Source organism: Gadus chalcogrammus, chromosome 7 (genome assembly GCF_026213295.1).
Source record: "Gadus chalcogrammus isolate NIFS_2021 chromosome 7, NIFS_Gcha_1.0, whole genome shotgun sequence".
Classification (NCBI taxonomy): Eukaryota; Metazoa; Chordata; class Actinopteri; order Gadiformes; family Gadidae; genus Gadus; species Gadus chalcogrammus.
The window spans coordinates 7,830,291-7,902,379 of NC_079418.1; the positions used below are offsets into that span (position 1 = coordinate 7,830,291).

At 42.4% G+C, this 72,089-nt stretch overlaps 1 protein-coding gene and 1 pseudogene across 1 annotated transcript; both read right to left on the reverse strand.

Annotated features, from left to right (window-relative positions):
* Nucleotides 1-13,791: 13,791 nt before the first annotated feature.
* LOC130386376 (uncharacterized) lies at nt 13,792-17,217 on the reverse strand. The gene is made up of 3 exons (XM_056595262.1): nt 16,754-17,217; nt 15,990-16,141; nt 13,792-15,904 (listed from the first exon to the last, which is right to left on the reverse strand). Exons 1-3 carry the CDS (start codon nt 16,989-16,991, stop codon nt 15,146-15,148), a joined length of 1,149 nt encoding a protein of 382 aa, XP_056451237.1. The 5' UTR covers nt 16,992-17,217; the 3' UTR covers nt 13,792-15,145.
* A 31,134-nt stretch (nt 17,218-48,351) lies between these two features.
* Nucleotides 48,352-59,530, reverse strand: LOC130385939 (zinc finger BED domain-containing protein 4-like; annotated as a pseudogene).
* Nucleotides 59,531-72,089: the final 12,559 nt, after the last annotated feature.

The window sequence follows — 72,089 nt, forward strand, 5'->3', positions numbered from 1 at the left end:
GTGAATTATCAAATATAATTCACCGCCGGAAGCTGTGAAGTGCCCATGCAAGTGAACAGAGCATAAACAAAAATAATTGACAGCTGAACGTTGGGAAGGCCCATGCAAGTGAATTGAGCAGTCTACAGCATTGAGAAGAGCCGTGTAATAATCCTTAATAATGTAAGGTTTAGAAGATAAATATTAGAACGTTGTAAAATAAATTATTATAATTTATATTGGAGGTAATTTGCTAGAAATGTATTTAAAATGTTTAGTCAGTTAATCATTTAAATATTTATGTTACACAATAATTACTTGCATATTTACATGTTCACATTAACAGTCAGGATATTCTGTTGAATCTGCCTCTGTGATTCCCTCACATTTACCTCAGTCTAAATTCTAGCTTCTGATTGGTTAGCTCAGTCACGTGATGGGTCCGAATAAGGAAGTGTGGTGGTTGTGAGTTGAAAAGTAAAGTACTGCTTGAGAAAGTCATCCGACCGTCTCCCTGCTGTTTATTCTCATAAAGAATGATCCACCAACACATATCGAACCCTCACGTTACAATAATTCCACTCAAGATTTGTTTTTTTTACAAGTGGTGGGTACAAAAAAAAGTTTCTTTAACTTATTAAAATAGCTGACTTTGCATCCCCTATCTGTTTCTCCTTCTTTATCATATATGTAGTGTGTGATTTGGAAAGCACCTATCATAACCTACATTTTTCTCCTCTTTTACCAGGGTAGTCACATTGAGAAAAAAACAAGTATTTTACAACAAAACCAACAAAAGAAGCACCTAGCTAAAACACATAAAAACAGAATAACAAAATGTAAGAGTATAAACATAATTAACAAAACAGACAACATATGCAGGCTATAAAAGACAACCTAGACACTATTCACATTGGTTTTGTCTGTATTTAATTTAAACAGCACTTTATTGAAATTAATTATATCAAATATTAAAAGTGAAATGCCTGAACAGTCTGTGAACTGTCTTCCGGAATTCTCTCAGTCAGGCTGTTGAAAATTGTGGCTTTGGTGGCCTCATCCAGGAAAGGTAGGGATTTGAACCGAGGGTCAAGTGCAGTGCTCGCATGGAGAAACTCAGTTAGTGCCCTATCTGTTTCTGGGTAGCGGTCCTCAAAATCAGTTGCAATGGCAGTTTTGATTTCTTTAACTATTGCTGAGTCAGAGCCGCTGTGCTTCATTGAGGCCAGGATTCTGTGTTTCAATGGGAGAATCATTGATATTGTCGGCATCTGATCCGTGCTCATGAGGGTAGTGATCGTTTTGAGGGGTTTGAGCACCTGGACGACGTCCTCTGCCAGTTTAATGTCAGCATCAGAGAGTGACGATGTCCTTTATGTTTTTCTTCACACTCCTGTCCGTGAAGGCTGAGAAAACGGCAGCCTGCTGCTCAAGATAGCGCTCAAGCATATCGTGGCTTGAGTTCCAACTAGTAGATACATCCTGGACCAGCTTGTGTGAGGGCAACTTCAGCCTCTTCTGCTTTTCCTTTAACACAGCTGCAGCTGTTGTGCTTTTGTGAAAAAAAGTGACAACTTTTCTGACTCTACCGAGGAGTCGGGACATCTGGTTAACGGCCATTCCTCTCTGCGCACCTAGATTGACTGTGTGGGCAAAGCACCGAATATGTGGGGAAAATCCGGCTGCTACGACAGCATTGGCAACATTTCTTGCGTTGTCAGTTGTCACGGGAATGGGGACGTCTGATCCGTTGATTTTCCATTCTGCCATAGCCTGTCTCAAGATTTCGGTCAAGTGCTCACTTGTGTGACTCTCTAACACTGCCCGTGTTTGAAGGACAGGGTTTGCGATTTTCCATTGGTCCGTGATATAATGTGCAGTTATGGTTAAATAACTGTCCGTGGCACGGGACGTCCACCCATCGGTGGTGATTGCGATCCAGTCAGTGCTTCTCAATTCTTCTTCTAACCTAGATTTTTCTTCTTTTAGGAGTTTTGGAAGCACATTTTCAGAGAAATGGGCCCGACTTGGCATTTCATAGCGGGGCTCGAGCAGACGTAGTAAATTTCTGAAGCCCACGTTCTCGACCACAGAAAAGGGACGCATATCCAGAGCCATAAATAGTCCAATTGCCCTTGTTATCTTTTGTGCGCGGTCCGAATTAATTGGCAACTTTTTTTTGAATATATTCGTCAGAGTAGACTGCTGTTGCTGCGGGTGTTTCTTGGCTCCACTTAAGCTAATTTCAGGATGGTGCCTTTGCATGTGCATTTGCATGTTGGAAGTGTTCCCCATCACTTGAGGAAGCGTCTTAAAACACTTACGGCAAATGGTACGAGTCTTGTCGACAATACGATTGCCATCCTTATCTTCAATCGGGTAGCCGAAATGCTGCCATACTGCTGACCTTAATGTGCTCGGAGGGTCAGCAATTTCACGGCTATCTGAACTAGCCATTGCTCCTCTGTGGGTCTCACTCACGTTGTTGAGCTAAACTGTTTGAAGGCAAGCGTCACATGACGTCACATGACGCAGTTGGAGGATGCTTGCAGGTAAGCAAAAAAATCCTCAACTAGTTTTGTGGTTTAGGCTTGCGTATTTTAAGATATTAATTTCAAATAAATAATTTTAATAGTTTGGTAGCACTAACCAGCTACAAAAAAAGGGTGCTGATCGAAGTGACCTGCATAAGTTTCATTTTCATGACATGCCGGTCAAATATCCTATTATCGCTTCTTATTAGGCTATGTAGCTTAAACAATGACATAATCAGGCCGTATAGAATGCAACATGTTTAATAGCCTTTCAAATAGATGTGAAAAAACATGAACGTTTGATATGCAATAATGATTTTTACGAGTAGTGTATGTGTGTGCGTGTGTGTGTGTGTGTTTGAGCGACGTCAGCGAGTGAGTGGACGAGCGAGGAGAGCGAGCGGTAGCGTGTGTGTGTCAGTCTTTTTTTATTACCGGACAACGGAAACCCTAGAACTAACAGCTCATATCATGTGGCTGGATCTGGATTGGAAGGATAATGGGAGTAAGAAAGGGCGTATCGCGCTTCTGCCTTCTCACACCGCGAGACAGGTTCGTGGCTCTGAGTATCGCGATTTCGGTTTCGATACGCGTATCGTTACAGCCCTAATATATCTATATTATGTCTTTATATATTGTTTATCCATATATTTCAATACAGCCTAATCATTTATTGTTCCTTTCACTTTCACTAAAATAGCTGACTATGCTGCCCTGTTTCTCCTCATATTTGTATTGTGTGATTTGAAAGAAACCTATGATAGCCTAAATTCATTATGCATTTTTCCCTCCTTTTGTTTTACCACAGAGGTCACATTGAGACAGAAGTCTCTTTGACAAATGAGCCCTGATCAGGAAAGGCAGCACCTACCTAAAAGACACATAAAAACAGAGAAAAACACAACGCGAGATTAGAAACATAATATACAAGAGGAAATACATGCAGGCTAGAAAAGACAACTTAGACACTATTTTACATTTATAATATAAAGTGTATGCAATACAACAATTATAAATCAGAAAGAGGGATGAACATACTACGTTTCAGTTATTACTGTAGTGCGCTCCAAGTTGAAAGGGCATAACATAGGCCATCTTACCAAGTTCAGAGCAAACAGTAGGCATAATTAAAAGTATGCTATGCTAGTATGTTAGACCTGACTAGAGCTGTAGCGAAGCGTCAACGTCAAAAATTCGTCGACGTCAAATTTCTCCGTCGACGATTTTCGAGGACAACGGACAACACAGAGAACACAGTTCGCACTTTGCTGAGTCTGTTGCTTATTTGGATATATGTTTACCGTTTAATGGGAAAGAAGGCTCGTCGCCTTTATTATGTCCGTGGTCGTCGCATGGACTATACGTCATCCAGCTCAGGTTGCGTAGCCGTGTGTGTGCGCGACTGCGCGTGTCGGCTCATTAGCATCTGTACCGTAGCGGTCCGTACCGTAGCAGCACACCTCCCCCAAGTGGCCAAATTGGCCCGGCCTGGCCAGACTGGTCACACTGGCAGATTTGAGCACGGCTGGCCTTTCATTTTGTATAACAGTGAAACTATTTTATTTATTTTATTTTGTGTAAAGCAGAAGGTTTTTTGCTGTGCAAAACTGTTGTTAAATATACTATATTATTAAGATTTTTTTGGTATTTATTTGAGATACATTATGGTTTTTATTAATCGAGCAACAGAAATAGATAACCATCCAATTAGTCATTAGATTAGTCGACTAATCGATGAAATAATCGCCCGATTAATCGTTTAATAAATAATAATTTACCCCCAGCCCTAGACCTGACATTGCATCCATTGTTTATTACAAATGACAACACTGATAAAATGACGGGAATACTCTGCCAGCTTCTTTGTCAATTATAAGTAACCAATTATGTTGTTCACGTATAGCGGCATCCAACCAAATCAACTGTACAAACGGAAATGTTGTGTATCGTAGACAACTTTTGTTGGGACTCGTAACCCATAATGATAAACAGAGTCCAGAAAACGCAATACAGACTTTGAAGCATGCATATAGAGTGTCACCATAAAGTACAACAGGTAAAAAGGTTGATGCAACAACTTATTTTATACTTTTTCAATATAAATCACCCATCATTTCCAACCTAGCTTGACGCTAAATAAATCTACAAAAAGTATGTGTAGCATGACAACATATCATAGGTTGGCCAGACGTCCCCATTTTGGTTTGCCTTTCCCTGGCTAAATCCAGAAAAAATATATACCTGTCCCGTTTGTGTTTAAAGACACGTTAGGTTTTTCAATCGTATCACAATATTCGATTGCTGTTAAGCCCACTATGATTATTCAAACAAGCCGAGCCATGTGTCCTGTATCGCAGCTACATGTATGACCTTTTCGCCAATAAAATCGCCTGATAATCATTTTAGGCTTCAGAGAGGTACGACTAAATAAATGCTCTGACCGTTCATTGCACCTGCAAAACAGATTACACTTAGTGGAACGGTCGACCGGTTCAAAATGGCTGCCACATTGATCGCAGAGCCGTCGACAGGTTCAAGATGGCGGTCCCACGGCTCGTTAGCAACACTAGGCACGAGCGGTCGATGCGATGTCTATTCTTTATTATGTCTATTGTTGCTATGGTCGTTGCCATCGATCGCCACCGTTTTTCAAAGACATAAAACCATGGCCGAAAGACAGTGGAAATGAGAAAGGGAGCCATAGACAAACACACAATGCAATGCGTCGACAAGTAACCGATGGGCTTAAGAGGGCCTCCGTATAACCCCCCTCCCCCCACACACACACGCTCGATTCTGAAAAACATTCCCATTTCAGGGGTTTTTCTAGAAAAAATTCACAAGGGGGAAAACATCAATGGCGAGGGAGCAAAGCGACCGAGCGGGGGGGAAGGTGTGTAAGGGGGGGTTCCCCCCCCTTCCGCGGTGCGGAGCTTTTGAAAATTTGAGGTAGAAATGGATCATTCTGAGGCTCGTGAAGGACCAGTATGTTGACTCGTATAGTAAGGCCAAATTACTCAAAATGGCTAAGTTACCATAGATGCAGAACATTACATACAGTAATGTATATAGAAAAAAAAACACGTACTTCGGGAACCTGCTGGAAGAACACTTTCTTTATTATTTAAATTAGTATTTTTCTATTCCTCAGCCCCCCCCAACGCTCCACTGCTTGGTCAAAGTTGAATTGGCCGATCTCGCTTCCGCCATCTCTCTTAGGTTCCTGACAGTAAAACAACATGATCTTCTTCTGCCCCAGACAATCCTTGCTTTTCTTCCTCCCGCGGCACGACATTTTAAAAACACTGTAAACTAAGTCACTAAACGCTATATTTTCTTTCTTCTCAGACACTCTCAGATTCACTGAACTGATAAATTTGGTTCGGGAGAAGAGATAAAAGCCTGCCTACACTACCGATCCAGGCCAATCAGGAGGCGCCTGAGGCTCACGTGCACACTGCCTCATGCACAGTTTCTAGATCCCTCTCTGTTGTGCTGCGTGCTCGCTATACAGATGCGAACGCGGTTAGGAGCACGTCTGTCTCCTGTGCGCGGTCTTGCTCGCTCGCTCTCCATTCCGGGAGATTTTAAGTAATTTAAAATTTTCGACAAGGAGGCGCTGGGTTGAAACAAGGAGGCGCAGCGCCCCTCTTTCCCGGTTTAGATTAACCCCTGCCATTTAACATGCATGGGTTTACAATTCATTTAGTCCAGAATTTAAATAGTCAGCGAAATGCTCCCATTCTAAATGCATCGAAATCCCCTATATATCCGACATTCAAAAGAAAATACTTTCTCAACTGTCATTCGACAAAATATGCCAACTACATGGTCCTTCAACAGTTGACATCTCCCGATTTGACAATTTCAATGTATAATACTAACAACTAACTACTACAAAATATTCAACGCGTAAACAATTATGTCAAATGCTGCTGTCAACATTCATTCTCCGAAGACAAAAAAAACATACGTTTTCCTTTACGTGTTCTACTTCTTCGTCTACCTGCACTTCTTCATGGGGTAGTACAGCTTATCACTATATACCGCCACCTACTGGACTATTATAGGAATGTGTAGCAAAACTAATGGCAAATTCAATTTCATTATTTTCAAGCATGCTACCTGTAGCTGAACATAATGGGATCTAGTTTTTCAATCATTCATGACATCTGTTGTCCCTACTAGCACACCAAGGTCTAACTCCTAGTTACTCAGCATTTTGACCATTAAGACCACTCGCCATTACCTGCACATCTTAGTCTAACTGACCGATTCCCTTTTATAACGACAAAAGACAGAAACAATTGCTTAAATCAAAACATAAAGTTTATTGTTCAATATCAAAAGTAAACACCACCATCAAACGACAGCACAACAAAATCTCAGTCCTCCAGAAGATCTACCAGATATTCAACATCCTCTTTATGTCCCGAACCCGCAGAGTGCCTTGCGTACGACGTCGAAGCCTCCTCCGCGTCCGGAATGTCGCCCTGGGAGCATTCGACCATAGCCTCGCTTACGACAACAGCCGGAGCGAAGCGCACGACCAGTCCTTCTGCATTTCAAAAACAACCAGCTCTGGCAATGCCATTATGGTTTCCTCCAGGGCTGGGCCATCATGGGCGTTGCACGCAACACAAAACTCCCTGACGAACCCCATCACCGCAGAGTTTGTTATAGCCATGGAGCGCTCATTGACATCTCTGGGTGCCACAATAAGCACCCCAGAGTATGTCACCAGATAAGCCGGTGTGCGCTGCAGGATGGAGCAGCGCTCACAGCGGTGAGTCAAACACTTGATGGCCAACTGGTCCTGTCCGGCGTGACATCTTGGACACCTGGGCTTTGCGACTATCTTGACCCCGGTCACCGGCCCGCACAGAATCTCCTCGGCCGTGACAGTCACCAGTCTGAGGGAAGAAGGCTGCCCTACAACCGTGGTGGCGGTGACCAATGTGGACGGTGTAGTTGTCAAAACGGTGCGTCTCCCATCCTTCCTGGTCGTCAACGACCAGAAGGCGTAGCACTGTCCGAGCTGGACCGTGGAGATCAGCCGGTCCCACTCACTCAACGCCGTCTGTCCGGTTGCGTCGCAAACCTCAAAGCACTTCAGCTCCATCGATGCTCCTTGGATCTCCGCCACCTTGTTGTCCAGGAGCTGAAGAACCTTGAGCTCGATGACTCCCACCTGATGAAAAACAACAAAGACAAACAAAGTGACACTAGGACCAAGTTCTCTCCAAATACTTCTTTCAACAAGCTTCACAAAAGCGCAACGCTTACCCTCTGCCTGGGACCCAAACCCAAAACGTTGACCACAGTCAGCCGGCCTCGACGGACTAACGGCAACTAATGCCGATTTCAGAAACAAACACAGGAAAGCCAACACAAAACTTACTGATGCTTTTTCGCGAGGCAAACCAATTTCACCGCCTGCCTGTTGTCTGCCGCGTGAATGAACTGGTCCCGCTTCTCGGGGGAGAAGCAGACAACTCGATTGAATTCCTCCCTTCCCGTCTGCAGGGTGGCCTCGAAATATCGCCGGCTGTTCTTCGACATCTTCATAGGCGACACACAATGAAGATGGCCGACAACCGTCTCACCGTCACTCCTGGGTACTTTACTGGGACTTGCCATTATGAACTGGATATCCCAAGTGAGATCTTGAGGCAGTGGCATGGGCTATTTATGGAGGCATGCAGTGTTGCCAGATCAGATTGACAGTTTCCAGCCCAATCACATCTTGGAACCCGCCCACTCCAATAAAAACCCGCCCAAACCACGAAGTTGCCAGAGTCACACCCGTGTAAACCCGAGCTGTCCGAGCTGGACCGTGGAGATCAGCCGATCCCACACACTCAACGCCGTCTGTCCGGTTGCGTCGCAAACCTCAAAGCACTTCAGCTTCATCAACGCTCCTTGGATCGCCGCCACCTTGTTGTCCTGGAGCTGAAGAACCTTGAGCTCGATGACTCCCACCTGATGAAAAACAACAAAGACAAACAAAGCGACACTAGGACCAAGTTCTCTCCAAATACTTCTTTCAACAAGCTTCACAAAAGCGCAACGCTTACCCTCTGCCTGGGACCCAAACCCAAAACGTCAACCACGGTCAGCCGGTTAGAGGTGCTGCTCGGTGCCCTATGGGGGAAAGGAAGGTCCCCAAACGCATCAAGCCTGCTCTGGCTCGACACCAACACGTCGAAGCCCCCTGGATTGCTGTAGCCTACGAAAACAAAATGAAAAGAAATGCATGCTTAACACCTGGACGTAACGCACGGGCTGCCAGTAACGACTCATTAATGGGATCGGTCAATGAATCTAAACAACAAATAAAAAAATATATATATGAAATAATGATTGACAAAAATATATATTCATCACGCTGAAAGCAGGGTCGGTCATTTTACATATGAAAGCAATAAAGGCGAGGGGATCGGATAAAGGCGAGGGGAGCGACGATAACCGACTAACGAGCAAGACAGGCCACCTGATGATGACTAACCTGCGTGTCGGCCATTTTTACGAAACAGAGCAGTGAAGACGGGGGAAGGGGGAAAAGACGCGCACTGCACGGTTTGGAGATTAATTAGTGTGCCGTTAGCTCCGCGAGAAAATAATACGCCGTTGACAGAACGACTCGTCAATTAAAAAAAAAAGCCTTACACTAATTTCCACGGTCGTTTACGTTGAGTAATGCATCGTCCGTCGACAAACTTCATCTGACTTTATGTGGCACACGTCAGACACTCCCTAGCACGTCCCTCGACGGAGTAACGGCAACTAATGCCGATTTCAGAAACAAACACAGGAAAGCCAACACAAAACTTACTGATGCTTTTTCGCGTGGCAACCAATTTCACCGCCTGCCTGTTGTCTGCCGCGTGAATGAACTGGTCCCTCTTCTCGGGGGAGAAGCAGACAACTCGATTGAATTCCTCCCTTCCCGTCTGCAGGGTGGCCTCGAAATATCGCCGGCTGTTCTTCGACATCTTCATAGGCGACACACAATGAAGATGGCCGACAACCGTCTCACCGTCACTCCTGGGTACCTTACTGGGACTTGCCATTATGAACTGGATATCCCAAGTGAGATCTTGAGGCAGTGGCATGGGCTATTTATGGAGGCATGCAGTGTTGCCAGATCAGATTGACAGTTTCCAGCCCAATCACATCTTAGAATCCACCCGCTCCAATAAAAACCCGCCCAAACCACGAAGTTGCCAGAGTCACACCCGTGTAAACCCGAGCTGTCCGAGCTGGACCGTGGAGATCAGCCGATCCCACTCACTCAAAGCTGTCTGTCCGGTTGCGTCGCAAACCTCAAAGCACTTTAGCTCCATCGACGCTCCTTGGATGTCCACCACCTTGTTGTCCAGGAGCTGAAGAACCTTGAGCTCGTTGACTCCCACCTGATGAAAAACAACAAAGACAAACAAAGCGACACTAGGACCAAGTTCTCTCCAAATACTTCTTTCAACAAGCTTCACAAAAGCGCAACGCTTACCCTCTGCCTGGGACCCAAACCCAAAACGTCGACCACGGTCAGCCGGTCAGAGGTGCTGCTCGGTGCCCTATGGGGGAAAGGAAGGTCCCCAAACGCATCAAGCCTGCTCTGGCTCGACACCAACACGTCGAAGCCCCCTGGATTGCTGTAGCCTACGAAAACAAAATGAAAAGAAATGAATGCTTAACACCTGGACGTAACGCACGGGCTGCCAGTAACGACTCATTAATGGGATCGGTCAATGAATCTAAACAACAAATAAAAGAAAATATATGAAATAATGATTGACAAAAATATATATTCATCACACTGAAAGCAGGGTCGGTCATTTTACATATGAAAGCAATAAAGGCGAGGGGATCGGATAAAGGCGAGGGGAGCGACGATAACCGACTAACGAGCAAGACAGGCCACCTGATGATGACTAACCTGCGTGTCGGCCATTTTACGAAACAGAGCAGTGAAGACGGGGGAAGGGGGAAAAGACGCGCACTGCACGGTTTGGAGATGAATTAGTTTGCCGTTAGCTCCGCGAGAAAATAATACGCCGTCAACAGAACGACTAGTCAATTAAAAAAAAAGCCTTACACTAATTTCCACGGTCGTTTACGTCGAGTAATGCATCGTCCGTCGACAAACTTCATCAGACTTTACGTGGCACACGTCAGACACTCCCTAGCACGTCCCTCGACGGACTAACGGCAACTAATGCCGATTTCAGAAACAAACACAGGAAAGCCAACACAAAACTTACTGATGCTTTTTCGCGTGGCAACCAATTTCACCGCCTGCCTGTTGTCTGCCGCGTGAATGAACTGGTCCCGCTTCTCGGGGGAGAAGCAGACAACTCGATTGAATTCCTCCCTTCCCGTCTGCAGGGTGGCCTCGAAATATCGCCGGCTGTTCTTCGACATCTTCATAGGCGACACACAATGAAGATGGCCGACAACCGTCTCACCGTCACTCCTGGGTACTTTACTGGGACTTGCCATTATGAACTGGATATCCCAAGTGAGATCTTGAGGCAGTGGCATGGGCTATTTATGGAGGCATGCAGTGTTGCCAGATCAGATTGACAGTTTCCAGCCCAATCACATCTTGGAACCCGCCCACTCCAATAAAAACCCGCCCAAACCACGAAGTTGCCAGAGTCACACCCGTGTAAACCCGAGCTGTCCGAGCTGGACCGTGGAGATCAGCCGATCCCACACACTCAACGCCGTCTGTCCGGTTGCGTCGCAAACCTCAAAGCACTTCAGCTTCATCAACGCTCCTTGGATCGCCGCCGCCTTGTTGTCCTGGAGCTGAAGAACCTTGAGCTCGATGACTCCCACCTGATGAAAAACAACAAAGACAAACAAAGCGACACTAGGACCAAGTTCTCTCCAAATACTTCTTTCAACAAGCTTCACAAAAGCGCAACGCTTACCCTCTGCCTGGGACCCAAACCCAAAACGTCAACCACGGTCAGCCGGTTAGAGGTGCTGCTCGGTGCCCTATGGGGGAAAGGAAGGTCCCCAAACGCATCAAGCCTGCTCTGGCTCGACACCAACACGTCGAAGCCCCCTGGATTGCTGTAGCCTACGAAAACAAAATGAAAAGAAATGCATGCTTAACACCTGGACGTAACGCACGGGCTGCCAGTAACGACTCATTAATGGGATCGGTCAATGAATCTAAACAACAAATAAAAAAATATATATATGAAATAATGATTGACAAAAATATATATTCATCACGCTGAAAGCAGGGTCGGTCATTTTACATATGAAAGCAATAAAGGCGAGGGGATCGGATAAAGGCGAGGGGAGCGACGATAACCGACTAACGAGCAAGACAGGCCACCTGATGATGACTAACCTGCGTGTCTGCCATTTTTTACGAAACAGAGCAGTGAAGACGGGGGAAGGGGGAAAAGACGCGCACTGCACGGTTTGGAGATTAATTAGTGTGCCGTTAGCTCCGCGAGAAAATAATACGCCGTTGACAGAACGACTCGTCAATTAAAAAAAAAGCCTTACACTAATTTCCAAGGTCGTTTACGTTGAGTAATGCATCGTCCGTCGACAAACTTCATCGGACTTTATGTGGCACACGTCAGACACTCCCTAGCACGTCCCTCGACGGAGTAACGGCAACTAATGCCGATTTCAGAAACAAACACAGGAAAGCCAACACAAAACTTACTGATGCTTTTTCGCGTGGCAACCAATTTCACCGCCTGCCTGTTGTCTGCCGCGTGAATGAACTGGTCCCGCTTCTCGGGGGAGAAGCAGACAACTCGATTGAATTCCTCCCTTCCCGTCTGCAGGGTGGCCTCGAAATATCGCCGGCTGTTCTTCGACATCTTCATAGGCGACACACAATGAAGATGGCCGACAACCGTCTCACCGTCACTCCTGGGTACTTTACTGGGACTTGCCATTATGAACTGGATATCCCAAGTGAGATCTTGAGGCAGTGGCATGGGCTATTTATGGAGGCATGCAGTGTTGCCAGATCAGATTGACAGTTTCCAGCCCAATCACATCTTAGAACCCGCCCACTCCAATAAAAACCCACCCAAACCACGAAGTTGCCAGAGTCACACCCGTATAAACCCGTAAAATCACACATACAATAGAAAACACATACAGAGCTTCATATCTGCATCAAATAACCCCATATCAATGAAAGATAAATAGGTTTTTGCAAATTGCAACCAACAAGAGCGCAGTAAATCTGGTTGGCTACCTTTTTTTATTTGCTTTTGCTTTTCAGCACCAGATTCTTGTTGTCTCTCACTTGCCATTATGGAGAATCGCCATTCAAAAACAGCTTGATAAAACCGGCAAAAGCATGCTCTGTCTCCGATGCGAAAAGACGAGAGCTTCGAAGGCGGTACCGTTAGGGTCAGGGAAGAGGGGGGGGGGGGGGGCTCCTTTTACATCTAATTTGCCGAAATTTTGTGATGGGTTACACAATTTAGTAACCTTTCTTTTTTAACTTTTGCTGAACTGACGTCACAGTCAAATTGCCAATTGAAATGATGCAGATTAAAAAAATAAAAAAATACGAAATTGCCCAGGTTAAGTGTAAATATTAATATAAAGCGCATATGTGCCTTTTTTTCATAAATATCCTTAATAACGAATTTTTCATGTCAAGAGTTTGACCGTTTATTGTGCAATTGTTCAGTTAAAGGCTGTAGAGAAAACAATGCTTTTCACCTCTTTCGATGCTGTTATCCTCCCCTTGGAAAAAGTGGTAAAGTGGAGCAGAGAGATCGCCATGTCTGTACCAGAGTGGTGGTGACGTTATATCATTCGCGTCGACAGCAGCGAAGAGCTTCACAGTGGCCTCACACAAAACCTAACATTATGAAACTTCTTTGTGAAAATTTTTAGAAAATAATTACTTTCTGTCCATTGAAAACCATTCATATTTTTCGATCTCATAGGTCCCATGGGCTCTACCGGAAGGGGCATGACTTTGCCACTCTAGAGTGGTGATTTACTCACACAGTGGGCCAACATTACCAGTGATTAAACATAGAATGAAATTAATATTATAAGTTGTTCACAGACCATACATCAACACAAAACAGTTTGGCCTAACCTGTGGCCTATTTCAACAGGCTAAATAACACTTATCCGTTTAGCCTGATACAGCATTATGGCTATCCATACCCTTGGTTCATGTTGGTAACTTATTTTCAAGCAAGCTACCTGTAGCTGAACATAAATGGGATCTATTTTCTAAATCATTGACAACATCTTTCGTCCCACCAGTACATCTCAGTGGCTCAAAAGCCTAACTTGCAGTTAGGTATTCTCTTGAACTAAATCTTTATCCTTTTACCAGTCATTTAACTTACTTAACAATCTTTGCACTCACTATATCCCTGCAATCTCATCTTCAAGCTTTTAAAATTAGGATAGTATTTATTCTAGGCCATATTGAATAAAAAGCCTGCTTAATGATTGATTTTAATCCAAAATTAATTCATGGCAATGGCCAAGGCAATGACAAAGAATGCAGGCTCAGTTTGCTGCCCTTGCTCAAATTTTGCATTGCATGTAGAATTGCTTACGCTATATAGGAAAAAAAAATTATTTGCCCATACCCATTTACTTGTTTGTGTGTGTGTTCGTTCACCAACAAGATTCTAAACCGCCATGAGAAAGAAAGGCTTCCTGTAAATTAAATTTTTAGACCATTCAATTCAATTTTCTTTATTTCGCCATGTACACAGGTACTAGGAATTTTGAACGGTATTCTCCATGCAGGCTAGAGCATTACAAATAGAACATAGAACAGAACAAAGGGAAAAGACAGAACAACAATACAAGAAAGTAAAAGTATGACCACTGAGGTAGTGCAATAATAGAATTGTTAAATAAGTTAAATAAATAAAGTAAAGTGCTGAGAGGAGCCATAAAGCTCATGTGCAAGGGCTGTTTATGAGGGCTATTGCTTGTGGAAAAAAGCTATTGAGGTGACGTGAGGTTTTTGTCATGAAGGCCCTATATTGCCGTCCAGAGGGTAGACGGTTAAAGAGGCAGTTGGCAGGATGTGAGGGGTCTGCTGTGATCTTCACCGCTTTCCTGCGGGATCTGGAGCTGTGGAGGTCCTTGATGGAAGGAAGGGGGCAGCCGATGATGCGCTCTGCAGCCCGTACGACTCTTTGGAGCCTGGCCTTAGAGCGGGCAGAGGCAGAGTCATACCAGACCGAGTGTGAGGATGTAAGCACACTCTCAATAATGGCCCTGTAGAACTGCACCATGATGGGGGGGCTGACCTGAAGTCCTCTCAGCTGCCGAAGGAAGAACAGGCGCTGCTGGCCTTTCTTCACAAGTTGAGTGATGTTATTGTCCCATTTCAGTATGTTGGTGATGGTTGTGCCTAGGAATTTGAAATGTTCGACTACAGTGACAGATGAGTTGTTGATGACAAGTGGGGGATATGTCTGAACCTTTTTTCGGAAGGCTTTACCATTACCTGCACAGCTTAGTATAACTGACCGATTCCCTTTTACAACGACAAAAGACAGAAACAATTGCTTAAATCAAAACATAGTTTATTTTTCAATATCAAAGTAAACACCACCATCAAACGACAGTTTGATGGTGTTGACAAAATTTCAGTCCTCCAGAAGATAGGACGTCGAAGCCTCCTCCGTGTCCAGAATATCACCCAGGGAGCAGTCAGCCATAGCCTCTCTTACAGCTACGGCCGGAGCGAAGCGCACCACCAGTCCTACTGCATTAACAGAAACGACCAGCTCTGGCAACGCCATGATGGTCTCTTCCAGGGCTGGGCCATCATGGACGTTGCACGCCACACAAAACTCCTTGACAAACCCCATCACCGCGGAGTTTGTCAATTGCATGGAGCGCTCATCGACATCTTTGGGTGCCAGAATAAGCACCCCCGAGTACGTCACCAGATACGCTGGTGTGCGCTGCAGCATGGAGCACATGTTCGACTCACAGCGGTGGGTCGAACATTTGACGTCCAACTGGTCCTGTCCGACGTGGCATCGTGGACACCTTGGCTTTGCCACGATCTTGACCGCGGTCGCCGGCCCGCACAGAATCTCCACGTCCGCGACAGTCACCTGCCTAAGGCAAGAAGGCTGCCCTACACCCGTGGTGGCGGTGACCAGTGTGGATGGGGTAGTGGTTAAAACAGTGCGGCCCCCATCCTTCCTTGTCGTCAGCGAACAGAAGGTGTAGCATTGGCCGAGCTGGACGGTGGAGATCAGCCGATCCCACACGCTCAACGCCGTCTGTCCGGTGGAGTCACAAACCTCAAAGCATTTCAGCTCCATGGACGCTCCTTGGATCTCCACCACCCTATTGTCCAGGAGCTGAAGTACCTTGAGGTTGATGACTCCCACCTGATGAAAAACAACAAAGAGACACTAGGACCAAGTTCTCTCCAAATACTTCTTTCAACAAGCTTCACAAAAGCACAACGCTTACCCTCTGCCTGGGACCCAAACCCAAAACATCGACCACGGTCAGCCGGTCAGAGGTGCTGCTCGGTGCCCTATGGGTGAAGGGAAGGTCCCCAAACGCGTCAAGCCTGCTGTGGCTCGACACCAGCACGTCGAAGCCCCCTGGACTGCTGTAGCCTACGAAAACAAAATGAAAAGAAATGCATGCTTAACACCTGGACGTAACGCACGGGCTGCCAGTAACGACTCATTAATGGGATCCGTCAATGAATCTAAACAACAAATAAAAAAAAATATATGTATAAATTAATGATTGACAAAAATGTATATTCATCACGCTGAAAGCAGGGTCGGTCATTTTACATATGAAAGCAATAAAGGCGAGGGGATCGGCAATAAAGGCGAGGGGAGCGACGATAACCGACTAACGAGCAAGGCAGGCCACCTGATGATGACTAACCTGCGTGTCGGCCATTTTACGTAACAGAGCAGTGAAGACGGGGGAAGGGGGGAAAAGACACGCACTGCACGGTTTGAATTAGTTTAATTAGTTTGCCGCCAGCTCCTCGAGAAAATACGCCGTCGACAGTAGAACGACACGTCAATTAAAAAAAATGCCTTACACTAATTTCCACGGGAGTTTACGTCGAGTAATGCATCGTCCATCGACAAACTTCATCGGACTTTAAGTGGCACACGTCAGACACTCCCTAGCACATCCCTCGACAGACTAACGGCAACTGATGCCGATTTCAGAAACAAACACGGGAAAGCCAACACAAAACTTACTGATGCTTTTCCGCGTGGCAAACAATTTCACCGCCTGCCTGTTTTCTGCCGCGTGAACGAACTGGTCCCGCTTCTCGGGGGAGAAGCAGACAACACGATTGTATGCCTCCCTTCCCGTCTGCAAGGTGGCCTCAAAATATCGCCTGCTGTTCTTGGACATCTTCATAGGCGACACACTATGCAGATAGCCGACAACCGTCTCACTGTCACTTCTTGGTATTTTACTGGGACTCGCCATTTTGAACTGGATATCTCAAGACAGATCTTGAAGCAGTGGCATGGGCTATTTATAGAGGCATGCAGTGTTGCCAGATCAGATCGACAGTTTCCAGCCCAATCACATCTTAGAACCCGCCCACTCCAATAAAAACCCGCCCAAACCACGAAGTTGCCAGAGTCACACCCATGCTCCTTTTATATATTAGGTAAAAACTAGAGCTGTCAAGCGATTCAAATATTTAATCGTGATTAATCGCATTAATGCCATAGTTAACTCAGATTAATCGCGATTAATCGCAAATTATTTTTCAATGCTAAATATCCCTTGATTTATTTTTCCAATAATTCTTCTCATTTTAATTCTCTTATCAACATGGTGAAGTGCATCGGCTGGCCTTGTGCAAATGATTTTTTATTGATAACAACATTGGCACTGTATACTGATCAAAAAAAGAGCCTATAGTGCAATTAAACGACTGCTTTGAACAAATGTCATTTGAACATAGCAGTCAGGCAACTGCTTCTTTGTTTTGAGCCAAAAAAAAAAAAAAAGTTATATTTTTTATGTAAAATAATCGCGTTAATCGCGCGATAAAAAATTAACGCCGTTAAAATTGGTTTGCGTTGACGCCGTTAATAACGCGTTTAACTGACAGCTATAGTAAAAACATCTAATTTGCCGAAATGTAGTGATAGGTTACACAATTTAGTAACCTTTCTTTTTTAACTTTTGCTGAACTGACGTCACGGTCAAATTGCCAATTGAAATGATTAAAGATTTAAAAAGATTAAAAAAAATACGAAATTGCCCAGGTTAAGTGTAAATATTAACATAAAGCACATATGTGCCTTTTTTCATAAATATCCTTAATACATAATGGGGTCTATCTATCAACGTGTGGTGACTGGGGAACCTCAGTAGGGGTTGCGAATACAACCCCATCTTAGCTCCTTCCCCTGCACCCAGGTGCAGATAAAAAGGCCAAGATGGCTGAACTCAGCCTCTGTTGGTTTCCTCCTAGGGTGGTGAGTAGGGTCCACGCTTTCTAACAGTTTTGAGTTCCCATTTGAACTTTTATTAATCAGTGTATTTTGTTTTTAGGATCCCCTGCTGCTGTTTTGTACGGTTTTAGTTGTTCTGTTTAGCTGTGCTGTTTTGTACGGTTTTAGTTGTTCTGTTTAGCTGTGCTGTTTTGTACGGTTTTAGTTGTTCTGTTTAGCTATGCTGTTTTGTTTTGGTTCCGTTTGCTTTTGTGTTATTTCCCCTTTTTGGTTTCATTGTTTGACCTTTGGGTTGCGGGGTTACATAACCCCTGTTTTGCTGTTTGGTATGGTTTGGTTTTGCTCCACTTTTCTTTATTTAGTTATTATTGTAATAAAATAAACAGTTAATATATTTATTGTCTCTGCCTCTTTTGTTCTCGAACATGTGTCCTTATTATTTCTGTAATATCATAGTTTTATATTTCCCAGGGCTCTAAAGTGCGACCAATTTGGTCGCACATGCGACCTAATTTCTCAATGGTGCGACTAAAAAAGATCTGAGGTCGCACCGGTGCAACCAGCCGTTCAAAAAGAAAAAAACTCTGCGACTCTGAAAGTCCCATATCATGGTCCAAACCAATCGGAGATAATGAAGAGCGGGACCCCCCTCTGATTGGCCGTGGTCCAGATATTCCTGTTTATTCTACTTCATTTAAGAATGCTCGTCAGAATTTTGCGATTTTCACTGGCTACAATATTGCATCTGTCAGTTGTCAAATTTGCTGAACAAAATGTTAAACTTCAATAATTGTTCAGTCAACTTATATCGTGCATTTATTTAAGCTCTCAACAGCATAACCATACAGCTTCGCCACATCGGCGGGAAAACACGGCACACGCAAAGTAGGCTACATCCATGGAATCAGCCGTTCAAAACCAGTCTGCATGAATCGTATGACAACTGGATGGCAGGGGATGCGGACAAGGTATACACCGCAGGGGAGAACATGAGAGCCCCAGCTCGCCGCATAGTAGCCTGGGTGCTTTAAGCATGGAATAAGCTGGATACGGAGTGGGTGAAAAACTATGTGTGTGTGTGTGTGTGTGTTTGTGTGTCACTCTGTTCGAGCCTGCATGAGAGTTCAATGTTGTCATTAGCTGTTACGTCTTTCTGACCAATTGCAGTTCAAGGCCGACCTGGGCTGTTCCACTTCGGGAGGGGGCGCTCAGTTACTCCCCTCTAGACAAAACGGAATTGGTTGCGACGTTGACCCGGCGCCGCCCGAAACGTTAACGGGCCACCGGGAATTCCCCCAACTCTCCCGATTACCACTCTGCGTGTTCGTGCGTGCGTGCGTGCGTGCATGCGTGCGTGCGTGCCTGTGTGTGTGTGCAGGCGTTATTCAATTGCCTGGTAAACATATAACCCTACGGTAATATTCATACTGGTTTAAATAATGCATTTGATAGTAGGCTATTTCCCATCGTTGCTGAGCAAGAGTTTTGTTCGAAAGTTCAATGATAGAAAACAAATAATAGCCCGGGCTATTGCCAAAGATCAAGAAGGCCAAACTACATGAGTTGGCCATCAGAGGGGCATGTGACTGCAATTGAGGATAGTCCATAAGACCTGGAGCCATGAGATGTTCAGTTTGAAGTTTCAGTTTAAAACACTTGCACTTATAATTTAGATTTTCTTTTTATTTCATTTATCTTCAGATGTTTTAAGTTTAAATTGCAGCTCAGTGAAGCACTTACAGCACCAAAATGTTTCAGTGAAATTACCTTTCTTGTGCAAATATTCAAATAAAGAACATTAGGTTGACCAGATTCTTAGTTCATCATTTACAAGTCAATATTGCCTACATGGAGAGGGACCGACAACGCCACCTGGGGAATTACACCCCAGGAAATTCCTGGGGTGTAATTCCCCAGGTGGCGTTGTCGGTCCCTCTTTGGTTATTTCCCCCGCCCCTCGTTAATATTGAATTTAACACTGAGCCCCGCCACAAACGCATATGTAGTTTAAGTGATGTATTTTGTGTATGTCCAGTCAGACTCGGTGTCTCCGTTGTTTTGTGTGGTCTTGTAGGCTATACTATGTGAGCCGTATCGCCTTAATGAATTTCCGACCATTTGTGTCTGTTGGTATTAATAAAGACTTGACTAGGCTATCTAGCCCATTAATTGACAATTATTCGCGATAGTGGGGATTCAAAACGGTTTGGCCACGACAGCCAATTTAACTTGACAGCAAAGCCGTAACAGGAAGTAAGCCTGTTCGCAGCATCTCTTTAACATTGTCAGTAAAATTGTATCGAATCATATGCACTTTATCATGGTCATCATATACTTGGTTATATAAACTTATAACAAAGCAATCATATTAAATCAAAGTCAATCTGTCATACAGCATAAAATCGGAACACTAATTCATTCATATCAATGTTATTTGCGTTGAACAACGCTCATTGAAGGGTAGACACTGCACGCGTGTGGTGACAAGCGGTACTTAATGTATATTGCAACAATGACTCTATTTACCATTCCGCCCACCTACAATATAAACTGCAATTCCCACTGGATTAGATGCTTCACGAACAACCTCCAGAACGGATGCTTCTTTACATTGTCTCTTTTAGGGATATTGTTCCGAATACCCCTATGTATTTGTGACATTTGTTCTGACAGGCAGACTGCATTGCGCCCTTACCTCTAGGTGGGGTCCTTTTCCCATTTACTCATCCCACCGGCTGTCGGTATTGCCGATTTCCGAGGCGGTCGTCATGTAGCCCCCTGGCCGATTACGTCCATCCGGCAGAATTAGCCTACCAAGTCCCATTACGCTTGACACCCACATTGCTGCTCGCAGCTATATTTGGGTGTCAAGCAACTACGTTGCGAGACAACCTATTGTTTTTGTATGAGTTCTTATTATTATTATTATGCTGCCGTGGGAGTCAATGGCAGCCCATAGACCCGCTTGGCGAAAAGTTGTGAAATTTGGCACACTGGTTCAGGACAGCCCCATTAGCCCATTAAGCCAATCTCAGGTCGCAAGCTCAACAGCTCTAGCGCCACCAACAGGTCAAAGTTGCACATGCATTCTTGTTTATAGCTTTCGACCCATTCGTCCTATATTCATAAACTAGGTATCATTGGATTTCTTGGTCCAAGCCAAGTTCAACGCACCCTATGACGTCATTTTGCGCCATGATGGATTTTCCGCCATCTTGGTTTACGTCAAAAACCTTCAAAATGCTACTTCTATCTAGGGCTGCAGGATATATCGGCTATGTACGATATATCGATATAATTTCCAAGGGGATACAAGATTTGACAATATCGTTTATATCGATATGCGTTAAAATGGTCCGTTTCCCGCTCAAGCGTCTACAGCGCTTACCTTGGAGACTGTGAGCGCGACCCCTCCCCCTCTCACTCTGTCTTTCCGAACGTGCCGTGTGCAAAGACGCCTCATTCCCGCCCCCGCCGCCCCCTCACAACACAACAAGCATGGATGATACCCGTAAAGGAAACGAGACGGCGGCGGGAGACGAAATTGTTTCAAAGAGGAGAAACAACGGCTCCATAATGTGGAAATAGTTGTAAAGCAAAAGTGTAGCAAAACCGTTGCGACTAAAAGTGGAAGCACGACAAATCTGTTCCACCATTTACAGCAGCGGCACAAAGTGCAGTATGAGGAATGCGTAAAACTCCGTGGCTGTGCTGCTGCATCACCGGCTGCGACAGTTTCTTCTGCCCCGAAACCAGGGCCGGCGATCGGCAAATGTGTTGGGGGCGCCCTCTGGTGACGCTCTTAATTAATTAATTAAAATATACGAAACAAGCGAAATGAAACCAAACATGTTCCCAAATGGAACGGAGAAGGGAGGGGGCGGGGGATTAAAGTTACGGCGCACTGAAACCCTCACCGTAGTACGCAGGACAATGCGACGAAGCCAATGCTCTTAATGGTAGCTAATGTGTGTAACCTACAGCTTTATATTGTTTTGCATAGGTGATTATTTTGTGAAGAAGGTGAAAAACATCCCTTTTTTTTTTTAACATGTTCATTGAATTCTGTTGAAAATAACGATACAAAATCACATGTTGCAGTCATATGGACCTATGTTTTAATATAAGTGCTTGCAACATCTCACATGTGGTTTTTGACTTACATAAAAAACATCTAACCCACTCTATAGAAAATATCGAGATATATATCGTATATCGCCATTCAGCCAAAAAATATCGGGATATCATATTTTGCCCATATCGTGCAGCCCTACTTCTATCACAAATTTTGTCCAATCATCTCGGAACTTGGCACACATGATCATCAGGCCATGCATTATAAAAAACATTGAATAGGCTTTTCAAATTCAAAACTGTTCGCCCGCTAAAGCCAATCAAATTTGCCGGCGAAGCCGCCAAACAGGAAGTGAGCCGATTTCTCAGCATCCCTTTGACATATCATAACCAGACTTGGTATATAGACCCATGGCCTCATAAAGGTGACACTGATTGAATTTGGTGTCCTTTGACCACTAGGCGGCGCTGTTATTAATGTCAATGTGTTTTGACTCCTCTCACTTCACATGAGTATATTTAAAACTTATTTTCAATGTCTGGTGATACTATCAGACCTCCCCATATAGCTCATATATTACTTCTTGCAGAAATAACCGCGGCACCCAATGATATTTGACCACAAACCCCCCAAACCGGAAACACGCCAATATCTCAGCAGCCCTTTGACATATCATAACCAAACTTGATATATAGACCCATAACATCATCATGGGGACACACACTGAATTTGGTGACCATTGACCTCTAGGGGGCGCTATAATTAATGAAGACGTGTTTTAACTCCTCTTCACATTAGTACATTTCAAACTTATTTTCAATGTGTGATGATACTGTCAGACCTCCTCATATAGCTTATGAATTATTTCTCATGGCAACATCAGGGGCCGTATTCACAAAGCATTTTATCTTACCGCTAGGAGTGCTCCTAACTCGCGCTAAAACATTTTACGTAGGAGTTTTTTCTTAAAAGTTATTCACAAAGCCGCTGAGACCTACTCTTACTAAGGATAAATCACAAAGAGTGAACTAAGAGTGACGCGCCGTTGCTATGGATTACGTCAATTCTCGTGCACGAGTTTAGAAGCGGTCAGTTCGGTGATTGGTTGTTCAGACGAGCCCACTGAATCACCGAAAAACAAGGAAATAGCCTAGGCTAGAAATGAATTCCTATTAAGTAGTTATAGTGCAGTTAGCAGAATACACGCATGATGACAATTTTGTGCAGACCACGATAATGACGTTGTAGCCTGCACGTTCAAGAGAGAGAGAAAGCAAACAATAAAAATACGTAAAATCTAAAATAAAATAAATGTTACGAACTACTACTAAGTGTTGACTGATTTGTGCCAAGGTGTTTACCTAAAATGTGTTTTCAAAGTGATCCCTAAATGCCTGTCCACTCGGTTCCACACGGCCAAATTCCTTGTAATGTTGATCGCCATCATCATCATCATCATCATCATCAATATCGTCTGGCTGTGGAATGTTCCTCCGCTTGCAAAGGTTGTGTAGAATGGCACATACAGTGATTACTGTGCTTGCCCTCTCTGGGGTGAGGCGTATTTCGCCGTGGAGGACATGAAACCAACGTTTCATCTGCCCAATTCCTCTCTCCACAACATTTCGTGTATGTTTGTGTGCTCGCAAAGAGCCAATACGATGTGTTTTACGCATAGGACTAAGCGTAATCTGCGTAATCACTTACATGTTACACTTTAACTGTGCTCCCGGTTGTGGATTAAGGTAGGGTGTCTAGAGCCACATCTTGCATGGATAGTCACTGTCACCCAGCAAGTGACACCCAACTGGTACATCTCAAAAAGCTGCCTCAGACCGCTCACCATTAAAATGCGCGAATCATGGGTAGCTGAAGATCCAGGCCACTTTGCAACAACATCCAGTAGGCTATGTTAAAATTTGCATCAAAAATAACCTGCGTGTTGATGGAATGCACTTTCTTCCTATTGACGAACACGTCCTCGTCTTTTGATGGCGCAATTATTTTTATTTTTTATAAGTTATATATATTTTTTTATAATTTATAATTTTTATAACATTTTATTTCGGGACTAATCGGATTATTCCTGTTAGTCGGGGATGTTATTGCATCGCGCATTAACTCCACAATAAGTTGAATACCCTAACATTTCGTCTCGCAGGCATTTTAAGATTCTTTGTGAATAGGTCTTACTGAGTTAGGAGTCCTCTTGAGGACTTTTAAGCTCTCCTAGACTTAGGTGCTACTTTTAGTCCTAAAATACTTTGTGAATTGCTCTTAGTGAAAAAAGTTACGAGTCCTAAATTTAAGAGTGACACGCCCATTATTTTTAGGAGTTACTCCTAAATTCGCCAGTTAGGACCTACTTTTAGCCCTAAGATCCTTTGTGAATACGGCCCCAGAACTGGGCCACCATGTTGAAAGTTGTCAAAATCAGTTATCCATTTCCACAGGCCACAAATGATGTCCAATCTTCATGAAACTTGGCAAATATGATCTTCAGACCAAGATGAACAAACTTATTAAACAGCTTTCTCAAATTCAAAACGGTTTGGCCGTGACAGCCAATCAAACTTGACGTTGCTCATTAATGGGTAGACACTGCACTCGTGTGGCGCTCATTAATGGGTAGACACTGCACTCGTGTGGCGACAAGCGGTACTTAATGTATAATACAACAATGACTATATTTACCATTCCGCCCACCTACAATATAAACTGCAATTTCCACTGGTTTAGATGCCTCACGAACCACCTCCATAACGGATGCTTGTTTACATTGTGTCTCTTTTAGGGATATTGTTCTGAATACCCCTATGTATTTGTGACATTTGTTCTGTCAGGCAGACTGTATTGCGCCCTTACCTCTAGGTGGGGTCATTTTTCCACATAATGCTCATCCCACCGGCTGTCGATATTGCCGATTTCCGAGACGGTCGTCATGTAGCCCCCTGGCCGATTACGTCCATCCGGCAGAATTAGCCTACCGAGTCCGATTACGCTTGACACCCACATTGCTGCTTGCCTTAGTATTTTGACTCCTCTCTCTTCACATGAGTACATTTGCAACTTATTTTCAATGTCTGGTGATACTATCAGACCTTCCCGTATAGCTAGTATATTCGTTTTTGCAGAAATATCCGCGGCAGCTAATGATATTTGACCGCGAAGCCGCCAAACCGGAAACACGGCAATATCTCAGCATCCCTCTGACAAATCATAACCAAACTTGATATATAGACCCATAACATCATTATGGGGACACTCAATGAATTTGGTGACCATTGACCTCTAGGGGGCGCTATAATTAATGAAGACGTGTTTTAACTCCTTTCTCTTCACATGAGTACATTTCAAACTTATTTTCAATGTTTAATGATACTGCCAGACCTCCTTATATAGCTTATAAATTATTTCTCATTGCAACATCAGAACTTGGCCGCCATGTTGAAAGTTGTCAAAATCAGTTGAAAATGTTCACAGGCCACAAATTATGTCCAATCTTCATGAAACTTGGCATATATGATCTTCCGACCAAGCCGAACAAATGTTTCAAACCGCTTTCTCAGATTCAAAACCGTTTGGCCGTGACAGCCAATCAAACTTGACGACGCTCATTAATGGGTAGACACTGCACTCGTGTGGCGCTCATTAATGGGTAGACACTGCACTCGTGTGATGACAAGCGGTACTTAATGTATAATGCAACAATTACTATATTTACCATTCCGCCCACCTACTATATAAACTGCAATTCCCACTGGATTAGATGTTTCACGAACCACCTCCAGAACGGATGCTTGTTTACATTGTGTCTCTTAGGGATATTGTTCCGAATACCCCTATGTATTTGTGACATTTGTTCTGACAGGCAGACTGTATTGCGCCCTTACCTCTAGGTGGGGTCCTTTTCCCATTTGGTAAAATAATGCTCATCCCGACGGCTGTCGGTATTACAGATTACGAGACGGTCGTCATGTAGCCCCCTGGCCGACTACGTCCATCCGGCAAAATTAGCTTACCGAGTCCCATTATGCTTGACACCCACATTGCTGCTCGCAGCTGTATTTATTTTTATTTCTACATTTCAGAATCTCGTATTTATATTTTTGAGCAGAATTCTAGCTTTGTATTGTCTAATGTTCCTATTGTTAAAAAGTGTGTTATGAACAACTAGCATCTTTTATATTTTGCTTTCTTACTGTACCGAAAATGAACCGAACCGTGACCTCAAAACCGAGGTACGTACCGAACCGAGATTTTTGTGTACCGTTACACCCCTACCAATAACAAATACTATGATATTATTATAATTAAGAGCAATGTGCTAGAAACATCAAAGACTTATTGGTTCCAATGAAGCAACAAAGGGGTGCTAGAATTTGTGGGCCTTAACTGCCATTTATTCTATATGGTCCACACCCAAATCCTCTTTCATTAAATGCATGTTGAAAGTGCGCATTTTCATTACATACCCCTTAGTCCAAGGATAGGATCTGACCCTTCGTTGTCTGTATTTTCTCCACCTGCTACATCGTCTTCATCATCGTCTTTCAGCTTCTCAGAAGAATTGCCCCTTATTAATTGATCAATAAGAAGAAACAACTATTGATTAATGAAATTCACGATAATTTGCATCCCTAGTTGCAGTGCCAGGAATTAGAATACTCTTTTACCACAATCACATAAGTTCAACACTGACAATGAACCAACATCTAAAAACCTCAAATGGCCGACATTATATAAAAGTTCAACTTGCCTTCTTGGTTGTTGACGAGGCTGGAGCTTCCTTCTTGGACTCAGGGATCGATGCTTCTCCACAAGGTGTCTGAAATTGTAGAGAAGAAATGTATGTTGTTGTCATAACATCTGTAGAGGTTTGAGGAACACTTATGTTATGGAGTTATGGAGGGGCAAACATGCTTGGGCTAGTAATTTTACCGGCTGTCTTTACAAGTCCCACTATTGTCCCTACAAGTCATTATGCTACCAGACGGCTGTGTATCTTTCCAAATAATCTAAAACATTCCACCAGTTACTATTTGACCCTAAGTTTGGAGGCAATGTAGCACCCTCTTTAAGACAATAGTCCAGCTAAAACAGGCCCATACTACACCCAGTTGTCCTCAAGTAACACTTTGCCAGTGGGTGAAGAACACAACACTTACTATATCATTGCCTGTTGTGTATGGAGGTGAACTAAGTCCAGTCACAGCCTCACTTTTCTCTCCAAAGAGACCCTGTAAAAGAGTACAGATAGACACAACTTAAACATTTACTTATTTTCATTCAACCATCAATGTGCTTATAATATTTAAAATCATAATATGTTGCAGTGGCAGGAATTAGAATACTGTTTTACCACAATCAGATAAGTTCAGCACTGACACTGAACCAACATCTAAAAACCTCAAATGGGCGACATTATATAAAAGTTCAACTTGCCTTCTTGGTTGTTGTCGAGGCTGGAGCTTCCTTCTTGGACTCGGGGTTCGATGCTTCTCCACAAGGTGTCTGAAATTGTAGAGAAGAAATGTATATTGTTGTCATAACGTCTGTAGAGGTTTGAGGAACACTTGCATGAACAAAATGTTTTGCAGTTATGGAGGACGTGCAAACATGCTTGATAAAGGCAATTGGCTAGTAATGTTACCGGCTGTCTTTACAAGTCACACTATTGTCCCTACAAGTCATAATGCAACCAGACGGCTGTGTATCTTTCCAAATAATCTAAAATATACTTACTATTTGACCCAAAGTGTGGAGGCAATGTAGCTCCCTCATTAAGACGATAGTGTGTGATAGAACAATACATTACAAAGTGTGTTCTTGGACATTTGTGTAACAAAAAATGAACTAGGAAAATAATCTCACCGCCATGGCCAAATGGAATCCCCATAATTGTATGTAATCTCTTCATTTGGAAATATTTATTTTATAGTGAATAGGCACAAGTGTGGCATTCCTTCAACAACAACTTTTTTAACTTTGCAGTTTGGACTTTTGTGATTATCATTTGTGAGTCGCCCAAGTGTTCCATCCTCTTGTGAAGCATCGATGTTGCAAGACAAACAGTCCAGATACAACTTAAACATTAAATAATTGAAGATATGACAGAAACATGACTTCATACAGCTACACACACTAGAAAACATGTTAAAGATGCCATGACATGCTATTTTATGGATCTTTTAATATAGGTATTAGTGGGCCACTAACAAAGTATTCGAAGACGTTCCCAAAATTCAGCCGTGGTGCAGAGTAGGGCTGGGCGATTAACCGATTTCATCGATTAACTCGGGTGTGTAGCTCATGTCGACTTGTTTAAATGAAAATCGGTTTTCTCTTCAACAACGCTTCCCTCTCAGCTCCTGTAGTTCGGAATGGGCTCAGCCCTCCCCCCGCACAGAGCGCGCATTTACCAAAGTGATACACAAACATGGCAGCGAGTGTGACAAGTTGTATACAGCAATTTATTCATGTATGTATTAGAGCTGAAACGATTCATCGATTGATTCGAATAATTCGATTACAAAAAAGGATTGATGAATTTTTCTTGCTTCGAGTCATCGTTTATTGAATTTTACAGCAGAGGTCATATTTTTCCGCACGGACCATTTTTAGTGTGACACAACCGGCGCATACGCCACCCACAGAACGGATAGACGTGGCATGTTTTGACTTGTTTAGGGGCTAACATTAGCTCTTGCTAAAATGGAAGACATGAGAAAATAGTGAGGGGAGCCAAACGGGCAGGAGAAAGCGACAGCGAATGTCCAAGGTTTGGGATCATTTCACGTTGAACATTAATGAGAAGACCTGGGTGTGTGTCCACTGCAAGACCGAGCTGGCGTACCACAGCAGCACGACTTCCATGCTGCAGCATCTCAACAGAAAATACCCTTTCAACTCGGCAGACCAGACAATGGGAAAGTAACTAAATTGGTACTTTTGGTAGAAAATATTGTTTGCTACTGTTATTTTCTCATGTTTATTTGTAATTACTTTTCAATTAAGCGATGTATGTTTTATCCGATTACTCGATTAATCGATGGAATAATCGGTAGAATAATCGATTACTAAAATATTCGATAGCTGCAGCCCTAGTATGTAATCTATTGTGAGGTAAACATAATTCATTTGAAATATATCTGTGTGGTTTAATAATTCGTCGATCTGTTGGTAATGCCTCGGGGCTCCATTAGGGGGATCGCGCTCCTCTTCCTCATTCAATACAGACGAGTGAAGGAAAGAGCTGCGTGTGTGTTTTTCTCATTCTTCTCCTGTTACTAAGTCACAAGGCAAATGTGACTTGGCTTTCAATTGCTTTTTTGATTTATTTTCAACATTCAACAGTGAATAATAGGCTGTACAAAATAAAGTGCATAAACAAAATAAAGTGCACAAAGAAGCACATCAGACCTGGATTTATAACTTTAAACTATTTTTAAAAAAGACGAGGATGTCTGCATTGCCTGGGGAGAGTGTAGACCTTTTTGCAGTCATTATGTCCACTATGTCATTTAATAAAATGAATTATTAATTTAAAATAAAAGACATACAATTCTTAAAGCAAAATAACCAAGACTGGACTGCAGTATATTTAAGTGGCCTAACTCACTCATATTTTAAATTGTTTTTACCTCTTCATGTTCTTCAGTGCCCAACTTGCCCACAATCTCAGTGGTTATCGTTGTATGTTCTCTGGAGCAGGGCAGGATCTAGGTGAGACAGGGACTTGAATCTTGGGTCCAGTGCAGTCGATCAATGTAGATAGTTCTGTAGATCGAGGGGATCAGTGTATCTGCCGTTCAGGTCTGCTTTAATAGCATCTTTAACATCTCGGCTGATGGTGCTGTCTCCCTCACTTGGGGACATGGATTGTATAATCTTGTTTTTTAGGGGTAGGACCATGGATACAGATGGAGCAGATTCAGTGCTTAATAGGGTTGTAACCATTTTGAGTGGTTTGAGCACCTGGAGGACCTGCTCTGCCACTTTCACATCATTATCAGACAAGGTGACAATGTCTCCGATATTTTTTTTGTCAGACAATATAGCTGCCTGCTGCTCAAGATAGCGCTCCAACATGTCATATGTGGAGTTCCACCTTGTTGAGACATCCTGTATCAGCTTGTGAGTAGGCAGCTGTAGCATTTCCTGCTTTGTTTAAAGCACATGAGCTGCTGTTGTGCTGCGGTGGAAAAATGAAACCACCTTCCTGATCCTCCCAAGCAGTCTGTCCATCTTGTGTGATGTTATTCCCCTTTGGCATGCTAAATTAATCACGTGGGCAAAGTACCCTATCCGTGGCCCCAGTCCAGCTTCCTTCACTGCACTTACTTGGTTTTTGGCATTATCTGTGGTGACTGGGATGTTGTTTTTTGGCCTCTCTATCTTCCACTCTGCTACTGCTCCTGCCAGTACCTGCGCCAGATTTGTGCCGGTGTGGCTCTCGTAGAGTGGGCGTGTCTGCAGCACTGGGCTCTTTATCTCCCACTCTGCAGTTATGTCGTGCGCAGTCACCGTCACGTAACTTTCAGTGGCTCTAGAGGTCCACCCGTCTGTAGTGAGGGCAACGGAGGATGCCTTGGATAATTCTTCCACAATAATCTTTTTTTGTTCCACGTAAAGTTCAGGAACGATCTTGGTTGTAAAGTGGGTGCGCGAGGGTATTTCGTACTGTGGCTCAAGCACCTTAATCATGCTTTTAAAGCCTTTATTCTCCACAACGGAGTATGGCCTCATGTCTGCCGCTATAAACACCCCATTAGATTTGGTGATGGCTTTTGCTCGGTCGGAGCTTGCAGGAAAGCACTGCTTAAATGCATCGGGAGAAGCATTTGCTGCCCATCTTTTTCCCTCCCGGTACTCCCGACACGACGGGATGATGTCGCCTTACGTGGCTGGCCATGCTCGAGGTGTTGCTGTGGTCGTAGGGCATTCTGGTGCCACAGTGCCGACACACCGTGGCCGTTTTGTCCACCACCCTTATTCCGTTTTCATTATAGTGCACAGGGAAGCCAAAGTGCTCCCATACAGCTGATTTAAATGATGCAGCAGGCCTCTCCAACTCCTCCGTTCTGCCGCTCGCCATGCTGCCAGGCAAAATGTTCAGTAGCCTAGCCTAATTAAGCTTGCGTCGATCACGTGAACGCGCAACTATTATTTGTCAGCTGACCCGCGGATCACGTGCGTCGCGCCCCATGAGGGTTGATCCGTACGGATCACGGGAAATCCGTGACCCGTTGCACCACTACAAAACACTGTATATTTATGAACACATGTTGAAAGTTTGAATGTTATGTTCGCACTTATCAGAAATACTTATTAGTAATATTTTATGTGTACAGAAATATTTTATTTTATATTTTACATTTTATGTTATGTTACAGGTTACACTGTTTACAATGGCAGGGCCTGCCATAATGCCTTTTTTTTAGGCCATATCGCCCAGCCCTAGTGCAGAGTTACAGCCACTCCGAGCCAGTCGCACATTGAGCTTCCCCCAAATGCGCTGTTTTGGTGTCTGTAGCTATAATGCAATTGAGGAGGAGCGAGGCGGGTCAAGGAGGAGGGTGGGGGTGTGGCCCTGAGCAGCTTGCAGCCACGATACCATGCGCTCTGTTTACAGTGGATGTATCGCAATGGCGAGGCGCACATAGCCTTTAGCCGTGTTCTGTAAATATTCTAGAACACACGGGAGTCCTGGAGCTCTATGTCTCAATAATATCAAATATAGATATCTATATCATCTAATATATATTATCACGGCCAGAAGCTGTGTGAGCCGATATTATGAATCTCAAACGACCGCATTGTGTTCTCCGACGTTCCTGGTTCTTCCACGTCCACATTAGGGCTGGGATAAACGATTATTTTTTTAACGATTAATCTAGCAATTCTTTTTAAGATGCATCGATTCATTCATCGATTATTTTTTTCAGTCCGATTCGATTTCGATTCGAATCTCGATTATCTCCCCATTAATTGACTAATAGCAATTTATAGATGTTGATTTACACATCTGAATGAAAAAAATATGAATTCCTTAACATTTCAATACATGTTTATTGCCTTTAAATTCCAAAATAAAAGTGACGTGTTATGCGCCATAACACCAAAAGCAGAACGGTTATCCAAATAACAAGGAAATGTACAACACTTGCGTTACAGTCCTGGAGCTCTATATCTAAATAATATCATATAATACATAGATATATATATCATATAATTTATATTATCACGGCCAAAAGCTGTGTGCGCCTCCAGACGATATTATGAATCACAAACGACTTCGTCGGGTCCTCCGACGTCTCTGGTTCTTCCAATTTCACATCAATCTGAAGTAGACTGAACCGCGCGCTGCCTGCTGCCTGCTGCCTGCTGCCTGCTGCCTGCTGCCCGCTGCCCGCTGCCCGCTGCCCGCTGCCGGGCGGTAGTGCTTCGTGGCAACCGGCGGCATGTCGCAGTTCATGTAGCCTACTTCGGGGAGTCAAAGCCAAAGTTCCTTTCCCCCAATTCCTCAATCAACCATGGCTGAGGAACCCCAACCACAGTCTCGTTGTGGAAATACAAGAGACGTCAAAGAGCCGACAAGAAACACTTGCGTTACAGTGTGTGTATTCACACACACACCCACACACGCGTGGCGCTCGCACGTTCGTGTCTCATTGGCGGGCCAAATTCTCTGGGCGTGCCAGGCAGAGTAAGGGGAGAAGCTTAGATGCTATGTGACGATATATGAAAACTAGTGCTGTCAGTTAAAAAAATAAAATAAAATCTTTGGCTCAAAACAATGAAGCAGTAGCCTGACTGCTATGTTCGAGGCAGTGTGTTTGTATGTTCATCGTTTAAATGCACTATAGGCTTTTTTTTTTTGTATCGTCCTGTTTTGATCAGTATATGCCAATGTTATCAATAAAAAACCATTTAAGCCGATGCACTTCTCCATGTTGATAAGAGCATTAAAATGAGAAAAAATAATGGGACAAAGAAATCGGGATATTTAGCATAGAAAAAACATTTGCGATTAATTGCGATTGCTCGCGATTAATCAGCACGTAATCAGCACTCAGGGCTCATCCTTTTGCTTGCGAGAGCCTCCCTGTGGAGGCTTCACCATCATGACACGCCCATGCAGCCCAAACACTTTCCCTGTCATTGCAGCAGCGCAGCGTTCACGCTAGACTTTTTCTTGGGCGGACAAATGTCAGACACTATTCCAGAATATCGGACATTTGGAATATCTTCCAGACGTTATTTACTAATAATTAAATAATCACCAAAAGTCCACATTTAAACGACAAACGACACAAACTAAGTTGCTTCAATAAATGCCATTTATTAAATTTGCCTAGGCAAAAAAACATAACAGCCATTCTCAGCAAAAATGGTAAAGGGGTTAAAAATAATTCATCTGTAATTGGAATTCTTGCAGGCTACTTTCGGCGCAACTTCATGGCATGGAAGTGCTCCGCTGCTCGCGAAAAGTCTTTCAACCCCGGCCCAAGGCTCGATATGCGCATCAGCCTCATCTTTTCCCCAGCTAGGTGGTTTTGATAGATGTTTTAATCCTGTTTTGGAGAGAAAAGGCTCGTTCCGCAGGAACACTGGACACAGGGATTGTACTGGCGATTTTGGCCAGCTTTGCCCAGTTGGGGAAGATTTGTGCGTTCACACCAAACGCGACGGGGCGACAAGATCCCATACAAAGTGAACGTAGAGACGCGTATCGGGCGAATTCTTCGCGAGAGAAAACCGGCGACAAGTTTTGATTTGTGGTGCCACACTTTCGCCGTGCACAGGCGAGCGACTTCACGAGAATTTGTGCAGCGACAAATTCGCCCGAGTTGAAATATTTCAACTTTGACGCGAATTTCGCGTGACGACAGCCAATCAGCATTTAACAGTGTGGCCACTGAGTGACGTGTGTGTGCGTATGCACTGCGTGCGTTCATGAATGCACGTTCGTGTTTGCCTCCCTGGTGAGCTCGGCCACGAACCACTACTGGTTTTCATATGCTACTGATTAATTCATACATAAATGCGAACTTCTTTATTTTTTTTCTCGGACATGTGGGCCGTTTACATTTTATTTTACCGGCCATGCGTGCGTGCAATGGGCCAATGTCCGGCTATAGCCGGCTAACGTGAACCCTGCAGCCGCGCCATCAGTACAGATGTGACTGCATGACTTCCATTCCAGTTATCTTTAAAAAGCTGTCAATCAACTTAAATATTTCTTAACAGAATATGCACATGCATGTCCGACTCTTCTTTATAGCGCACAAAGGCCAAGAGCTGAGCCTCCCCACTCACATCCGTCATTTCATCAAACTGCAAAGTGAACTGACCTGCTTTGTTCATTTTATTGACCACCTGCTCAACAAAATTAGTGGCGATATCATCGATCCGACGACAGACTGTGTTGTTTGATAATGGAACGGTTTTCAGCGCATCTGCTGCTTTCTTGTCCAGCATAGTTTCAACCAAAAGTATAGCGGCAGGGAGAATCAGATCTTCGGCAATTGAATGTGTTTTTTTTTACTTGGCCACAAGTAATGACACAGCATAGGAGGCCTCCAATGCTTTGCTTGACACGCTGCTTTCTTTAGTGTATTCTGACTTGACTTTAATTCAGACATTTTTCATTTGAAAAAGTCCTCGGTCTTACCTACATTTCCCGCGTGTTTGGTGCTCTGGTGACGCTGCAGATGGGCTGGTTTCATTGAATTATTTGACAGGACTTCACCGCGAAAAAAGCACTGAGGCTGAGGTGGATCAGACGATGTACAATTAAATCCATACCAAATGTATTTCTCGTTGTACTGCCGGTGTTTGGTAGTGGTCTCTTTATTCCTTTTTTCACTTGGCTCCCCTGTGCCCGCATCCGGGGCGACGGTAGCAGTAGCGGTAGCTGGACGTTTACTCCTGCCTAGCCATGCATCCATGTTTACAGTCGGTTTGCAGTTAACGTTAGCTAGCTTCGCGCGCAACCGCAGCAAGAACGTGAACCTTTTTTTTAAAGCGCAAACGTGAACAACAGACGCCTGACGCATAGCATAGGTCTGATGAGGCACTTTTCATATGATGTGCATTGTAGTGTTACAATCACTGAGGAAGAACTGTTAATTGCGGAATGCGAAAATAGACTCATGGGCTTATTAAAATTCATAATATAATTATTTATTTTTTGGATGCTGTAGGCTAATTTATAATCTTTCTGCGTACCCCCTGCAATACCCTCGCGTACCCCCTAGGGTTCCGCGTACCCCCGGTTGGGAATCACTGATCCAGACCTTCACTTTTGTTAGATTTCAGCTTATTTCTAAACTGTTCGTATAGACTCTGCGTTGACAGGTTGGATCAGAGGGTTGAATGGATGGTTTATTCCAGGATGTAATACAGCGAGATACAGACTTAGGTTGAATAATCTATAGTGGACGCGGTTGAGGAGCAGTTTTGAGACGTGTTCCTTGGCTGTTGAACCCTCTTCTCGCCGAACCAAAGGGTTGGGGCGAGTATTATACACAGAGAAAACATGAATAACACGTAAACAGAAGCACTCTCAGCCTTGATAAGGTATATGGCCCTGGCTATGTCCCAGAGAACCAGGTCGGTTCATCCTTGTTGAGACGTAACAAATGGCAGATGTTGTAAATAACACCTTGTATCAGTGTGAGAGGCATTGGCCTGTTCCTAGACTAGAAATGTGAACACAGAGAGACACTAAAATACACCAACATTCTACACTTTAACGATTTTCCACGGTACTCAACCACAAATGTCGATGGTGCAATGAATTCCCGTGTGAAAACACCTCTCCCTGAAATAGCAGCAAAAGAACAATAAATATCATCATATATCTAACTATTTTTAGAGATATGCTATGAGTGGGTTAAATGCTTAACACTGTTAACTACACATAAGCTGCGTTTCCACCAAAGCTACCAGGAACTCCTCGACCATAAAACCTTTAGTTCCTGGGCCGCAATGACCGTGAGCTTTTCCGTTTGTGTACCTCCAGACTGCTGCAGGCAAGTGTGTGCTGCAGTGCTGCAGATGCATGGTGTGTGGCAGGGAGATAGTGTGGAGGATGCTCATGTTGTGCTGTTACTGTTCGCTTCTTAAATCCCAATCCCCTCTGTCTGCATCAGTACAGTGCTGACTTCTGCTACAGCAATGTTTCACCCAAACTCCTTCTAGTGATTGATATCCATCTCCATAAGGTAACAGACAAACTACTGCTATAGTGCTGCTATAGGTAGGTGGGTTGCTGTGTTGTGACTATATAGCCTATGTGTTGAAAACACTATGTATGAGATGAATTGGGACCTTTAAATGTGTTAATGAACTGTACTTTTTTTCTTTTTTTTCGTATGTACTTTTTAGAAAGGCCATCTCCTTACTACCACCTCTCAACCCATGTTCTGCTGATGATCTTGTAGAAAACTTTAATTTGAAAATTTTGAAAATCATGGATGTCAATGCACCTTATAAGGTTAAAACGATTTCTAGAAAGCAAAAGGCACCCTGGAGGAAAGCTGCCACTGTAACAGCACAGAAAAAAGAATGCAGGAAGGTTGAACGCATCTGGCGTAAAACAAAACTTCATATTCACCATGATATCTACAAAGAGAGCCTCCGTGCCTACAATTCAGACTTAAAAAGTGCTAGAGAAACATTTTTCTCCAATATCATTAAATCCAATAATAATAATGCAAAAACCCTATTTGCAACTGTTGACAGACTGACCAACCCCCCAACACAAATTCCACCTGATCTCCATTCCACGCAGAAATGCAATGAGTTTGCAGCTTTTTATACTGATAAAATTGAAGGCATCAGACGCGCCATCAATATCTCCACTTCAAACAAAAATGTTGGACTACCACCCTGTTCAGGCAAAAGTAACGTGGCAGGGATGGCATGCTTTAATGTTATTGACTCTAAAACTCTTGTGGAAACTGTTACACAACTAAAGCCATCCACCTGTTGCCTTGATTCTTTACCTACCAACCTCTTTAAGAATGTTTTTGACTGCCTAGTAATAGACATATTGCAGATAGTTAACAACTCTCTCCAGTCAGGCAACTTCCCAAAAGCCCTGAAAACTGCAGTCCCCAACTCTGAGCACCTTCAAAACAAGATTGAAGACTTTTATGTTGGCTTTAGCTTTCTGCTAAATCTTAAATACTTTACCTTTATTTTACTAAAATGCCTTTTTAACTTTCCCTTTATTTTCCAGAGAGACTGTTGATCTGATCTTAAATAACTTTCAATTTAATTTTCTCACTTTCTTAAATCAATTTTACTTACTAAAAAGCCTTTTTAACTTTCTATTTTACTCATTTCTTTGCATATGTTTTCTTTTACTTATCTATTATTTTATTTTAATGTATAACAATGTTTATATGTGAAGCACTTTGAGTCTGCCTTGTGTATGAAAAGTGCTATATAAATAAAGTTGCCTTGCCTTGCCTACCTCGAGGAAGGGATTGTCTCTGCCCAGAATAATATGCTCCACTGCATCCTGTTCAGGAGTCTTCCTGCTGCTCCTTCCTGGCATTTTACTCAAAGAAAAATCCAGATTGTGCAATATAAAGGACGATACCTGCTTAATGTAAACATTATTTAATCAAATGTATGTGGTTTGCTTACATTTCATCCAAAATGACATTCTTACTACATACAGTTAATTTAATCACACTATGTAACTATGACAACTAATTTTGTCGCAAGGGAAACATAGCAATCTACCTCGTTCGCACCTATCATTGTACATCTTGTATTGGAAGACTTTGAATTAAAACTTAACTACTGAGCAAACTCTCCCGTTCTCTCCTATGTACGAGTCGTAGGGCTGCTCGATTTTGGGAAAAATCATAATCACGATCATTTGTCAATATTGATATCACGATTATTCAAACGATTATTTTTGAGTTTGAAAACATGCATTTATTGACACAATCAATTATGAAAGAAACACGTGTAAGTATCCAAAATAAAACCTTTTTCGTGTGTAAGTGTACTGTCTGCCACAACATTCTGAATCTAACATTTGATTTTTATAAAACATTTCATGAATACAATATATTCAGCCAAATGCACTGACGAATGACTCGACTGAAATAATACATTCCCTATTTAATGTCTAGAGAACAACGGTCCCAGCATTTCTCCATAGCAAAGTTAAAAGTCACAAAGCCATAACAAACACATGGCTAATAAAAATCATATTGTTGTTAAACAGAAATACATATACAATATGTACTTGGCAGTTCTGCCTTAAAGAACTCTTAGTTAAAGTCTGCTATAGCAGCTTGTTATCGTTCATCAAACTGTAACGTTACTGAAACTTTAATATTCCACACAGTAGGTCTACTCCAACATGTCTGTCAACAGTCGATGCTGCTGATTGGCGGTTCACTGGCATGTCCCGCCTCCTGCCAACGGCATACTTCCTGATGCAGCACGCCTGTTAGATTGTACTCCCTCTCGCCGCGTTGAATGCTTTCGCATGCGCGTCTCTTTCATAAACTTTCATAAACTCTCTAGGCCTACTGTAAAACGGAAAATGTCAAATTATTCGTTTCAACTCGATTATACGAGTTTGGAGATCGTTTGACCCCAAAATTTATATCGCGATCGAAATTCAATTAATTGCACAGCCCTAACGAGTCGGACAACTACGTGTATCAAACATGAAGCAAAGTGCTACGCCTATCTTAAATCATTTATAAACGTTATATTTCATGTCTAGGAAAAATATTGTGGCGAATATCAAAAGCAGAGGCGTGCTATATTCTTTCAGTGACTTTATTAAAGGCACCCAGTGCAACTTTCGAGGCTTAAAAATAAACATTCAATTTCTAGTCTTTTTTACACGTAGTAAGTATACCATTACATACCGACATTCAAGCAGCAAAGATGAGACGTCGTTGTGTGGTGAGAACTGATAGAAAATTGATAACAACAACAATGCCGCCATTTTCTTTATTTTTTGTAACCTACAATAAATAAAGCAGGCTTCCAGTCAATGGAAAAATGGCTTCTCCCCACCGGCGATTGTTGTTGTTTACGATTTTCTATCAGTTTTCACCACACAGCGACGTCTCATCTTTGCTCCTTGAATGTCAATATGTAATGGTATGGAGTTATTGAAACTTACTACGTGTAAAAAAGACTAGAAATTGAATGTTTATTTTTCATTGAATGTTTACATAAAGTTGCACTGGGTGCCTTTAAAATCACGAGTTCACCGTTACCACAAAGCTCAACGAGCACCCCGTAACCACAACAAAGCTCAACGTCTTTTTAACTCCTCCCCTAACTTCGCACCGCAAAGCATGATGGGAACACATCAACCAATAGCAGTTGTATAACAAAACAACATACATAACCCCGGCGCTACATTATAATCATTTAGAATGAATAGAAGTTACTCAGTACAAGAGCACACTTTATTGGCAAAAACATTCAAAGATATTCAAAACAAAGTTACACTGTAGTTAAATACTGCGTGAGAAATGCGAAGCGAATTATACACAATTATCTATTAACGAACTAAACGAATAATACTAAAAACAATAAAATTCAAAATTATTTAAATTATAATTAGGCTAATCTAACACTCCAACCAATAATAAGGAACAAAGTTAAAAACTATTTACATGCCCTAGATAAACTAAAGTACAAGTGCAAATGCAAAATGACACTGTCAAGAAATCAAAACACATTTAAATGTCAAGGTTTCTGGCCAGAAACACCAACATGTTCACTTTTTCGGTATTTAACAAATTGCGGAATGGGGAAGCAACACTACCGGGAGTGCTGAACACACGTTCAGATGGAGCGCTGGTAGCACAAATACATAAATATTTACGTGCAAGCCTGGCCATGAGCGGAAACCGTCCCTGGTTATTTTTCCACCAAGTTAGAGGGTTTTCTTCACCATCAACAGCCATTTCCTGCAGGCACAGTGTTATCTCTGCTGTGGCTTTCTGATTTGGTGTGAGAGTGGCGGCTGTAGCTGGTCTTTTCCCAAGAAGGCTGCCAAGCGAGCTTTTCTTCTTCTTGGGCGTGGTACCAGCACCGGATTCCTCTTCCTCTCACTTGTGCGAGACCCGGTTTCGGACTTGAGCGTGTTGCTTCTGCTGCCGCCGCCATCTCTGCTACCAGTTCTGTTTTTAAATGATTAAGCTCAGGTGGCTTCATGTGGTCCCCTCTGTATCGTGGGTCAAGCAGTGTTGCTTTGCGCGTCATCTTCTGGGTGGCATCATTGTCATATTTCCCTTACATCTTCTCCAGGATGACGCGCTTCAAGTCAGCTGAGTTGCGTATCCTCCTCTGACGCCTCCAGCACACCTTCCAGGTGGACTAACATGGGCAGAAGTGAGGAAACGGTAATAGTTTTCTGTGGAGAGAATGTCTGTGAACTCCGCTACTAGTTTCAACGCGTTGTTAACCGCTTCCAGAACACTTATGTCCTGCCATGTAAACTGCGGGAGCGGGCGGCGGCTTTCACCCGTTTGATGGCTTGCGCCTGCTCCAGGATTCTCTCCACCATCTGTTTTGAGCCCCATCGTGTTGCACAGTCCTGTTAGGAAAAATATATTCAGCCTTGGGTGTGATCACAATGTCAAATCACCTTAGTTAACATATAAGTTTAGTTAGTCATTCACGTTTCTGTGCGCGTTTGCTGCTGCTGCTTACACTGTAATAGGCTACTGTGCATTTTTAAATAGCTTCGTTAGCAACGTTATTTACTAGTAAATAGTGTTGCATAACACGCACACTAAATAGTATTTAGTGTGCGTGTTATGCGTTATTGGTTTTACATTTTGGAAATTTGACACATATTTTTGCATTTACTTGGGCTACTCATTATTAGTTACACTTTTGTAATAATTACCGTGATCTAGGAGTGCTGAGGGAGGTTCAGCAGCTCACGTCTTCTTAACCAGCTGTGGGAAAAACCTGTGTTGATTGTCCGGCAAACCCCGAACGCCCGATCAGTGCTGACCCTCTGCTGTAGAAGTGTGTTGTTTATGGCAATGTTCAGGTTATGTCCAAAACAACTTAGCCATGGCCATTGTAACAGTCTGATTGCTGCCACAATATTGGCCCCGTTATCAGTTGTTACAGAGGAGATTTTTGATTCTTTGACCTTCCTATTGAGTAAGGTCTCCCGCAGTGCCTCTCCTAGGTTGTTGGCTGTGTGGCTTTCCGGCATGAAGCTTGTTTGCAAACATTTTGTTTCCAGTTTCCAGTCTTTGCTGACAAAATGTGCCGTCACTGACATATACGGCATCATGTTGCAGCTGAACCACGTGTCAGTTGTCAAGGCCATATAGTCCACATCCTCCAGCACTGCTGAAATATTCTCCCTGAGGTCATTGTATAACTTCAGGACTGCGGTCTTTGAGAAATAATTGCGACCTGGCAGCTCGTACTGCTTATCAAATGTCTGCAACATGGCCTTAAATGCTCTCTTTTCCACTGTGTTAAAAGAAACCATTTATTTTGGGAGGTAGTGAGTTACAGCATCAGTGCACTGTTTCCATCTGTTGCTGTAACGCTTGTACTTGGTACTTTTAGCAAAAGCCCCAAATATCGTTGGTTGGTAGCTAACGTTAGCCGTCTTGCTAGCGCCAGCTGCTTCACGTGATGGCAATGTAGCATACTGGACGGGATGATGTACACGCAAATGATCATGAAGATTTGTCGTTAGTCCATCTTTTGCCCGCGCAACATTACTGCAAATCTTGCATACCACTTCAGACGTGTCTCTTGGTTCTCCTCTCTCGTTTGGACGAAACCCAAAGTACTGCCAGATGTGCGAAGTCGTACCTTTTTTACTGATCAAGTTTGCTCCTGCCGCCATTATGCAAGGAGTTGCACTCGTCAATGACAAACTTCCTTTACCTTTTCTTTTTTTTACGAACATAATAACATGAGTAGTATTTGAAATATTTGTCATAATAATGAAATTAAAACTAAACTAAAAAATAATAAAATACGTACCGTATTTTCCGCACTATAAGGCGCACCGGATTATAAAGCGCACCTTCAATGAATGGTCTATTTTAGAACTGTTTTCATATATAGGGCGCACCGGATTATAAGGCGCATAGAATAGAAGATACTGCAGTCAAACGTTTGACTGGGGTTGCGTTATGCATGACTAGATGGAGCTGTGCTAAAGGGAATGTCAACAAAACAGTCGGATAAAGTCAAACTTTATTAAGCGCTCCGACAACTCCGTTCTTCCCATGGTAACGATGTTCAAACGTTAATGTGCATATTAACAATATCTCCCAGCCTTGTTCAGTTGTAAAAACGTAAAAGAAACATGGTCTGATAACACGTAAAGCTCACTATTTCAGTTTATTCGCCGTCCACGAATCCCTCGAATTCTTCTTCTTCAGTGTCCGAATTGAACAGTTGGGCGAGTACGGCATCCAACATGCCCGGCTCCCTCTCGTCATTATCCGAGTCAGTGTCGCTGCTGTTGCCTGGCAGTTCAGTGATTATTCCTGCCTTCGTGAAGGCAGATAGTGGCGTAAGTCGCCCGGCGCTGTCTCCCCGTCTTGGTGAACGTGTGTTCGCCTTCTAAGGCCCCGTCCACACAAAGCCGATTTTTTTTGGTGAAACCGCATAAGTCTTGTGCGTTTCGGCCGACAGGTCCAGACGGAGCCGGTGAATCCGTTGCCCGAAACTGCACGTTTCTGAAACCACCCTTGGAGTTGGTTTCAAATCTATCCGGACCTATGCGTTTCGTGTTAGGATTCGTGTGGACGCCTGAAACGCAAACGATTATGGCATTAGCCCCCCAACAGCTGGGAGACGTCAGAGTTGCGTTGAATTTTTTATTTATTAGTTTATGTGTATTCTTTTTGTTGCTTTAAATAAAGCCCCATGATAAATGTAATTGCTAACTGTACATTGAAAAGTATTTCTGCTCAATTTAAAAGGTTGAAATCTCCTTGTGACTGAATGTTTGTATGCAGCGCGCAGGCTTGATGCGCTCCACGTTTTTCTATGGAGAACCAGCGTCTTGAATATTTACTACAGTGTTTCTACAGCTCGAAGCGACTCCGTCTTTACGGAGATATCCCTGAACCGCATAAAACGAAACCGGATCGTTTTCGCCCGTTTCGGCTCCGTGTGGACGGGGATTATAAGGCGCACTGTGTTTTTTTGAGAAAATTAAAGGCTTTTAAGTGCGCCTTATAGTGTGGAAAATACGGTAACAACAACAACAACCCTGCCGATGCCATTGGCCATCACAATGTTTTGCTTTCAATATCGTCGATCGGCTATTTCCTGGACATCGCCCAACCCTAATGCGGTGCTCATAGTGTATTAGTTAGTCCCCGAAGCATATAGTCAGCGTTTTAGATATTGGGAAAAGGGAGATAGGTCTTACCTGGAATTTGCCCGTGATTTGGGTCCTCACTTCACTCGCTGGTGTGCAGCATCTTGGGTTGATGATTTGTGTAATTTACAGTTTTTTCAGTCGCTAACGAGCGCTTACCTATACTTAAAATACTTTTTCTAAACTCTTAACACAGACTTACACCTACAAAACACAATTGGCCAAATAGATAATTTTCTTCTCAAAAGCACATTTTGTTAACTATGTACTAACTCTTCATTTCAAAATAGAAGACATCTTTCTCTGCACACACTAACTTTACCAAAACACTGGACATCTGACTCAAAATGAAATTATTCTTTCAAAGAATAACTCTTGTTTTCACTTCACAAGGAACATGCAGCCAATCAAAGTACAACAGGTTTCAAAATACTGGCTATTGTGGACATTACAAAAACTGCATAGACTATTATGTTTCAGTTTTACAGGTATTTGCATGCAAAACATGCAATCCACTGTTTTTTACGCCAAATTTTTTGGTTGGGAACTGTACTGTATATCCTCATGTAATGTTCACATTCAAAAGCATTCCAGTAAAAAGCGAATCAGTTTTTTTTTCTTTACTGTTTACTACAGGAGGTATAGTAGAAATACTGTTTACAGTATGATACAACAGAAAACATTTTACAGTATTGTTTACTGTAAAGTTAACAAAATATCCATGAACCAAAAAGCCCAGTAAAAAGGGAGAACTAAAAAAAAGCACAAAATTCCTTTATCTAATCCCTGCGATCTTCAGGGTTAGGCCACAAGTTTTCATCCACATCGCATCTGATGTTATCCAAGGCGATACACCTTGGATAAAACCGCTTGGAATGCCTGATCCACCCTTGACAATCATCAACTGTGATGTCCCTGCAGCCAGCATCCATGGCTTCAAGGAGGGACAACTGGTCATGTGGCTGATGGTCATAGACTTTCCACCTCCATGTAGAAAATAACTCCTCTATGGGGTTGAGGAAAGGTGAATAGGGTGGAAGAAATAGACGAATCAGTCTTGGGTGGACCTCAAACCATGCTGTAACTGCTTGTGAGTGATGGAAGGCCACGTTGTCCCAGGTGATAACGAAGGTCCTCCTGTTTTCACCCTCCTGATCCTGCTCTGGAACCAGGCGCTGGTGGAGATCATCGAGAAAAGCAAGGAGGCGCTCGGTGTTGTAAGGTCCAACCTGACATTTGTGGAGGAGTGATCCTGCATTTGAAATTGCTGCACACATAGTGATATTTGCCCCTCTCTGTCCAGGAACATCAACTGTGGCCCTTTTTCCAATGACATTTCTTCCACGTCGACGCCTTTTGGCCAGATTAAATCCTGCCTCATCCACGTATACGAATTCATGAGGGGCCTGGTTGGCCTCCAATTCCATAACTCTCTGAAACAAAATGTATGTAAATCATGCCATTATAGTACTATATACCATACAGTACTGTAACCTATTACTGAGTAGGTTACCTACTTGAAAAGTGCAAAGCTTATAGAACTGTACATTGAATTGAATATACACACTATACCTGGACATATTGTTGTCGTAGCACCTTGACTCGCTCACTGTTCCTCTCAAAGGGAACAGTAGAGCTGTTTCATCCGCACTCTGTGTTTGGACAATGTCCGCGTAATGGTTGCGAGGCTGATGCTATTGATATTGTGAAATATCTCTTGGTCCTCCAAAATTCTGCTTTGAATCTCATGCAGTTTAATTGCGTTATTTGCAACAACCATATCTACTATGGCAAGCTCTTGTTGATGATTAAGGAGCTTACCTCTTCCCCCAGAGGGAGGAAGACGTTGCATTCTTTTGAGGGACAAAAAAAATCAACATATGCATTACTGTATGGCCTCATTGTCAAGTCAAGTGAGAATAGAAACAATCCATGTAAAATGCAAACTTACCTGTTGGTTTGTTGAAAGATGCGTTTAATTGACGCAACCGTTGACCGCCCCAAATTGGGCTGTACTCTTTCACCAGCCTCCCTTAGTGAAAGACCGTGGTTTATCACATGGTCAATGATAGTGGCACAAATTCCATCACTCACCACTGCCCTTGTAGCCCTTAAAATGCCACCACCACGCATTCTTATACCTCTACCTTGCCCTCTCCTTAGGCCTGCTCTTCTCCCTGGACCTGCTCCTCTCACTACTCCTGCTCCTCTCACTACTCCTGCTCCTCTCACTACTCCTGCTCCTCTCACTTCTCCTGCACCTCTCACTACTCCTGCTCCTCTCACTACTCCTGCTCCTCTCACTTCTCCTGCAACTCTCACTACTCCTGCTCCTCTCACTACTCCTGCTCCTCTCACTTCTCCTGCTCCTCTCACTACTCCTGCTCCTCTCACTACTCCTGCTCCTCTCACTACTACACCTCTCACTGCTCCTCTCACTGGGCCTGCTCTTCTCCCTGGGCCCCTTGCTCTAACTCTTCCTCGTACAGGCATCTTTTTCGGTTTCTGTTTCCAAAAACATCACTCCTCAAAGTCCTCCTTTTAGTAATGCCATTGATTGTAAGCCAGAGTGGAATCCGCTGTGGTTGACCCAATATAACCAACATACATCAACTGTGTGTCAATTATGCAATTGTTTGTTTATTATCAGCTGAGATATATTGTTTTAGAACTGATATTACTGTATTACAGAAGCAGAGGTTTTTGTACTGTATCTAAGGTTTGGAATATTGTGTTTGCAATTGTGGGATGTTGTGTGTTAACATTTGTAAATAATACAAAAACAATCCATAATTTTGTTTGGAGGTATAGCTTGTCTGTTAAAATGTAAACATTATCTAAATGTGTTCACTGACTGCATATTGTGTGAAAACAACATGAAATGTGTGAATGGTATGGCCACAAAGGACCGATGTTGTGCTAATCGTGTTCAGAGTTTTGAAAATGTGACTACTGTTTAGAAAAACGCTTGTTAGCGACTGAAAAAAACTGTAATGGCGCTGGAACAATTTAGGAACTCAGAACAAAAAGTAAAGACTGCGGCAGAAGCTATATACTGGCTGACGCACAAAAGTATTGGTCCCCGCGCTCACCGTTTAGGGTTTGATAGGGAAAATGGTCAGGCGGGGTATTTCTCTGGGCGTTCAGGTGGAGGTTTTGTTCCAGGTTTGAGAGGTGATCGTGGCAGCCGTGAGTTTGACGATGTGTGCCATTTTTGTCACAGAAGGGGTCACTGGAAAAAAAACTGTGCGGTGCTCCAGGCTCGTGGCAGGCACCTTGGTACACAGGAGAGACCAGTAGCATGTGCTCATCGGATTTCAGGCAAGGCAAAGGGCCCGGTACCAGGTAGAATGCCAGACCAGGAAGGGGGTGAGTTGCCAGATGCAATCGCAGCTGATCCTGCTTTGCAGCCCTACTTGCCTTTCATGTCTAATGGGCATGTCTCTTTGGTTGGTCGTAATGATCAAGTGCCAGTGATTGTATTGCGGGACACGGGGGCTTTTGATTCGTTTATCCTGTCGTCCGTGTTGCCATTTTCTGAGGAGACTGATGCAGGAAGTGTTTTGCCAGTTTTAGGCATGGAGATGTCTACCTTTTTTGTGCCGGTACATAGGCTTGTGTTGCATAATGCATTGTTTACTGGGGAAGTAGAAATGGGACTGCGGCCGGCTCTGCCTTTTGAGGGCATTGCGGTGGTACTGGGTAATGATGTGTGCGGGGACCGTGTATTTGCTGAACAGTCAGCTTTTTCAGTCCGTGCTTCCTCCAGGAGAGGTAGGAAATTATGCGCAGGGATATTTCATCCAGGATGACGTTTTATTGCGCAAGTGGGTACCGCATGGCGAAAGGGGTATTGGCGATCCGGTGTACCAGGTTATCATGCCAGCAACATTTCGCGAAAGAGTTTTGAGGGTGTCACACGATGAGTCCGGTCACATGGGGGTTTCTAAAACATGCAACCGCATTTTGAGGCATTTCTTTTGGCCCTGTGTTGAGAATAATGTTGCTGATGACATCAAAACATGTCATACTTGCCAGTTAACCGGAAAACCCAATCAGACCATTAAAGTGGCACCATTGTATCCAATTCCAGCTATTGATCAGCCGTTTGAGCACTTAATAATTGATTGTGTGGGGCCGCTTCCTCCTTCAAAGTCTGGTGCGGAGTACTTACTGACTGTTATGTGCAAAAACACAAGATATCCAGCGGCGTACCCGTTGCGTACGTTAACAACAAAGGTTGTTGTGCGTGCTCTAAGACAATATTTTGAGCCGATACTGCTTTTGCTCCCTCAATCATAAAAATTACACTGATAACAAATGTTACAAGTCTCAATTTAAAAAAAGGAACATGTATTGAACTTCAATATAAAAAACAATATTTAACAAATAGTAAAAACAGGTGAGGTAGAACAAGTAAAAAAAAAAAAGAAATCTGAAAATAAATATATATGCATAAATAAAATAATGACACTATTGCACACAGTGGCAACAAGAATATCAGGAAAATGTAAACAGTAATACAGAACAAATAACAACTTTTTGTGCATATAAGAATTGTGCATAATATTCACATTGCCCCACTTTCAATACTCTTTACCCACACACCCCTCACTGAATGTGCTTAATTTAACAAATATTAAAAACAGGTGCGGTAGAACAAGTAAAAAAGAGTACCCACACACCCCTCACTAAACGTGCTTAATACTCCCAGTTTAGGAGCTGCAGGTTATAATGGAGGAAACGGAGACGCTCTGCATTTGCTCCCATCGGCCTGTTTCTCTTTTTCTCGTATATCTGGCTGACCTCTCTGAATACCCTCTCACTGGGAACAGAGGAGGGGGGCGGACAGAGAAATCTTCTGGCGATTGGTGCCAGAAGGTTAAAGTGGGATGCATTTTGTTTCCACCATTCAAGTGGTTAGCCCGTCTGTCTGTCGATCAACGGCTCCTGTAGGTATTGATTCAGCTGGTGAGTGGTTGGTCCGTGTGCCCTCAGAAGGTTGGCATACATCTTTTCAAGCATGTCAGACTGGGGTCTTCCTCCACTTCTTCCTCCACCCTTATCCGTTTTGGATCTGGGCCTTGATCTTCTGAGGAAGCCCTTTTCCGTTTTCTCAGCCTCAGACAGAGCGGCATGCTCTGCCGTTATCCAAGCCTTTGCATTGCTCAGTGCTTCCGGTGCCAAGGTATGACCCCTGTAACGCAGATCTATCAATGTTGCAAGGACCAAGCATTTGGTCTTGTCTGCGTTTTCAAACCTTGCCTTTAAACTGTTCAGCATAGTGTTGGGGAGTGTTTTGATGCCCCTTGTTTTTGCACCCTCGACTTCAAGTAGCATTTTTAGGATGGTGATGCTGGGAATTATGCATGATATTGATGAGTCTGATCTGCTAATTTCCCGTGTTATCTGTTCAAGCGGGCTCAGTGTTTCAATCAAATTGCCCACAAGAGTCCACTGATCTGCTGTTAAAGTATTAATCTTTCAATGTTCCCCTGCATATACGGTAAGTGCCCGCTTCTGCTCAAGCATGCTCTCCATCATGTGAAGAGTGGAGTTCCAGCGTGTTGGCACTGACTGGATTATTCTGTGTTCGGGGAGGTCCAAATCTTTTTGAATGGCCTTCAAACGCTGTTTGGCCAGTATCGAATGGTTGAAATGGGTAGCAGAAGACTTTAATTTTGCAACGATGTCCATCACTGCTCGCTGGCTGTTGATTAGGGCTGGGTATTGTCAAGAATCTCACAATTCGATTTCGATTCATTAGGTCACGATTCGATATCGATTCGATATTGATTGAAATGCTTCGATATCGATTCAGTATCAAGTAGAAATACACAAGAAGGAGTAAAATATATATATTTTTAAACAATTATTTATTTAATTTCATGCCTTAAAACAGCCTGGGTACAGGGCTGGAAATTGTAACATAACATCAGCACATCTTTGAAAAATAATAACATAAGAACCAGGTGCCTTCATTTCTGGTAACAAATAAAACATTAGCACAATACCAGTATAACTATAAGAAAAAAAAGTGGCAAAAAAAATGCTGTATTAAATGTAATGTAGGCCTTTGTAAACTTAAATCATGTATTTTTCTTTCTTTTGAGCTCACAAAACACATAAGAACCAGATGCCTTCTGGTTACATACTAGATGTGCAAAAATAAAACATCAGCACAAAAGTAAAAAATAAATAAAAACATTACAATGCTGTATCAAATGTAATGTAATGTAGGCCTACATAAACTTAAATCATGTTTTTTCTTTCTTCTGAGCTCACAAAACACATAAGAACCAGATGCCTTCTGGTTACATACTAGATGTGCACATGTAGATTTTTGTTTAAGAAAATCAGCTGGTCTACAGGATTAAGTGCACTTCGCTGGGCCTTGACAATATCACCAGCTGTTGAGAAGATCCTCTCAGATGGTACACTAGTACCTGGGATACAAAGGTATCGTTTTGCTTGGCATGACAAAAGGGGGTATTCCCCCTCATGTTCTCTCCACCAGTTGAGTGGATTGGTGGAGAGTGGCAGTGACTTTACCTCTGTGTACCTCATCACCTCGTCTAAAACTTTTTCCCTTGTGGTTCTGGACACTGCTACTGGAGCATATGTGTTCCCCATAGGGATGGGCAAAATGATTCTTTTCCGGGAAGTTCTTTCAGTTCAGTTCACTATAACGATTTGTTTGTTTGATTCGTTCGTTTTGATTTGTTCGTTACGTCAGATTACGTCATTTGACCGGGAATCTCACAGGTGTCTGCCCCCCCCCCCCCCCCGCGAGACGGCCCATAATTTAAGCCACTTCTAGGCTCTACCCCCCGTGAAAATCCACAAGATATACTATATAGTATAACCAAACGTCCCACCAATATTTATACCACTTGCTTACTCTATATGTCATTCATGGTTTTATATTTATAATTTTTTTTTACTTTACATTTAATTCTTCATTATTCAGGCATTACAGAACTTTCATGGTCATAAATAAAAAATACGAACTGCAGTTTAATTTCTTTGTTTGTTCTTGAATTGACGTGGAATGGAGCAAAGACTCCAGGGATTGGGAAATGCGTTTATCCAATAAACAGATGGAGGTCAAGTCTATTTTCGGAAATGTAGGGGGATATACGAGTGGCCCCACGTCGAATGGTATGACCCAAGATACGTCAGACAGAGAAAGCGCGCAAATTCGACGGTACCACCTTGTCATTTGTTTACCCAGGTGCCATGGCAACACCATTGCTACCTCTCATTGGCTGAATCTTTGAGAACGTTGTAGACTCAATCGATATAAGGTCGCGGGGAGACGAAGCTCTGTTCGTTTGTATATTTTATTTACGTGACCATATTTTTGTTTTATGTTAAAAAAAAAAGAATCAAAGAACCAGTTCTTCTTGTTTTGGGGAACCAGTTCTTGTCGTTCACGTTCGGGATTCGTTCGTTGTGAACGAATCGGTCGCGATCAGCCAAAGCACAGGAGTCCCTTGTTTTCTTTGATTGGGGTCCACAGTCATCAGCTGGTTCTGCCTGCTGCTCCAGCACGTTACCTGCCTCACTGTCTGCTGCATCTATTGGCCCACCCGGTTGTGAAAGTAAATAAATCACATTAATTTAAAGAAAAGCTTTATATTGCAATAGTTATGCAGTTAGTTTCAAATCCATTGTGGGAGTGTATGATAGAACTTTTCAATAAAATCAAAAGTGCCAGTGTTCAAATAATTCCAGAGCTAACTGCATATTAAGACAAAAACAAAAATATTCTGTGTGCACAGTTGCACACATAGTCATCACCTTCATTCAATATACATTTGTACTTGGAGTCCTTCTCAGTTGCTAATGCATCAGTGATAGTGGTGAGATGGGCGAAGATTTCCTCACTCATCAGACAGAAAAGGCAGGGCCTTGAAGCGCCGGTCTAGAGCTGAAGCTAGGAAGAGTTCATCCTTTAGGCCAATGTACCTTGAAAATAAAAATAAATTCACATTACAATAAAAAAATGTCCCCCTCATCATGAAATTCTAATTAAAATGAGTTTGTAGTGTATAGTTACTGTACAAAACAAACTGAATAAAACAGGCCAAATAATGTCATGATGTAGAACAATAAATACCTTTTTTGGAGATCCTGGTGCACTGCAGATTTAATCTCCTTCATTGGGGGTCAGTTGCATTTCCTCCAGAAGTTTGGCTCTAAGGGGTGCGATGACAGACAGAGTAGGGGTACCTTCCTGAGACATCACCAAGGTGGCTTTCTTCAGTGGCTTCAGAGCATGTGCAACGTCCTCTGCTGCTGTTTTGTCTGCCTCTGTAAGGGTGCACAGATCCACTTCCTGTTTTCGTACTTCAGGGGAATATAGTGCAGCGGACACAGCTGGTTGCTGCTCAAAAAATCTTTCCAGCATTTTTAATGCGCTGTTCCAATATGTTGGTACATCAGTCGCTAGTTTCTGTTGTGGGAGATCCAGCAACTTCTGTTTGTTCTTGAGTGCACTTTCTCCCCTAACCCCCATTCATTCATTGCCTCCTTCAACAAGTTTGCTATATTAATCCCTGTGTGGCTTTCGTTCATGGCTCTAGTCTGCAGAACATGTGAAACTAGTGCCCACTCGTTAGAAATGAAATGAGAGGTAATAGTTACGTAGGAGTCCGTCGCTCTCGACTAGGGCTGGGATAAACGATTATTTTTTAAACGATTCATCTAGCGATTATTTTTTCGATGCATCGATTAATCTAACGATTCATTTTTTCAGTCCGATTCGATTTCGATTAGATTCGATTATCGATTATCTCCCCATTAATTGACTAATAGCAATTTATACATGTTGATTTACATAAAATATGAATTCCTTAACATTTCAATACATGTTTATTGCCTTTAAATTCCAAAATAAAAGTTCAAAGTAATGCAATTCTACGGTGCTCGGTCATCTGCAGCTGCTACCAGGTGGCGCCTCTTCAGGTGCTGGTGAATTGCCGTGGTGCTAGAATGGAAAGTCATTTTGCAAAGACGACATATCAAGGAATCGTTTCCTTTTACATTGAATAATTCCCATACTTAGAGGAACGAGTGCCTGGCGCCTTGCACTTATGAAAGTCTGGGGAGCCACTCGCGTTGCTACTACGCTCCGGTGCCGCCCATCTAATTTTTTTTTTTTTTTTTTTTTTTTTTTTTATCGACGCGCATTTTTCGCGTCGACGTAATTTATGCGTCGACGTAATCGATTACGTCGACGCGTCGTCCCAGCCCTACTCTCGACGTCCAACCGTCACATGTAAGAGACACTCTGTCTATTTCAACGACTGCACAACCGCGGCCTACAGCTTCAGAATGGCGACTTCTGTCATGTATTTGCGTGTTGGTATGACGTATCGTGGTTCGAGCGTGTGCAGGGGTTGACACTAAGGTTTCAAAAGCACTTGCCCATCGGGCAAGTACAGGTCAGGTTCAACTTGCCCGAATGTGATGTTCACTTGCCCAAATTATAATCAGAATCGTGAACGGGCCTCTTTTTGCCAGGCACCCGGCCTAGTTTTGGGGGGGCTCAGAAAAATCATCCTAGCTCAGACTGAAGCTGAATGTTAGCTTCCACACATGTGTTTAAAAAATAACAAACTTCTCTTTGTTTACTTATTTATCGAGCGGTCACATCGTGCCATGAAGTGATTTCAGTCCACAGTTGCAACCTATTGAAGCTATCGCCAAGTTATATGTAGACCTGCATGATTTGATGCAAATGTACATAACTAAATGTCAGAGGTAGTAGCAAAGATATGTCTTTTTTAACTTTCAAGTTTCTTGTAGCTCTAAGTGAATAATCACAATCGCGTTTCTAGTAGGGTTGTCAGTCACGATACTGGATTTTCTAACTTCAACACTATTCCTGGAAAAAGATCGATATTCGATACCATTTTCGATATCAGGGGAAAAGTTTTTTTCAGGAAAGAACATACCCAAAGTAAATAGATTATATCTCCACAACTGCAAGGGCGATAATGTCATCTTTGGGCCAAAAGAAAGATTGTTGTGCAAGTGAAATATTCAATGGGGATAATACTTGGTTAAAGTGAATAAAGCCATGGAACACAGCATAAGTGGAAGATGACATATCCACCTGAAATAGTTATCAGTATCAGTTGGGAGCGCTGTCTTACTATGAGACGCAAATAAAGGTAGATATCTTACAATTTTGACACTTGACACCTCTATTTAAAGTTCAGGGCAATCGAATGCACCAAGCCAAACAAATAAATATATGGCCACTAGATTGCGCTGAAGAATATGTTTTCTGATTGAAGGCAATTTACCTATTTCCTAAGAAACCTTCTCTTATTCATTGATTGAAAACACCATGTTAAGTTGCAAAATTTGGCCCAGCTACTGGATAATCTGTTTATGGTGGTTTTATTCGATCAGAATCAACTTTGTGGACAAAAATCACAAAGGTAATACTTCATTTTTGGTTGTTAAAAGAAAAGGGGAAGTTTCTTCTTAAGTTGTTATTTGCGAGTTTTAGTCACAGAATGATATGGTTTGGACTGTTGGAATAAGTGGAGGCTCAGCTTTCATGTAATATATACAGTAGTTTGTGAGGGTCCAATTTCGTGAAAAAGATTGCTGTGCGCATGTGCACATTTATGAAACGCAAAACCGTGTTCTTGACTTTCCTTGATAATTTGCCTCAATCCAAAGTACTTCCAAACTGCACTCCTCCATCACTACTCCATTTAACTTCTACCTAAACCGTTCGCGGAGGTGCTGCACTTGAGATGCTAGCTGTGTTGGCTTTAGCACTGCCAGAGACTGCACTGCGAGTGAGTGACAGGAGGCGGGGCTATGTTCGCACTGAAGCGATGCGTGTCTGTTAACTCGCTTTCCGAGAGAAGAGAAGACAGCGCACTGATCAATTGCAAATACTTCTATTTTGTGTGGTTTTGCGGAACAAAAGGTTGTTCTGCAGTTTCTAAAAACATTTGAATAAATAGTTTTTATATCAACATCCACCCAAAATCCACTTGCCCGTTCGGGCAACCAGAAAAAATCTCAACTTGCCCAAAAATTTTTTTTACTTGCCCCGGGCAAGCGGGCAAGCGGGCAACCGTTAGTGTCAACCCCTGGTGTGTACCGTCTTCTTAAAACCCTAGTTTTCGACCACACTGTGCGGCCGCATGTCTTTGCATATAGATTATAGATTATCTCTTTCCTGTGTTCCAGGTTTACACGGGAATACAAAATGAATCCACACGTCTGCTTTCAGGGTTGAAGGCGGCGGCTTAACGGAGCAGCTACTCATCCCGGTCGCCATGTTGATATGGTAGAGTGCGGCCCCCGACCGTATTGCGCGAATCGCATGAGGGTGTTGCTCACCGTGCCCCCACTGGCCAGGGGGTTGAATCGATTCAGAAAATTGCTGAATCGATATTGAATTGCAGGGTAAAGAATTGCAATGCATTGCTGAATCGATATTTTTACCCACCCCTTCTGTTGATCCCATCATTCACCACCAGCTGAAGTGTGTGAGCACTGCAGCTGAGATCTGGTACTTTGGTGAGCCTCATCCCTTTAACCATATTGGCGCCACTATCGCGAAGCACAAGCAGGACTATCTCTGTCGATGGCCCAATGCCTCAGCAGACTGAGGAACACCTCGCTGATTCACCTGTGTGAGAGCCATACATGGCTTTGACATTGAGGACAATTTGTTTCCTTTCCCTGTCACTGTTAATGTAATGAGAGGTCAGGCCCATTAGGGATTCTGTGTCCCCAGACCAACAATCCGTTGTAAATGACAAATAGGGAAATATGACTTTCTATGAACGATGCAATAATCAATGCAGCTTGCATTATAACCAGGGCTTGAAACGAAATTATTTTTCAATCGTTCCGCTCCGAACGGAACCGGTATATTTAACGTTTTCGTTCTTGCGTTCCGCCACCAACATATCATCCCTGAACCGGTTCGGAACGTAAAATAACGTTCGTTCTTAACGTTCCGGCAGTGTTATTGGGCCTAGTCTATTTTTGTGGTTGATAAAAGGGTGACCAGATGTGTCGCTTTGTGCGGGACAGTCCCTCATTTCCATTACTTTGTACACGTCCCGCAAATTAAGACGTTGTCCCGCATTGTTATTAGGGCTGGCCCGAATTATTCGAATACTCAAATACTCGTTGGGAAAATTAGTATTCAAAGCTTAAATCAGTATTCGGAGCTTCGTTGTTTCACGTACGTGACGTTACCAGAGCGAGGGAGACAAACTATAAGCGACACCAAGCAGAGAAGCGAGAGAGGTGGAGGAAGAATAGATATCTTGTTTCCCTTTACTTTATAACAACATTAGCGGGATCTCAGGAGGAAAATAAATGCTTATTGAAATGCTAACCTTAGCTTAGTTGTTTGTTTACGTTCGCTCTACAGCGGCGAGCCAATCAACTGTGACTGGCTTGCTGCAGAGCGTGAGCGTCTTGCGAATACCCAGTCAATATGATGGATATAATATGGACACATAAGACAATCAATATTCGGTATTTGTTATGGATTTATTGTACAAATTCCCTGAAAAGATGCACGTTCCAGAATTAATTGAAAAGCTCCCGCAAGGGCTGAGATGGCAGAGGACAGCTTCCACGGGGAAAAACTAAGTAACTCCAACTTACTTAGGCCTACTAATTAACGTTCAAAAGCTATTAAATCTTCAACAAAATATGCAGATACTGTCAAAATCGGAGTATATAGGGATTATTAATGTTGTTTTTGATGGTGTATTTTTCTGGAACGAGTATTCGAATATTCGCTCGGAAAAAAAGTATTCAAAGCCTGAAAAATGGCATTCGGGCCAGCCCTAATTGTTATTGACGGTCTGACTCGATTTTTGAAATAAGTGTTTTATAATCTAGCATTTATCAAATAGCTGTAGACAGCAGTGAGGGCTGTCATCAGGGAGAGGGCGGGCTGTTTGATCATGTCAATGAAACTTGGACGCAGGTTAAGGGCACGCCCACCAACAAGAAACAATGCAAAGGCGATATAGTGGACTCGGTTAATTTAGCTCACATTACCTTTGTCGAAGATAGAGCTCAGTGCAACTGTTGCTTCCAAATCGCCTCTCCAGGGTGGTGGTGGGAATTTCTGACAACTGAGCTGAGCGGGCGGCGAAGTGAACGCGGCAACATTTGTATTTTTTCATGAAATAGGCTATGCTTTTGTGAAATTTTATAGGCTATGTAGAGAACGAAAAAAAACTGTTATAAATCGGTTTTGGGGATTTCGGAATAACGTTTCTGTTCCGGAACAGTTGAAGACCATTTGGTTTTCGTTTCCGTTTCCGTTCCTCGTAAAATTCAGTTTGTTTTCGGTTTTCCTTTTCGTTCCTTGAACTGTTCGGAGCCCTGATTATAACACAATATGGAAGCATGCAAAAAATAGGTTTCAGTTTTATTTTCTTTCTAATCCATCTTTTCTATGTCATTAAAGGAAAAGCTGCTCTTGAATTAGAAGGAGTTCTTGTGTCTGGCTGTGAGTTTGTGCGCATGCTATGCGTAGGCTGAATCGCTATCATGTCAAGACAAATCAGATTGGCCAATACTACACACTGAAGATAAATTCAATTATTTTAAAATTACAAAAAGTATCCCTCTCTGGCAAACAGAATGTTGCAGCAGGCAAAAAAAAAAAATATATATATATTTTTTAATTCTGATTATTAATTTATCTGCATCGAGACAGAATCGTTCTAGCGAGGATCGCGATGCATCGAAGAATCAATTATTTTCCCCGCCCCTAGTGTTCTCAGTCCGGGTGACCAGGTTCTGGCTTTGTTGCTGCTGGTCAGTTCTCGCTTTCAGGCCAAATTTATGGGGCCATATACGGTGATAAAGCAGCTGTCCGACCAAAATCATTTAATTTCTACTCCAGAGCGTCGTAAACATCAGCTTTGCCAAGTGAATCTGTTAAAGGCGTATCATGAGCGTGAGTCTTCTGAGAAGGGTCAAGTTGCAGCGTTCGCTCATCCTGTTTGTGTTATTAACACAGTTAAGGATGAAGCGTTTTGTGAGGAAGGGTTGCCTAACCGTGACTCGGCGTTGTTGACTGGTCGGCTTAAGAATTCTGAGGTATTGGCAGACTTAAATGGGGTTTTGGATCATCTGTCTGGGCCGCAGCGCACTGAGCTAGTGGGGCTTATACAGGGGTATCCCTGTCTGTTTGGTGATGTTCCTTCATGTACAAATGTTTTGGAGCATGATGTTGATGTGGCAGATGCGGAGTCGATAAGACAACGGTTTTATCGGGTTAACCATGATGAGCGTAAGTTTTTGGATGCTGAAGTCAGTTATATGTTAGAAAATGGCATAGCAGAGCCGTCATCTTCCAGCTGGGCCTCACCTTGTTTGCTTGTGCCGAAATCGGATAATATTCAGAAAGGTTAACAGTGTCACTAAACCAGATTCATTTCCTTTACCACGCATGGATGAATGCATTGATCAAGTTGGTGCGGCAGAGTACATTAGCAAATTTGATCTCTTGAAAGGCTATTGGCATGTCCCTTTGTCCAAGAGAGCACAGGAAACTTCAGCTTTTATTACCCCGTCTGGGCTGTATTCATACTGTGTCATGCCGTTTGGATTGCGTAACGCACCCGCTACGTTTCAGCGCTTAATGAATAAAGTGGTGGGGGGTCTGGACGGCTGCGCTGTTGGTGTGTGTGTGTGTGTGTATAGAGAGGTAGGTTTATAGCAACCATGGTGTTGGTGGCAAGGGATCCAGTGGGGACCCTGTCTTTATGGGGGGGGGGGGTGTTACGGCCCCATGCAGGGTTATGTTTTATTTTACAGGATTGGCTGTTGGGAAAGGAGGTTGATTGGGGATTGACGGCAGCTGCCATCAATCACTCCTTACAAAAGCTGGGCCAGTCTGTGTCCCTGGGTGCCTCGGATAACATGTGGTCCTCTTGAGTCACACAGGTTAATCATTCCTGTGTGACGTTAGTTTTTGTTCATTTTTGTTAAATAAATATACTTTACTTCTCCACACTGTGTGTGGCTGCTGCATTTGTTGTGGTCCGAGAGCCGACCATAACAGTATACTGTACCCCTGAAATCTTCAGTAAAGACGTTATAAACAAGCCTCAAAATATGCTGCCCATATTCTTGCAGTGTGCACATGGTGAGTAGTGGTGTAAAATAACGGGATTCTGCAGCGGGAGCATTATAGAGGCGATTTACAGATCAAATACGCTTGTGACGTAAGTAGGGCTGCACGATTCAGGTAAAAATGTGAATCAAGATGTTTTTGCTTAGAATCGATATCACGATTTTCTGCCACGGTTTTTTTTCTCACAGATAACAAAAACTTTTTCTTTTTTTTTAATTGCACACATGAACCATGACAAAAAAAAAGTGCAGTATCAAAAACGAGTATACTGAACCAACTTTAACTTTAACATAAATAAGCATCAATAAAACACAAATCTTTTCTTTGGAACATAGGCCTCTCATATGACCCTATATGTGACCCTGAACATGGCATTTAAAGATTCCTGGCCAGAAACACAAGTCTGTCCACATGCTCTGGCTTTAGTGATGCACGGTGGCATGTCACAATGTTGCCCCCTGTACTGTACAGCCGCTCAGAAGGTGAGCTGGTAGCTGGAATGCATAGGTATTTCTTCACCAACACAGACAACCGTGGATATACAGATCTATTTTGCCCCCACCAGATTAAGGGGTCATCTTCACTGTCGATCTTGCATGCCAGAAGATATGCCTCCAGCTCTGTGGACACTGCTTGCTCTAGAGAAGAGGACTCGTCATTGCCTTGTGCTGTTTTGAAGAAACTTCCAAGGGTCTTTCGGCCCTTCTTCATGGGGGGTGCTGGGGTGGCATTTGGCTGGAAAATAATTAATAATCCAATAAATATTAAGTAACATTATATCACAACAGTTCAGGACAGGACAATTGTATTGAAATGTGGAAATGATCTTACCATAACTACAGTTATGCCAGTCATCTCGTCTGTCAGCCTTGCTCTAACAGTGGCTTTCTTCTCCTCACTGAAGTAGTTCATCTTCAACCTAGGATCGAGGGTTGTGGCCATGTCGAGTAGATCCTGAGTTTGGGGATCACTGTACTTCTCTTGTAGATATGTCAGGATGTTTGACTTCACTGATTTTGTGAATTGTGTGTCATCATCTTGCACAGCCAAAACAGTTATTTCAAAAAGGTGGAGAACCGGCTTCACAGAGGATATGCTGACATATAGTTCTCCAGAGAGCGCATCGGTGAATTCAGCCAGAGGACTTAGGGTGTTGTTCATTGCCTAAAGGACTTCTATGTCCTGCCATGTAGGCACTAGATGTCTAAGTTTTCGATCATTGAGGATCTGTGAGATAGCTGGAAGCTCTTCCAGGATCCTCTGAATCATCTCTTGTCTCGATCCCCATCTTGTTGGGCACTCAGTTTTCAGTTGATGCTCAGGGAGTTTGAGCTCTTTCTGGGCTATGGCAAGGTTTCTCCTCCGTAGCCAGCTGTGACTGAAAGTGCTCACAATCTTTCTGCAAAGGCCTGTGACAGTCAATTCGTGGATCTTTCACAGCATTTTCTAAAAGAAAAATACAACAAATCGGAATGAGTACATTAGTCTGTAGTATCACGAATAACATTATTTATGTAATCATTATTATCAAATTACGCATTCACTTTGATTAATGAATCACTAATTAATCAAATAAATAACAAATTAAATTAAAACAGATTAATCGCACCTCTATAGTGCTATAGAGTCAAAACAAAGTATTGTATATATTTTTTATTATTCATTGAATTACTCATCTGCGGTCATCAGGGAAATAAGCAGTCTGTAGGCACTTGATTCTCATGGTGAAATCAGTCGCAATGAAGTGCACAGTTAGGCTCATGTACGGTTCCATGGTTCGGCTGGACCATAAATCAGTCTTTGCTGCAAAATAATCTGCTTCCTGTACTTCTGCCTCGACCACAGCCCGCACTTTTTTATACATAGCTGGCAGTGCAACAGATGAAAAATAGTTGCGGGACGGTATTGTGTCGCGTTTGTCCAATGTATGGATCATCTTTTGAAAGCCGTCACGTGCTACGGTGTTTATTGGAACCATATCCTTTGCTAGATGGTAAGCAATTGCGTCCGTTATTTCCTTACTCCTACTGGAGTTATGTGGGTATGGGGTTGCCGTGTGCAAGGTGTCAGTAATGGATGTCTGTGTTGTTGTTGGACGACTTTCAGACTTCTTCTTGCCTTGTACAGCTTCATCATATTGCACTTTGTGGTGACGATTGAGGTGCTGGTATAGATTAGTCCTGTTACTTTGCGGTGCTGCAACGATCGCAAAGCATGTCTTGCAAATCACTCTAGACTGACTCTCGTCGTTTTGCTTAAAGCCGAAATACTTCCACACCACCGAATGCAAGCCTTTTTTTGGAATGAGTTCCGTTTGTGTCTGAGAGGTTGGCTGATTCGCGCCGCTAGTAGCTGGGTCCTCATCATCAACATCCATTTTGTCTTCACTGTTTATCTCATGTCGCACTCGCACTAGCTAGCTTTCCGAACTACTGCGCTCTCCGCTGCGCAACGAGTGAAACACGTGACTAAAAGGCGCTTCGTCATTGGCTGAGGGTGAAGCCCTTCTCAGAACCTAGAATGGAGAGTGCGCTTGGGAGTGCTTTTAAACCATGGACCGATTGTTTTAAACTCACAGAAGAAAGTCACATTTGTCAGTCGGACTCGGCTCATAAAAAAGCTGAGGAGCCGTGTCGCTGCCGTAGCTACCATTACTAGCCTTCCATAGCTCCCATAGCTAGCCTACTGTGGGCATGTTTCAGCATGTCAATGCATAGCTAATGGTTTCAAATATCTCATTAATACTTTGATAAAAGTTTCACTTACCAGTTTGGCATTTAGACCTCCATCCATTATCGCGTGTTGGTTGAAATGGGAAAGATTCAGTCACGGTCACTGCGACACCTAATCGCTATCAGAACCTGCCCACGCGTCATCGACAGCCGGCCAATCCCCGACCAGAAATTCAATCAGTGAGCAGATGCATTCAGCCAATGAAAATGCGCGAAAAATGTGTCTTTTTTATACACAAACGAGCATACAGAGATATACACAGAAATCAGGTATAACCGGATTATCGGGTCATACCGAGAAAACGCGGGAGGTTGTTAGTGAGGTGTTGGTGAGTGCTTCTACACTGCGCGACTTGTGAGGACACCAATTTTGTCCTTACAACTCGAAGTGTTCTGATAATGCTGGTGAGTAAACGGATAAAATGTCCTCATAATCCGGCGGCACCAACGCGCGCACACACACACACACACACACACACACACACACACACACACACACACACACACACACACACACACACACACACACACACACACACACACACACACACACACACACACACACACACACACACAGGTTTCTATGTACTAGCAGGTTGTTTTTTTCAAACAAGTACAGCGCAGTGTTAGAGGGACACCCCTTTCTACTAGGGCTGGCCCGAATACCATTTTTCAGGCTTCGAATACTCGTTGGTTTTTCCGAGAGAATATTCTAATACTCGTTCCAGAAAAAAACACCATAAAAAACAACATTAATAATCCCTATATACTCCCTGGAACCGATTTTCACAGTATCTGCATATTTTGTTGAAGATTTAATAGCTTTTGAACGTTAATTAGTAGACCTAAGTAGGTTGAAGTTCCTTAGTTTTTCCCTGTGAAAGCGAACAGCTGTTGCTCCGTTCCAAATCAGCTGTTCTCTGCCATCTCAGCCCTTACAGGAGCTTTTCAATTCATCCTGGAACGTGCATCTTTTCAGGGAATTTGTACAATAAATCCATAACAAATACCGAATATTGATTGTCTTATGTGTCCATATTCAATCCATTATATTGACCGGGTATTCCCAAGACGCTCACGCTCTGCAGCAAGAAAAAACTAAGCTAAGGTTTTAAGTATTACTTTTCCTCCAGAGATCCCGCTAATGTTGTGTTATAAAGTAAAGGGAAACAAGATATCTATTCTTCCTCCACCTCTCTCGCTTCTCTGCTTGGTGTCACTGACGCTTATAGTTTGCCTCCCTCGCTCTGGTAACGTCACGTACGTGAAAAAAAAAAAAACGAAGCTCCGAATACTGATATAAGCTTCGAATACTAATTTTCCGAACGAGTATTCGAATATTCGAATAATTCGGGCCAGCCCTACTTTCTACTAATGCTACTAAGATGTAATAATCATCAAAAAATATTATTTGAGCTAGACAACAAGAATCTCACTTCAAATTTTGAATACACACAACAGACATTGAAATACAATAACCTGTCACTATACTGTGTTAAGAGGACAAAAGTTAATGAGCTACTTAACTCCGCCCATGACTCAAATGGGAATTACCAGGACTATCTTGATTTGTCAGGACTATGGCTATACAACACACAGGTATGTCATGTAGGTGAATTAAAGGGTCAAACATGAATAAATGGAACACGCAGAAAAACAAATGGATTGTGTCTTACAGTCTTACAAAAAATATATAATTATTTTCAGACACCATTAAATATTTAGATATCAATATATAAGTTTTACTTTTTAAAATAACTGACAAAGTTAATGAACATTTTCACAAAATTCTAATTTAGAGATGAACCTGTAAATCCAGTGCGACTTTTTTAAAGCCAAATAATGACAGATTATGCATTCACATTAAATTCACAAGTTTCTTTAATCGTTTAACAGCAACCATTCAAACATCCAACATTTGTGGAACCTTCGTTTAATAGCAACGAAACAACGAAAAGGCTGACATTTTTTTCCATATTCCACTAGGAACCGTCTAAGGATTTCTTTTTTTATAACGATTATGCCAAGATGGCTATAAAACGCAAATATGTCCTTACGTTAATTAAAAGTTCAAAATGAATAAATGTAACATGCACACAACAAAATGGATTGTGTCTTACACAGATTGCTAACCTTGGCAACCTGTGCTGATTTAAACTGATTTAAAAGGAAAAACATTTGTGAGCTGAACTTTCTGTAGACAAAACGGCAATTTCTCTTCAGGTGGCTCCTCACAGTAAAGATTTTGTTCTTCACTTGAGGGTGCATACATAGTAAACATCAGAATTTTACTATAAAAAAATGACAAATCTTAAGGGTTGTAACCATTGTAGTTTTTTCTATATATAATATATCTATGTTGAAAACGGCATCCTATTTCGCCGATTCTGACCAGTGCGCAACGAAAGTGACGTCCCCTCGACGGAGCCTCCATATGAAAACAAACAGACGGATATAAAAGGAAGAGACCATATCAATGCGCAATGTTATGATGAAATAAATAAGTAAAAGTATGTCCCAATTGTATGCCTACTGCATCCTAACGAGATTATTTGTGTGGTCAGATGTAGTAAGTAGAATAGAAAAAAGAAAGCATGCGATTTGGAACGCAGGGTTAGAAAAATATATATAATTTTCTGATCATTCAGAGGTAACCGTTTCCTTTTTTTTTCATAGTAATGTCACGATTCCTGACAAAGTCTCTGATGTTTTGTACAGTGCGACCAACGAGAGTAGGATGTTCGGCTGTCTTGCACTGTTTGCATTCAATCATCGTGACCAGGTTTCCTTTTCGGATATGTCCTTTAAAATGTCTCTTCTCCTTTGGAGACCACTAGTATTTTTTTGCTCTCCTGGCATTTTCTAAAGGAACTACAAAGCAAACGGATCATCAATAAAAAAAAAACTAGTTTAACACACACCATCCCTCATGTTTACTTCCTGCAAATGGAGGAGAAAAGGAAGGGGCAATTCCCAGTTTCTCCTCTTGTACTTCTGATATCCAAAATGAATAGTACTGGTATTAGAAAATGCTAAAAAGAATAAATATAAGCAGTGTCTTTTTTATATTTACTGTAATGCTGTATGTTATTACTCTTGTTAATTCAATTATTTCGGATAATCAGGGATTACATTTTTGTGACATTGTTTTATACATTTTTGGTTCTGTGCTTATTTAAAAAGTTAACTATGAATACATTATTAAATGCATTTAAATAGATATAGATAAAGTAGTTGCTGGCTGCTGAGTTGAAAACATTTCTATTGCCTATTTACCTGTAGGAGTACCTTCTTGGTTGGCTTCAAGATCTATGGATGACATGTAGAAATTGATATTATAACATGTATTACTTCTAACCATACATGCAATCAAACAAAGACGACATGTTGGTAGACTAAGGTTGATGGCTAACCTTGTGAGGACAACACAGACATGCCAGCAGGTTCCTCAAGAGATTGCCCGGCTCCCTCCTCAACTGCAGAGCCTAAAACAGTTTCTCATACTTTATTAAATGCAATAAACAGACAAAAGGAAATCCTTATACCAGTGAAGTAAAATAGGAAATTATTTGCAGCCTTTTTTGTTGTGTTGAGACTTTAAAGGTTTCAGTTAAAGTAAAGTAGGAGTAGAGGTACTACATGTAATTTATGGAGAAAACAAAAATCCATGCTTTCACATTACAATTCCTCTGAATAAAGTCTTCAGAACATGTGTGTATGATTATTTAGTGTAAATAAAGCCTGCACCTGTAACCAGAGTTTGCTACTACAAATTTGATTGTTTTAAACACTGCAGAACATTTTCCATATGTTATAAAAAAGGCCTTCACATTTTAAAATTATTATAATGTTTTTTTAAATAATTTAACAGTGATGTTTCAGCACCTTAAATCCTGCTGCAGGCCACTGTGGAACTTTTTACGATAGTCGGCTCTCCCGTTTAAGTATAAACAGACATATCTCATTAACATGGACTACTTGTACTTAATAATGAACAATTCTGTAAAAGGGAACTAGTCTTACTACTCTCCGTGTGTAATGAATGACTTTATTCCTCCACAGTAACTGACTTGATTTGACTTGAAATTGCAAATGGTTAGGAATATATTATAGAAAGTAGGGGTTTCCCCGGTGTCCTGGCCCAACCAGGCTCATTCAATCTGGCCCCCTAATAATCCTCCTGTACAATTGGCTGACTCATCAATTCCCTCACTCTCCACCTCAAGCTGGTGTGTGGTGAGCGTTCTGGCGCAGATTGGCTGCCGTGCATCACCCAAGTGGGTGCTACACACTGGTGGTGGTGAGTTAGGTCCCCCCCTTCTGTAAGCGTCTTTGGGTCATTGAAAAGCGCTATATAAATATAATGAATTATTAATTATTATTATTACTATTAAAGGCCTAACCTTTTGATGACGGAAAAGATGTGCCTGAAGGTTCTTCTGTTCTGTTCTTTCCTGCAGAATCTGAAGTAAAGTTCAACAATGGTCACATGATTGTATAAATATTATACATTTCATACTAGAAAACCATGCTGCACTTACCACTAAGTTGGTCTGTGGATCAATGGGGGGAATTTCTTCCTCGGCGTCACTCGCCTCACTTTGATCGATATCACTCAAATCCAGGTTTTCTAACAAAACAAATTCTTACCATTCTTAAAAAAAACTTTTCTTGGTTAGGATTTAGTTCCTAGATTGGACAAACATCTGATAAAATGCCGTTGCTACCTTTATAAATTATGCAGATGAATTGCTATCGATTGCCAACAGAAAATCTTTATCCCATTTTGCAAACAATTGTAATTTTTAACAACACTAGAACTTTAAATGGCATTAGCTTCAATTTCGATCTCGTCCAGTGTTTTGCCTTGAAGACTTGAAAGAGACCCTCTCCATGGCAAGCAGAAGTTTTGATATTTTAGCCAGCTGGGTGTTAGCCTCTGGAAGTCTAACATTCCCTGTGAATGCGTCATGTCATGTCCAAAGAAGTCAGCAACTTGGTCTAACTCGTGATTCTCGAGGTTAAAGGGATACTTCACCCATTTAGAACCGGCGTTCTATCATTATAAAATCGCGATTGTAATATAAATAAATATATAAATAAATATCAGTCTAAACCAGTCTCCCCTTGGCCAATTTTTTCTCATCTAATTTTCTCCCGAAATGACGTCAAATGACGCGTTAGACGTCATTTCGGGAGAAACCTCTTGTCCCGCTAGAAGGGCAGAGGACTACAACACACTTTTGGTGGCAAATTTTTCCACCAATAAGGAATGAGAGGGGGCGGGAGCTCGCGTACTGAGGGGGAATGAGGGGGACGTGAGACCGACAGGTGGGCGGGGCATCGAGCGCAATGCACTGTGGTAGTTGGAGGTTTTCTTACTTTGAGCCAGAGAGACCATGAAAACACTCTTTCTGCCTTTTTTCAGGCTAGGATGAACCGATTTCAATTTTTTCTTCACATTCATAATACATTGAATTATTTAATTCATAAAACCTTCATATTCCTACCGGTGAAGTATCTCTTTAAGGACCTGTGACAACGTTGCAACATGTTTCCGTAACTGCGTTGACCTGAGGAGTTCCGGATTCTTGGCCCCACATTCACTTGCATAAAGTCTTAGACAGTCCTGTCCTCTGTAAGGGGTCAGACAACGAGGCCTTGCAAAGAGGAATGGGTTTTCACCTGGAACGCCACAGTCTTTTATTTATTAGGTGCATTAAGGCATTAACCATATCTGGTGACAGCAATAAAGCAACCTTTTGCCCTCTTTTACCCCTGAGCTCGACAAGACTGAAGTGGTTACAAAGACGTAGTACAAATTTTGTGAGTCCAACTGCAACATCTTCATGCAAGGCACTTTTGTCCCTCTCAAGAAAGCCTTTCAGTTGCATTTTCGAAACTTCCCCACGTCTCCGGTTAAATAGTATTATGTTTGCCATAGTTGTTTTGCACAGTTTGCCATATGATTGTGGTGATGATGTATTTTCCAAGTCTTTAAATGCTTCTTCTGCAGTTTTTGAAAGATGTTTGTGAAGACGTTGCACATCCTCTGTGAAAGGTAGATTGGAAGGCTTGTTAAAGAGTCGCTCATTCAAGGTAGTTAAAGCTCTGTGTGACACGAGTTCAGACCACTTTGTGGCAAACAAGGTTTTGAATGTCTGAGTTGACTTTGTCAGTTCGCTGTCTTCTGCCATTAGAGCTCTGCAGTGTACAATGTCGTTTATCTTCTGCAATGAGTGACCCAACTTTAACGCAAGGCTTGGAGTGTCATAGCCATTCTTGTCTTCATCAAACCCTGAAACTTTCTTGACAGCCTTAATAACTGATGGAAAATTTGCAGGTCTTACAGCATCCTCCAAAGTTGCTATTGAGAATTCTTTGCGCAATGTCAGCAGAAGTCTTCCAATCTCTCTGAGTTTCTGTCGAATATATTCAGATTTGGTAGGATCCTGTCCATGTTTGTTAAAAAATGACTGCGCCAGCTGAAGAATGCAATAGTCACTGCACGTCTATCTCGTCAGCTTTCATCACAGTTAAAAGCTTCCACACACCTTGGGATATTTGTTCATTCATTTATTCATTCGACCGACTCAGACATAGCGGCTAAAGCAACAATACTTTGGTTTTTTCCAATCACTGAATTGGCTCCAGCTGGTTTTGAAGAACAGTTGCGAGCATGTTGCCACAGATCTCTTCTGAGATATAATGCCTGGCAGTACATGCAGTGGACATACTCTTTTTGGTTATATTTGTTCTTGGCTGTGGGTCTATGTCTTAGCAATCCATCTCCACTCTTTTAAACCTCTTTGTTATGGATGTAGTTCCCTCCGTTGCGTAGCTTAGTAAGCCTTTCAATGCGCTCTTTTGACCTCTTCGGAAGAATTAACACACAAGCAACTTCAGCATGTGTCTTCTCATGAGATATTAAGTGGCGTGTAAACTTTGTCTGTGGCTTTCCACAAATGTAACAGTAACTTTTATTTCTGAGAGAGGAGGATGTGTTTGAGCTCTGCATGCCTTCAGTTTCAGCGCCATCATTGACAAGCATGTCTTCAGCATCAAAATTCTCAACTTCAGCCTGACTTCCTGATGCCTCAGGTTGATTTGAGCTGGCTTCATCTTGAGGCAGTGATTCTGCAGCTTCAAATAATTGTTCAATATCTTCCTCTATGAGTCTGTCTCAATAGTGCCTTTTCTTTTTCAAAGGAGGCTTCCTGGTGGACACCACAGAAATCTGTTCTTCAAAATGTTTTGGATCGATTTTTGAAAGCTCTAAAATGTCTTCCGCAGAGCCGGTTGAATTACTGTGAGCATCAGGCACATATTCCTCCTCTGATGAGTTCATCTCGATTGAACTTTGTTCTTCAGAGGTCTGATTATCAAAAATAAAAAGGATAACTGTTTTGTGTACTATTCTCAGCCTACTGCTGAGAATAATTCCAGGAAACAATTACTTCTGGCAGATGTTCAGTAGTGGTCTTCATGTTTTTAACATAGCAACTTTTGTGCCAGGACTTGGAGCAAACTAGACAGAAAATTAAGAATTTAGTAAAGGAAGAATTACGTCATTTTATGCAATTCGTTATAGTGACTATTTACAAGCATCGTAGCAGGGATGGTCCTTTATAGACCAATGTTTGTGTCCCATTGTTGAAAATGACTTAAGTGCAGCTGCAAAAGACTTTTGTTAGAATTTGTTAAATAATTTTCACTACAATCCATGTTTATATAACCAATGTCTGATTCAATTGGTAATTACTAGGGGTGTTGACGATACACTCAGCTCACGAGACGAGACACGAAATTCGGTTCACGCCAACGAGACGTGACGAGATTTTAAGAAAACTACAATGACAAATATATGACTGGACCAACAGACTTTTATTTAACCCAGTTGCACATGCATTTTGAAATGTTTTATTATAACTCTTTACATGCATGAAATTGAAACTAAAATTTATAAAAGTTGAAGTAAAATAAATTAAATTAAATAATTCTCTTTTTTTCAAGTGCAAACAATATTATGTGCAAAACCAAATCAAAGTTCTACTCTGTCAATACAGAGTGCAAATAGTGCAAACAGAGTCTGACAAGTATGCCACTGACAACTTGGTATTGTCCGTGTCTTATCAGTCACTCTACTGCCATTCATAATTTCCGCCGGGTACCCAAAATGCTGCCAAACAAATGATTTAAAAGTGGCGGGGGCATCTTCGACGGTAGCCTGGCAGCAAAGAAGATGCAATAAACGGTTTTAAGGTGGCAACCCAAGTTTAGTATCATAAACTTGATACCAAATCAAATGTGACCCAAATGTAGTCAGATTACCACATTTTAGTTCAGGCGTTACGTTCAAAAGATTAGGACAGACACCCAAAAGCAAACAAACTCACCTTTACATCTCTCACCGATCCATTTCAGGGCTGCATAGGGTCCCCCACATATGACACATTTGTGTCTTGGCATATCTTCAGAAACCAAGTAATGTTCAGTCCTGTTGCTCAAAAAGTGCAATTGATTTTTTTTATTAATCCTGACACTTTCAAAACGCTTTTTTATTCATAAGGCATAGAATATCAAAAAAATAAATGGATTCTATGTATTTTGCTTCTATTGTATACTGTATAAAATGTAATTAATTTATTTAAAAGAAATGCACAATATTAATTTCAAAGAATTAACTGTTGGGGGGTCCCCCACATATGACACATTTGTGTCTTGGCATATCTTCAGAAACCAAGTAATGTTCAGTCCTGTTGCTCAAAAAGTGCAATTGATTTTTTTTTTTGTGGGTCCCCCACATATGACACATTTGTGTCTTGGCATATCTTCAGAAACCAAGTAATGTTCAGTCCTGTTGCTCAAAAAGTGCAATTGATTTTTTTTATTAATCCTGACACTTTCAAAACGCTTTTTTATTCATAAGGCATAGAATATCAAAAAAATAAATGGATTCTATGTATTTTGCTTCTATTGTATACTGTATAAAATTTAATTAATTTATTTAAAAGAAATGCACAATATTAATTTCAAAGAATTAACTGTTGATATATACATTGTACATAAAAAAAAAAAAAAGTCAGGATTTTGGACAGGAAGGAAAATAAATTATGAAGATATTTTTCTTTTCAAATCTGATTACTCTGGAGAAAATGTGAAAAGTCTCCAGCGACATTGTGGCTCGAAATAAAGCCCTGCCTGTCTCTGCATCCCACAGACTGGCTGTCGATTCATCCTTGGACTTATAGACCCCAGCCAGGATGAGGAGCCCCAAATACGCATCTAAATGTGTTTTGTCCAGCTCCTTCCACTTCTCCCCAGAAACACGCCTCTCTTCTGGATAGTCATTTCCAGAATGAACTTGATGTCAGTCACACGGGTCACTGCCATCCTAGTGGGCCCTGGCACTGTCTTTATTCTTTTTCTGCAGACAGTTTCGCCTGACGCATATTTGGGGATGAAGACCACTGTATTTCACCATGTTTTGACATGAATGTCTTGCTTGGAGGAATTGGAATAGCAATTCCCCCATCTGGTTCAAAATCAGAATCATTAGAATCTGAATTTAGCTCAAGATCGTCTTCGTCTTCAGACACATCCTCTATTTCACTGTCATGATCAGTGAGGAAGTCCCGAGACTCCTGGACTGTCATCCATTTGCTTCTGCTGCTCATTTTGTAAAGGTCTGCCTGACAGAGTGTAATGTTGGTAGGACTTCCATGCAGAGAATATTTTATATGTTTTGACCCTCCACTGTTGAGTGTCCACTAGGGATGCAAATTATCGAGTAATTCATTAATCGATAGTTGTTTCATCTTATCGATCGATGATCGATTAATTGATAAGCGGCAATTCTTCTGAGAAGCTGAATTTCCTTCTGAATGTGACACATTTAGGTGGTAATTCAACAAAGTCGTTTAGTTGTTGTACTTTAGAATACTTCCACATATTGTGCATTTGGCGTCTTTGTCGTCATTAACCAAGTGGCTCCATACTGCACTCCGTCCTGCCGTGTTCCAATACCCGTACTGTCCGTACTTACTAGCCAAAATTTGAGTACGCAGTACTCCAATTCAGATCCGGCGAAAAGAAGTATACTTCAAGGACCCGGATGCCGTACTCAAAACGGGCTAATCGTGAAGTGTGGATCGAAGGACACTCCCCGTACTCAACGGCAGCCTTCTTAGCTACGTAGCAGAAGAGGCGGAGCCAGGCTGAGCCAAAGTCGGCGCATTTTCCACATAGCCTGCATTAATATAGTCATTTTGTAGTTTTTATAGTTTTTATAGCTGCTAGGCGTAAAGAGTTCACCGTTCAAAGCGGGATGTTTATTGCGGGGGAGGAGCCACGGCGGCAGTCGTGATCGTAATTTCCGGTTAGTGCACCACGGAGTACTCGATTTGGAACAGCACTCGCATCTGAAAAATGTACGTAGTAGCCAGTGCGGATAGTATACTTCCTTTAAGTATATTCATGGAAGTACGGGTATTGGAACACGGCCCTGCTTTGCTTGTGTTCCCGCTTGTGTTCCCGCGTGTGCGTCAAGTACGTCTGGCGTCAAGTGCGCCCTCACGTGGACGGTTGGGGAATTACGGGTTAAAATGCGATTAATTGCAAGTAATTTATTTTAATCGAGTAATCTCTTATCGACAATTAATCGATAATCGATTAATTGTTTGCATCCCTAGTGTCCACTGAATGTGGGTGGAGTTTTCCCGCGAGAACAGAGAACATAAATGGTTCCTGTCAAAAGTCATAACACTTGC

Coding starts and splice junctions, on each gene's coding strand:
- LOC130386376 (XM_056595262.1), bottom strand. CDS start 16,991: ATGGCGAGTCCCAGTAAAATACCAAGAAGTGACAGTGAGACGGTTGTC. Junction 16,142..16,753: donor TGCCACGCGGAAAAGCATCA/GTAAGTTTTGTG, acceptor TTGTTTTCGTAG/GCTACAGCAGTCCAGGGGGC. Junction 15,905..15,989: donor GTTTGGGTCCCAGGCAGAGG/GTAAGCGTTGTG, acceptor GTTTTTCATCAG/GTGGGAGTCATCAACCTCAA.